General features: G+C 39.3%; 2 protein-coding genes and 2 non-coding genes across 4 annotated transcripts; 1 reads left to right on the forward strand and 3 right to left on the reverse strand.

Moving 5' to 3' along the window:
- Positions 1-18,666: 18,666 nt before the first annotated feature.
- Positions 18,667-22,605, reverse strand: LOC148791054 (uncharacterized). The gene is made up of 4 exons (XM_088890380.1): positions 21,506-22,605; positions 21,012-21,183; positions 18,992-20,332; positions 18,667-18,774 (listed from the first exon to the last, which is right to left on the reverse strand). Exons 1-4 carry the CDS (start codon positions 22,603-22,605, stop codon positions 18,667-18,669), a joined length of 2,721 nt encoding a protein of 906 aa, XP_088746506.1.
- A 945-nt stretch (positions 22,606-23,550) lies between these two features.
- On the forward strand, positions 23,551-23,657 carry LOC148791055 (small nucleolar RNA R71). The gene has a single exon (XR_016078028.1). It is a non-coding gene; the product is annotated as a small nucleolar RNA R71 (small nucleolar RNA).
- Positions 23,658-49,142: 25,485 nt separating this feature from the next.
- Positions 49,143-52,640, reverse strand: LOC148791056 (uncharacterized). The gene is made up of 7 exons (XM_088890381.1): positions 52,578-52,640; positions 52,416-52,510; positions 51,909-52,092; positions 51,049-51,369; positions 50,641-50,985; positions 50,042-50,113; positions 49,143-49,931 (listed from the first exon to the last, which is right to left on the reverse strand). The coding sequence occupies exons 1-7, from the start codon at positions 52,638-52,640 to the stop codon at positions 49,143-49,145; spliced, it is 1,869 nt and encodes a 622-aa protein (XP_088746507.1).
- A 17,765-nt stretch (positions 52,641-70,405) lies between these two features.
- TRNAG-CCC (transfer RNA glycine (anticodon CCC)) lies at positions 70,406-70,476 on the reverse strand. The gene has a single exon. It is a non-coding gene; the product is annotated as a tRNA-Gly (tRNA).
- Positions 70,477-72,089: the final 1,613 nt, after the last annotated feature.

Consider the following 72,089-nt stretch of genomic DNA (forward strand, 5'->3'; position numbering starts at 1 on the left):
TAAACTTGTAGAATCATACTCTTGTAGAAACATACCAATACCAAACAATATACGAAGAACAAGAAGCCACGTTGCACCCCAAATATATCATGCTGCAGTTATCAAGGAGGTTTGAATGTAAATACCTGTATCCATCGCAGCAGTCGAACCCTTGCGGAATGAGTGATGAACGAATGCTTGGTCGACAAGTGTGGTTTTCCTCAGTTAAATTGTTCCTTCTTCCTTAGGTTTTTTTAGCTCTTTGACTCTAATGGGGTAGAGCAAGGAGGACACCCGGATGATTTAACATATTGGGAACCATAACCTAAGAGCCTTTACATTTTGACCTAACAGGATCCCATTAAGCCTATATGGGCCAAAATGTGGTATCCAGTCATTAAGCCCCATACCTTCTTGTTGAAGTCTACGGGCTTTGCATAAATGAATCACTTGATTTATCCAACTTACAAAATATCCCATCAATGCAATTGTTTCACTGAATATATAAGCCCACTTAACAGAAATTAAAACCTAACAGTATTTGGATGATTTGTTTAGATAATTGGATTGGATTTGAATGCTACATCCCATTTATTTTAAAGAAATATAAAGTCGCCTTGGATTAAATATGAACACAATGTGAGTCTAATAGGATCTGAATCCAATCTAAAATCCCAAGATCTGATCTGGTTCAGATGCCACAAGATTTGATGCAAATATGATCTAATAACAGTTCTACCACGGTTCGTACATTTTGGTAAAGCATTATTGCTAATTTGTTCATCATATGATCTAGAAGTCGAAATTACTTTTCTTTAAAATGATTATAAGAAATTTAGGCATTAAGGCTCAGTTTGAAAGGAGTACAAATACAAATATAGTGCAAAACCTTATATTTTGTATTATTTTATATGTATTTTCAATGCATATTTGTATTTGTACTCCTTGCAAACTGATCCTAAGAAGCTTCAAGCAAGATGCAAATAACAGTTGGAGACCACGGGTCACACCTACAAGGCTACTACTATTGTCACCCGTTTTCCCTTGGTTTTAGTTGGTGTTTGTTTTTATGGTCAGTTCCTGGACGGGACCATTTTGGCCAGTGCACGAGAGATTGTCATTTGGTTTGTTGTAGACGGTCCCGTCTACAAGACTACAATATCTTGTGGACCAGGACTATATATCCATGACTTAATTTCTCCTCCCAGTTTTTATCTTGTGGATGGGGAGCATCCATTGTTTCCCAACTCGGTTGGAGTTATTCAATCCATTGCATGAAGCCCTAAACTCTATTTAATTCCTCTCCATTTTATGCAACCACTAACAAATCCACTGCTCCACCAGTCTCAACTGCTGATCTAGAACATGTATGATGGGTTTGTCAATTTCTCTTGTTCTCCATCTAATATTTCACATATATGACATATACTTTTTTGGTGTTTTATTTTATTTATTATCATTTTGTATTATTTTTTCAATTTATCACATGTTTAAAATATAAAAAAAAAAAATTTATTTACGATTCACTATGTAGATAATCTCTTAAGTTGTATGTAAGATATATGCAATCAATACACTTGATGTAGATTGGTGTATACCAAATTTGCAGAATGCCTCTTTAGGTGTGGATCGTTTCAGTTCATATATTTGATCTACAGTTCAAAACTACTGTAGACAATGGTGTAATGTGGACCAATGCATATCCACAAATATTTCATCCACATTATAGAAGCCCCCTTAATTATAAGTCTAAGCTTCAACCAACTTCACATGCTATTTATTTGTAGCACCTTCACATAGATCCTATTATTGTATGGCTTCATTGTGCAGCAATGTCGTTCATGCCATGTTGTTGAGCTATGCCTTAGAGGATTGTAATATACACTGCATATTAATTAGTCGAGTCAAGGATTACATGAGAAAATCCATGTGATCCTTGATGGTGTAGGACCTAGCCCCTACAAAGTTGACTGGCAAATTACATCTCATCAGCTTGTACTCAAATTTGATTTGTCTCCACTACATAAAAGTTTTTGACACCGACTCCTTTTGACAAGGTTGGGCAACAATGACTGATGTTTTATAGGGCCACTTTGTTGTTTATGTTGGTGAGACTCAAAAGAAGAGATTTGTTGTTCCAATATTCTACTTGAGCTATCCTTCCTTCCAAGATTTGCTTGGTGATGCTGATGTAGGGCCACTTTGTTGTTCCAATATTCTAAATTTAGTGGTTAATGCGAGGACAGATTTAAGATCTACAAAATAGGCCGGGTCAAAGTATGTTTTCTACCACAATTATATGTGCAGGGTAGTTTCAAATGAGAACTTCCTATGAACACAACGAAGGCATTTATACAAGCCGAAAGGAGAAGTGCAGTAGATAGGACTTATCAACAATGTCTCTACTTCTCACAAAGCATTCATTCCTTTTTTTTGAATTTTTTTTTAATTCATGTCATTTTTAAAATTACTGATTCAAAATTCTACTTTTTCCCAAAAAAAATCTTCATAAAATCTCTCTATTATTCCTAAATAGATGACAATAGTTAGATTAGGGAACTGTTTGGATATATAGCAACTATTGATCCACTCCTGAATCCTGGGAATCGAACCCTGGTCAGTACCGTGGGAGGGTACTATGATACCACTACACCAGATACGCACACATAGAAGTAATTTGGAATTTTGATAATTGAGATTTTGTGAACTAATTGTGTTTAAGTTATTGGGGGTAATTTTGTCCCAACGATATTTCTTTAGGCTATGTTTGGTTGGAATGCGAACTTATTTGCATTGATGTAAAAGTATGATAGTGCAAATGCTTTTGGTGCAAAGTATGGTTTATTTTTATTTCAATATTTTGTTTGATTGCAATATAAAGGAAATAAAATTAAGACCTGAAGAAGAATAAAGTAAAATCCAAAGCAAAATTAAACCAGAATTTGTATTCTTTTCATTTGCACTCTCATGCATCAAAATTGCACTACAACCAAACACAACCTTATATTTCAGATGTTATGCATGTAAAATTGAATTGCTGATTCTGAAGAAGCATTTTGATAGAAACCTCATTCTAGCAAGTTCAGACTTCAGATAGCTTGGAAAAGTACTTTTTATTGACATAAGAAGTGTGTGGAAGAATGGGAACACTAGAAGTTGCATTCTCTATTATGTCCAAATAATGAAATAGAAATCCTCTTATTACAATTTAAGTAGTGTCATAAACGTATCGATCCTAGTCCCAAGTCCCAAGTCCCAAGTCCCAATCAAATGGCACGGGCACTATTTCTTGAAGCTCGGTTTGGAAGGGGTACAAATACAAATGTGTACAGTACACAACCATGTATTTAATATTAGGGAAAATTCCTGATTAGTATCCTGTACTTTGCGCGCCTAGTGTCACTTTGGTCCCCAAACTTTAAAATATGACAATTCAGTACCCAAACTTTTAAAACATGAGAATCCAATACTTGTTAACCAGCCGTTAAATGGCATTTAGAAAAGAAACAAATGCCCTTTGAGTGTCATTTAATTTTCTTTATCAACCATCCAAACATTGACAAAAAATTAATAGCCTCAAATCCTTGCCTATTCTATATATTCAAGAAAGTTGGGGTCACCAGAATGCCCACTCAAACATGACCCCAATTTTCTTGAATGGGAAAGGCAAAGATTCAACATTTAGATGGTTAATAAAGAAAATTAAATAACACTTCAAGGCCATTTGTGTCTTTTTCAAATGCCACTATAATGGCTAGTGATGTAGGCGCATTCGGCTGGCTTGTATAAGGCGGACACGTGTCGAATGGTGGACGCCCGCATAAGCTTACCATGAGGGTGCTCAGAGTTAGCTGATGCAGACCAGGCAGACCCAGTCGTAGGGCACTGTGTGGCATTAGCAGAACATCTCGCCAAGCCCTCGTAGGGGTCGCATCTGGACCATCCGAGCCCAACTACCCCCTGGCAGCTCCAGCTATAAATGCAAGGCACCCCCCACAAGGTAAGGGATTCGATTCCACTTGAAACCTTTGTGATCTCTAAATCTCTCTCTATTAAGGACTTAGCGCTATCTGAGACCTCGTCTGGACCCCCTCGGCTCTAGACTCATCACTTACCTCGTGCACGTACTAACTTGATCGTCGGAGTCCTCGCCTTGAATAACCACCCGAGGCCTTTGACACCCTTTCCCTTGCAGGTTTGTCATTGTGGGAACAACACCTCATTCTCCCTTGGACACACTTCTCAGTACTAGCCTTTGGCTTCTACAATACCCAAAGGAGCAATATGCCTCGGCCTCCAATCCTCGGCCTCGGCTCACCTCCCCGGGACCCTTAAAGCCTTTAGCCTTCCCTCGAAGCTTGGGAGTAAAATTACTTTGTTGCTCTCAGCCAAACCGAACATCAACAGCTGGTTAACAACTAATTAATGATAGATACTGGATTGTCACCTTTTAAAAGATGGTGGAACATAATCCTGCTGCTTGTGCTGGTATCATTTCAATTTTAATGTTTTTCTTGCTAATAAAATATATTTTGATTCTATTGTAATATTCTTTGGTTTAATTTTATAATTTCCTTCCATAGTTTTTCGGTTCTTCATCAAGGATAAACCCGGTCATTTGTGACGAAAGAAACAACGATGTGGCCTTTAGGAATACCCATGGCTTATGCTGGCATTACCTTAGCACGAAGCAGTCTAGGAAAACGGATACCCATGGCTCGTATGTTGTGTATATATAGAAGAAAATAGGACAGAAAGACAGTCCTATGAAATATAGATTGAAAGCAGAACGGCCATCACAAGGGATTGACATGGTTTTGCCTCTAAAATCATTATTTTAATTTCAGTTAGATCTTCATAGAGGCAAACTTTGCTTAAACACCGAAGACGGCCTAGAGTTGTCCCACATGAATGGAGTAGGGCCACCTTTGATTTCAGCTAGGGGTTCAAGTCGGGTGCGTTGGGTTGGGTTTATGGTCAACCTCGGCACGACCCTAAAATTTGGGCTTAAGGTCCAAGCTTGAGGTTAAGCACGACCTGCATTATAATTTGATGCACTTGGGTTGGGTTTGGGCCTCGGGCCGAGCTCAGATTGGTTAATGAATCCATTCTAAAATTATACATATATGTATATTTATGCAAATATGTACATATATTTATATATACTAATAAGTGTGCACGTGCTTTTTGTAGTGTTTTATCTTTTTGGTATATCTTTTTCTTTTGTTCATTTATCAAAAAAAAGGAAATGTAAGATTTAAGTTGAGGGAGTTGAATGACGTGAACAGTGGTAGTTCAATTTACAAATTAAACCTTACAAGTAAATAGGGACTAAATTCAAGAATGAGTATTTTAGCCACTTTTTTAAAAAACGGTCTGGACTAGACAGTCAAACCATTTGGCTAGAGAATTGGTCATGCCACAGGTTCTGTTTTAGCCCTGAACCGCTATTTTAGAAAAAAAAAACTGTTGAAATGGTTAGAGAACCGCTAGCTCAGACAATTTAACCATTAAAATGTTTGACCCAGTTAACGGTTTTCGGGTTGCATTCAAACTAATTCCAAATTTTTTATTTATTTTAAAATAGAAATTACAAGGAAATAAAAAAAAAATCTTTCATATCTCATAATCTTGTTCGATTATTTCCAATGGCCAAAATTAGTTAGTGTTTTTAGTTTATCCATTTTGATTTTAAGTTTTCTCATTTTAGTGATTCTTTTTAAGTTGTAACAGCAAAAAAAATTGCAACTCCAATGAAGGAATCGAAACTGGTATTACAACTATAATACCAGTGGTGACAGTTCCTCCTCCACCTCCTCATCATTTTTTTCTTCTTCTTAGGGCAAAACAATTTTGCAACAATAATCAGTGAACATGATGACAACCACCTCCGACAACTCTTTTCTTCTTCTAGCTTCTTCTCACCTCCTCATCATTTTTTTCTTCTTCTTAGGGCAAAACAATTTTGCAACAATAATCAGTGAACATGATGACAACCACCTCCGACAACTCTTTTCTTCTTCTAGCTTCTTCTTCTTCTTCTTCTTTCTTTTTTCTCACTTCTTAGCTTTAACCAGTTGTCTCCTTCTCAAAGTCTCATAGTCCCCTCTCATAAGAATGTATATATATGGTGGATTTTAACCTAATTCTAATCTAATGATCAGAATAAAAAGTTACATTATATTTTACATTTTACTGGTTTGACCCACTCAAATTGGACAGTTGAATTGTTGACTCGAAAATCGCAAGCCAAAGCAATTACGTTTTTTGGTCGATTTTTAAAACCATGATTTTAGTAAAAAGAAAGTTCCACAATATTACTCATATTTTTAATATATAGTATCGTAAATATAGAATTATAGATGTGTTCAATTTTTTCTATAATTTTTTTTTTTGTATTTTGTGTATATAAACAATTCTGATATGTCACACTTACTTTATGTTTAATATGATAAATACATGATATTATATGTGTACTCGAATGCTTTTCTTACAAAATTTATGTATTTTTATATTTTACTTTTTTATTATTTATTTATTTATGACATTAAAGGTTAACACATTTAACCAAAAATTATATTTCATTTTCGACTAGTTCAAAATATGTATTTCATGCATTCTCATTGTCAATAAAAATAATTCTTGTTTATTATACTTATTTTCTAATTTGATTAATAAAAATATAATAAATGTGTCTAATGTTTTCTACATGTTTTTTGTAAATTTCTATATTTATTTCTATTTTGAAAATTTTATTACCTAACTATGACCTCATAGATTGATCATACTCCGATGGTTGAATTGCTTAGCCACCACTTGTATAAAGAATGATTTTGTTTTTTAAGTCATTTTTAATGTATATGGGTTTATATTGTTAAAAATATGGACGTAGATCTAAGTAGTGGCATTTATTAGTGAAAATAACTTAAAAATATAGGATTTAATAAGAGAAAATGTGATTTAATACTTTAAGTATATGACTTAATGAGAGGGGATTAAATAAGGTGGAAAATAATAATTGAAGTTATATTTTCAACCCTTACAATTAGAGATGGATAAAATACACAAATATGGCCATTATAGTAGTCATTAAAGCTGGTATTACAACTATAATAAAATGACTTTTATACCCTTTCTTATACAAAGAAATATAGAGTAATTTTAGTACAAAAAAAGTTTTACATTGCATTTTTGTAAATTTCATATTTATTTCTATTTAAAAATTTTATTACCTAATTATGACTTCATAGGTTGATCATATTCGGATTGTTGAATTGCTTAGCCACCACTTAGATAAAGAATGGATTCTTATTTAAGTCATTTTTAAAATATATGGGTTTATATTGTTAAAAATATTGACATAGATATAATTAGTAGCATTTAATAGTGATAATAAATTAAAAATATAGGAATTAATAAGAGAAAATGAGATTTAATACTTTAAGTATAAGACTTAATGAGAAGAGATTAAATGTGGTGAAAAGTAATAATTGAAGTTACGTTTTCAACCCTCACAACTAGAGATAGATTAAATACACAAATATGGTTATTATAGTAGCCATAAAAACTGGTATTACAACTATAATAAAATGACTTTTATACCCTTTCTCATGCAAAGAAATAGAGGGTAATTATAGTCCAAAAAACATTTCACATTGCATTCACACTTTTATATATAGTGTAGATATGTAAGTATGTTTGCAAAATTTACATATATACATATGTATGTATAAATGTGTATAGTTGAAAGGTCATGGTCCCCGAACCCGGTATAGGAAAGCTGGGCCCCAACTAGGAAGGCCCCTAAAGGATCAAGTAAGTTGTCGGCTCCGACACCTTTCGTTTGGAACATTTAGATGGAAGACCCATCCCTCGGACGTGGAACTCGGAGAACCTCTAGATGTATTACCAGTAAACACAAATTTTGATGAATGAAATGCAAAGCTCTTCTTCGGCTCAATGTTTATAAGCACGTGTTCTCACTAAGTTCCCAGGAGCCCTCGGCTTCGCGATTGGCCGAAGCACGCAGCCTCTTTCGAGGACCATGTGCTCGAGCCAGACCGTCGCCAGAACACATGACTAGCAACGAACACCCTAACTAAAACACATCAGGATGGTTGAGGCATCGCATGCCTCGCCACCCGCCTTGGCGGTGGATGGCCTCCTTATCGTATACACTTAGCACGATAAAATAAATGGCAACCCCAACCAACTCGGCGGTTCGCCTCGGCCCGAGCCCCCAACCTCCTCGGAGCGCACCTCTGCCTCGCCAAAGTAATCATTTGGGAAAGAGACTAGCTAGGCGAGCGGCACCTCAGCCTCAACCTCGACTTCTCTCCCTTACTTCAGCAAACCACCTTGGTCTAGCCTAAGTAGACACTTGGGTAAAAAGCAAGCTAGGCAAGTTGCATCTTGGTTGCATACCCCTACCTTGGCCTCGACCCCTTGACAATCTAAAGCAAGCCATTACGAGGCATTTTCTGACTTGTGATCTTTTTGTTGGGAGGGGCAAAGACCTCTCGGTACAAAAAGAAATAACAAATAGTAATTGGCAAAAGGATAGAGCACATTGTACAAAAAATGCTTGTGTATTTCATTTCATTCTAATATAAGCATGTACAAAAAAATTTTCTACAACCTTGGAGGCCGAGCACATTTACATCACAAAAAAAAAGAAGAAAAGAAGAAGAAAAAGCGCAAGAAGAGCCACATCAGGCCTCGCCGCCAGTCGGGGGAGGAGCAAAGCCGTCAGCACCATTGACAGCTTAAGTCTCGTCAGGTGAGTCGGGAATGACTTGCAGTCCCTTGGTGTCGAAATCAGACATCACTTGCAGGAGGGCCTTTTTGGTGTCCTCAATTCCATCCAGGTAGGATGTGAACGCGTACTCTACAAGAGCCTGCTAGTACTCGATGGACTTTTTGAAAGCCTCTACTACTTCGGCTGTCGCCTTGGATGCCTGCTTCTCCGCCTCGACTGCCTTTCTCTTGGCCTCGGTAGCCCGACCTTCGGCCTGGTTCGCCTGCCACTCTGTCTCCATAACAATGCTTTCAAGGTGAACCCACTCCTCTTGTTCTTTGACGAGGAGGGACCACGTCTCCTTAGGTTGGCTTCCATCTTTGTTCGTAGAATTTGCTCATCCTAGTGAGCCTTCTTGAAGGTCTCCTGCTTGTCCTCGGCAGTGGTGATAGTGGCCTAGAGCCTTTCTTTCTCCTTCTCGAGCTTCTCCAGGTGTGATAGGGTTAGACTCATTTGGTCTCCTAGACCGACGAAGTAAAGAGAAGCCTCCAACAGAAATTATCAGTAAAGATTACAACAAAGAAATAACTACAAGACAAAGTGTGAGAAAGAAAGTTCTCGGCCAGGTGATACCACCCCTTGTCGTAAATGGTCCTTGGCTCGCTGTGCATCATACGAAAGTGATCCCTCGAGAGGATTGCCCCACTCACCAGGGCCTGGCTAACCCCCTCCTCAGTTATTGATGCCCCCTCGTGAACTTACCACCGGGGGCGAAAGATCTTGGTGGACCCCTCGGCGCCTTCAGCGAGCTCCTGTGCGGATGAGGGGGCGGATGAGAGCCCCGTGGGATGCCCCTTAGGGGGAGGCTTCATCGCGGTGTCCCCGACCAGACGCTTGGTGTGGACCACCTTCTTCGGTGGCTGCTCCTTCAAAACTCCTGGCAGGCCTCTTCTTGCCTGCCTTGGCCCCCTTTATGGGCTTCTTTGATGTCTCGACCGGTTTCAGGGCCCCCTCGGCCAGCCTCTTCCCCTTAGGAGGGACTTGTTGAGCTGCCCCCTTGGCAAGGACATGTTGCTGGGTAATCCCCTTGGGGGGGACTGATGCCCGCTTGCCCCTTGCAGGCTCGTTCTTGGGGGGCCTTCTCGGTGTTTGCCCAGCTATCTTCTTCTCTGCCTGGGCCCTTTGCTTGGCATAGGGGCTCTCGAGTAGGAGCTTCTTTGTGCCCATTGGAATCTCTGCAAAGGAAAAGAACACGAATTAGTACACTAGACGAGGATGAGGGGAATGTGTAAAAAAGCTAAGGAATCTTTCTTACCGAGGGGGCAGGGCTGAGCCCCGCAAATACCAAGGGGAGCTCCTCCTCCACCAAGGGCTTAGCCTTGACCATCCCAGCATGGTCAGGTGCACCACGACAGTGGCCTCCTTGTCCTGAAGCAGAGGGGACACTTCTCAACCGTCGTGCAGGCCATTCCCCACCTCAACCTGAATGACCAACCTTCGGGGTAGGAGATGAAGAAAAATTTGCCCTTCTAATTGTGGATAGACGAGGGGTTATCGACCAGCCTCCCCCTCTGCGGCTAAAAGTAGTACATGCTGGCCTTAGAAGAGTGCTTCCTTGGCACAAACATGGCGTGGATCATCTTTGAGGTCAATTCTACATCCCGAAGTTGAGCCCACACTAGCATGGCTTCGAGGGTCCTAATCGAATTAGGGACGAGCTGACTGATCGTGATGCCGTACCACTCCAACAACTCGTAGATAAGAAGGTGAAGTGGGAACCTAAGGTCAAATTCTAGAAAGTGCTAGTGTATACAAATTTCCCCCTCCCTAGGGGTCCACGGTCGGTCACTAAGGACAAGAACCCTAAGCTGGTAAGACTGAGGTATGTAAAACCTCTTAGGTAGGGCCTTCACTTGATCCACATCCAGAGTACTCTGAAACTTCGAACATGGAACATCAACCTTCGCCACCCTTCAGATAGCGCTTTTGGCCATCGCCCCCCGGACGGGCTATGGGATCTACTCCCCCTCGGCTTGAGGGGACCCCTCGGCCTCCCTCGGCGTCACTGATGTGGCGCTCTCACAGGGAGGGCCATTGCCTCAACGGTTGCCTTCGGCACCCCCAGAGGCTACCCTCTCCCTTAGCCCCCTCACCTCTTGCTGAAGGAGGACAATAGCCAAAGGACCTAGAGGAGAAAGGGGGGAAGGAGTCCGAAGAGAGCTCCCTTCCGAACCATTCAGAAGTTCATAGCACTCAGGGACAGACTCTCAGAAAGACATGGTTTGAGAATTACCTAAGAGACGAGGGTGAAGAAAGTGGAGACGAGGTGTGTCGAAGGATTGAAGGTCTGAGAGCAAAGTTCACTCAACAACAAGGGTGCCTAAAGACAAATGACAAAGAAAAATCACAACTAAGGCCCCTATTTATAGATGAATGAACGGCTCAAATCTCGCCAGATCCAATGGTCATGAGGTCCTCGCTTTTGCTGACAACCCGTGGTGTGACACTCAACAACCAACCTCGGGGAAACAAAATGACGCCTATTATACCCGCGTGTGCCCAGCCTTGGGGAACCAAAACGATGCTTACTACACCCGCACATGCCCAACCTTGGGTAACCGAAACGACACCTAGTAAACCTGTGCATGCCTAGCCTCAGGGAAGAAAAGCGATGCCTAGTGAACTAGCACTCAGCCTTAGGAAGGTGAAACGACACCGAGCGAACCAACAGGCCTACTCATCGCAACCCAACGGTTTCGATGCATGAACCCAATGAATGCATGGATCGGTTCGCCTAGAGCACCCGTCTCCCCTGTAGAAGGCTCTCCTCATGCTAGACTCGTATCAGGCATGACCCCAGTGTGCTAGTCAGTGAATCCTGTACCACGCACGGCCCTAGACCATCACCATGTGAGTACAAGGCATAGGCTCAGCTCAGTCGGGCACCTTCCACCTCGAGCTCCCTACCCGAAGCCGAGGCATCCATAGCCGCACCTCTCTTCCATGAACAGTAATCAGGCCGAAGTAGAAGCGAGACGAAGGCAACGCCACTGTAGGGACACTCTGCCAAACAAGCCCGTTGGCACCTACCAATATTGACTCCCTTCAGCCGAAGCCGAAGCCCCTTCCAAACCCCCACCTCGGCCTCGAGAGTGGGGGGTAAGTGACGTAGGCGCTTTTGGCTGGCTTGTACAAGGTTGACGCATGTCGAATGGAGGACGCCCGCCCGCATAGGCTTATTACCATGAGGGTGCTCAGAGTTACCTGACACAAACCAGGCGGACCCAGTTGCAGGGCGCCGTGTGGCACTGGCAATACATCTCACCAGGCCCTTATATAGCTCGCATCTGGACCATCCGAGCCCAACTACCCCTTGGCAGCTCTGGCTATAAATGTAAGGCACCCCCCACAAGGTAAGGGATTCAATTCCCCTTGTACCTTTGTGATCTTTAGAGCTCTCTCCACTAAGGACTTAGCGCTATCTAAGACCTCGTCTGGACCCCCTCGGTTCCAGACTCATCACTTACCTCATGCGCGTACTAACTTGATCGTTGGAGTCCTCGCCTCGGGTAACCACCCGAGGCCTTTGACACCCTCTCCCTTGCAGGTTTGTCATTGTGGGAACAACACCTCGTCCTCCCTCGAGCACCCTTCTTGATACTAGCCCTTAGCTTCTACAGTACCCGAAGGAGCGATACGCCTCAGCCTCTAGTCCTCGGCCTCGGCTCATCTCCCCAAGACCCTCAAAACCATTGGCCTTCCATCGAAGCTTGGGAGTGAAATTACTTTATTGCCCTTGGCCAAACCGAGCATCAATAGTTGATTAACAACTAATTAATGATAGATACTGGATTGTCACATTTTAAAAGTTTGGGTTTTAAATTGTTGCATTTTAAAGTTCGGGGACCAAAATGGCACTAGACCTTTATATTATTTTGTATGTAGTTGTTCTGTACATATTTGTATTTATACTCCTCCCAAACTGAGCCTTGGAAAACAGAATTTTTATGTTCAATTTTCTCTCATTGAAAATTTTGTTTTGAAGGAAGAAGAAGAAAGAAAATGAATGAGAAGATTTAAAATCATCCTCCTCAACGGGATGGCAAAGGGTTCTTAAATTTAATCAAAATTAATTGGATATTTGGATTATAGGACCAAAAGATGGTGGACCATAATCCTTTTGCTTGTGCGGGTATTATTTCAATTTTATAGTTTCTCTTGCAAAGAAAATATATTTTGATTCTATTGTAATATTCTTTGGTTTAATTTTTTAATTTCCTTCCATAGTTTTTTGGTACTTCATCAACGATAAACCCGGTCATTTGTGACAAAAGAAACAATGAAGTGGCCTTTAGGAATACCCATGGCTTATGCTGGCATTGCAAATATGTATACATATATTTATGTATACTAGTAAGTGTGCACGTGTTTTATCTTTTTGGTATATCTTTTTTCTTTTGTTCATTTATCAAAAAAAAATGTAAGATTTAAATAGAGGAAATTGAATGAGGTGAAAAGTGGTAGTTCAATTTACAAATTAAACCTTACAATTAAATAGGGACTAAATTCAAGAATGAGTATTTTAGCCACTGTTTTAAAAAATGGTCCGGACCGGATAGTCAAACCATTTGGCTAGAGAACTGGTCATGCCACCGGTTCTGTTTTGGTCCTGAACCGCTATTTTAGAAAAAAAAAACTATTGAAATGGTTAGAGAACCACTAGCCCGGACAATTTAACCATTAAAATGTTTGACCCGGTTAACGATTCTCGGGTTGCATTCAATCTAATTCCAAATTTTTTATTTATTTTAAAATAGAAATTACAAGGAAATAAAAAAAATGACAAAAAAAATCTTTCATATCTCATAATCTTGTTCGATTATTTCCAATGGCCGAAATTAGTTAGTGTTTTTAGTTTATCCATTTTGAATTTAAGTTTTCTCATTTCAGTGATTCCCTTTAAGTTGTAACAAAAAAAAAAAAAATGCAACTCCAATGAAGGAATCGAAAAATTGATGTAAGAGATGAGAGATTAAACATTGATCTTATATTAAAATCTGAGATACAACATTGATTCTAATGATTTGGAATTTGGGAGATATTTAAAGAGATGTAAGAAGAGGGCAAACAGCGCTGTAGCGTCGGTGATGATGAACATGGACATAGTCAGTGGTGACAGTTCCTCCTCCTCCACCTCCTCATCATTTTTTTCTTCTTCTTAGGGCAAGACAATTTTGCAACAACAACCGGTGAATATGATGACAACCACCTCCGGCAACGCTTTTTTCTTCTTCTTCTTCTTTCCTTTTTCTCACTTCTCAGCTTTAACTAGTTGTCTCTTTCTCAAAGTCTCACAGTCCCCTCTCATAAGAATGTATATATATGGTGGACTTTAACCAAATTCTAATATAACAATCAGAATAAAAAGTTATATTATATTTTACATCTTACTGGTTTGACCCACTCAAATTAGATGGTTGAACTGTTGGCCCGAAAACCGAAAGTCAAAGCAGTTTCGTTTTTTGGTCAGTTTTTAAAACCTTGATTTTAGTAAAAAGAAAGTTCCACAATATTATTTATATTTTTAATAGTATCGTAAATATAGAATTATAGATGTGTTCAATTTTTTCTATAATTTTTTTTTGTATTTTGTGTATATAAATAATTCTGAAATGTCACACTTACTTTTTGTTTAATATGATAAATGCATGTTATTATACGTGTACTAATATGCTTTTCTTGAAAAATTTATGTATTTTTATATTTTATTTTTTTATTACTTATTTATTTATTTATGACATTAAAGGTTAACACATTTAACCCAAAATTATATTTCATTTTCAGTTAGTTCAAAATTATGTATTTCATGCATTTTCATTGTCAATAAAAATAATTCTTGTTTATTGTACTTATTTTTTAATTTGATTAATAAAAATATAATAAATGTGTCTAATATTTTTATTTTTTTATAAATTTCTATATTTATTTCTATTTTATAAATTTTATTACCTAACTATGACCTCATAGATTGATCATACTCAGATGGTTGAATTGCTTAGCCACCACTTGGAAAAAGAATGGTTTTGTTTTTTAAGTCATTTTTAATATATATGAGTTTATATTTTTAAAAATATGGACACAGATCTAATTAGTAGCTTTTATTAGTGAAAATAACTTAAAAATATAGGATTTAATAAGAGAAAATGTGATTTAATACTTTAAATATATGACTTAATGAGAGGGGATTAAATAAGGTGGAAAGTAATAATTGAAGTTACATTTTCAACACTTACAACTAAAGATGGATTAAATACACAAATATGGCCATTATAATAGCCAAAAAATCTGGTATTACAATTATAATAAAATGACTTTTATACCTTTTATCATGCAAAGAAATAGAAGATAATTATAGTAAAAAAAGTTTCATATTGCATTCACACTTATATATATAATGTAGATATGCAAGTATGTTTGCAAAATTTACATATATACATATGTATGTATAAATGTGTATAGTTGAACCAGGCTCCGGCCGGGCCCAGGGTACCTAAGGGCTAGGCCCAGGCCCATCCTGAAAAATAAAACATCCCATCTTTTTGGGCCTGAGCCCAGCCTAAGGACCGAAAATCCAAACCTAGCCCGAGTAAAAATTCAGGCTGGGCAGTTCGGGCTCGGGTTGGGCCCGCCCAAGTTGCACCCCTAATTTCAGCAAATATAAATGTTTTGGCATTTGGTTTAAATTTAACACACTTTCACAGCACTGGCCCCCATCCTTTTTTTGATGGGTCCACTTGACAAGCCATTTGTTGGCCAGGGACTATAATATATAGGCCTACCAACTCCAGATATAGAGAAACGTCAAGGTTCTTTTTTCCCCTCTTTCCGTCTTTCTTTGGTTTATAAAAACAATCATAGGTAAACAGTTTTAAGCACTACTAGCATGCACATATGTAGGGTCGGAATATAAGTTATCGAAACAATGTTTTGAAGTTGCTCCTTGTCTCTCTAAAGTAGTTGGCACTTATCTTCCAAGTAGTAGTAACCTACAAGCAAAACATGTGTTGATTCCATAATTAGGGATGACAATTGGGCGGGTTCGAATAGGGTTTCGGAAATTCTAGGCCCCACTTGCCTCTCTATACCTCTCAACTTGTACCCACCACAAAATTCGTAACAGGTTGGATTTTAAGAATTCAGACTTCCCTGCACGTGAAAATGTAAAACGCTCTCCAATCCTACCCTCTTTGCATTCAAAGGGAGGGCGGTTTGGTTTTAGAACTTGCATTTAATTTATTGTTATTTCTTGTTATATATAAGTAATAAATAAGTAAAATAATATGCACAAATAGTAAAATTTCCAATTATTTGATTAAAACATTTAAAAAATGCATACACTATCAATTATACTTTACATAAAATTCAAATTAAAAATTATATATTAAATTTAACACCTAATACATAAAGTTCATATGTTTTTTAACAATATGTGGGTTAAGGAGGGTCAGGTTTAACCTAATGCTGAACCCTACCCATAACTGTATAGATTATACATCCCAAAACCCTTCCAACTTCACTCCCAAATTCATCCTTCAAACAAAAGACTTTTCCATCAGGGTGGGTAGGGTGGATATCCACCAAGTAGGATAGAAATTTGTACATATGCAAATTTAAACACTCAAAGGATTGATATTTGAGTTGTAATGTACATATGCAAAGTTAAACACAACTTTTTGTCTCTTTCTATATTGTATAGGCATATTTCCAGCTTGTTTTCAAAGCCAGAATGGAAGTCGAACAAAAAAGGGTATGTTTATTGTTAGATTGTTGATAGCTATAAATATATAAACATATCAAGTGCACTAGTTATTAAGTAGTATAATAATATCGTTTTCACGGGGATTTAACAAAATAAGTATTAGAATCACAATCTTCCCTAATTATTTGGACAATCAAAATTTAGATTTGAGGAAACAAGAACTACTGAAAATAAAGATTAGAACAAAGAAAATAAAAACAAGGGTGATCACTAATCGAATATGCAAATGATGGAATCGCTAGGACTTTAGGTCCACCTAACCAATGTAATGAATATTGATGGGTCCAATTATACAAAACTAAATGTTATTCCCATAAGCTGAGATTTTCACAAATTTATTTAATGTTCTCTCTCGAGATAAACTAAACCTATGCCCTTCAGGTAACCCTTCGATCTCTCGAGTAGAGCTCTCAAGATGAAAGTGCATTAAGTCCAAGAAAACCATTAAATTCAGATGAATCATGTATATATATATCTCTATATACCATTCAATTCACACTATGAATTATTCTGTCAATTATGTGAATTCCTCTCTCAATTCATTCACATAACCCAAATCAATTAAGAGGTGACCAAGCTCTTAATTGCATTAAGCAAAATAATTCATAGACTATATGGAAATCACAATCTTGGATAAATCAAAAAGATAAAAATAGAAAGTCCTATCATAATTCTAATCCTATCTTTTTATCTCTTGAATTCAATCCCTTTTTCACTCTAAGATTATATCAAGAATTTCGATCTAGAAGGATTCTTCTTAGTTTTTTGTTCTTGGATTCGTAATAGACCTCCTCTGCGAATTGGGCTTCAGCCAAGCTTTTCTGCGAGTTGGGTTTCAGCTGCGGATTGGGCCTTCCTACGAAATTTCCCTGACTTCGGGCCCGGAATTGACTTCGATCCAGGCCGAATCTGCGAAAGCCCAAAACATGAAAGTTGTGGTTTTTTCTCTTATCTTTCCAGTGGATCTTTTATCAACCCATTCGGAGTTCGGAGACTCGAGTTAGACCCAAATCACTGAACGTTGTCAAAACTGTGAAAAATCATCCGATTTGTCTTTCTTTGCTCTTGATGCCTTCTTTCATACCCTATACTAAAATACAAGAGATTTGAGTCCAATTAGATGTTAATTTAGTATAAAAGACAGAATAATTAGGGATAAAAATATGATAAATTCTACTCTCATCAAATCCCCCACACTTAAACTCTTGCCCGTCCTCGGGCAAGACAAAACTCATAACAAACTTAAAACAAGAACAAACTAACTAAAAGATTTGTTTTGGAATTCTCTCAACAGGGTATTTGTTCTCCCGCATGCCTTGATTCAGTATTAATGGTCCTCCCATTTGTCCACTTCTTTTCCTTTTTAACTTGTCAAGGAATAATCTTAAATCGCCAATCCTCATGTCCCCAAGTGAGATTGACAATCAAGGGAAGCAGGCATCTCTTCGCATGAATAATTTAGGGCTAAAGTAAGCCCTCTTTGTTTTCATAATCACATGTGGCAAGATTCAAAAAATACCCTCTCATGATTCTTCAGAACGAAACAATGGATGTTATTACCATAAGCTTGCTCATGTATCACATCTCCACCACTTATCATGAGTGCAATGCATCAAAAGGTGAATTACGGTTTGGGATCTAGGGATGAGTGCATTTTATGCTCCATCTCACCCTTTTATTCTTTTAGTGTGAGTGCATTTTATGCTTCATCTCACACTAGCTCTTTTTTTCTCGGTGTGAGTGCATTTTATGCTCCATCTCACACGAGTTTTTTTTTTTTTGGATAACATGTTCCAATACATGAACTCATTATCGTGGTCTCAACATGCCTAACAAAACAAGTTCTAGAATAATCAACCCCTGTTTGTCCGTTAGAAACCAAATGCTCACAAGGGTCAACTCTGTATTGCATCTTGCCCGTTGATCATTCAAACTACTGAGATGCCTTGCCTAGCTAGAAATTTCAGATAGATTTGCTTGCATCCTTCCTTGTCTATCCTCCCTAAGCACATGATTGAAGGTGGTTTGCAATCATTCAAAAACAAGTCTCCAAGGAGCAGAAATTTCAAAAGGAAAGGTAAAAAATGATGATCAAAGCATGCTAGAGTTCGAAAAAAATTTTATCAACCTCTTACTCCTCCCCCACACTTAAGATATACATTGTCCTCAATGTATGAAATGCATCAAAAGAACAAAGAGAGAGATTTAAGAGGACTTCCCTGAATGCCTCGTTGAGATCCTGCAGATGTGAGATACTAAAAAGAGAAAAACACACTCATAAGAAAAAAGAGAAAAAAAAAACTGAACAAACTTAATGGGTTGCCTCCCACAAGCACTCGTTTTAAGTCGCGAGCTTGACTTTCACCTTTCCTTCATGGTGGTTTTAAGGAGAGAACGGACCCATGGTGGATGGGTTGCTCTCCTTCAATATAATGTTTCAACCGGTGTCCATTTACCTTGCATGTACTCCCATCATCATTATGTAGTTTGATTCCTCCATACGGGAATACCTTAGCCACCTCAAAAGGTCCGCTCCATTTGGTTTTCAATTTCCCAGGAAATAGCATTAGGCGAGAATTAAAGAGCAATACCTTATCTCCTTCCTTGAACTCCTTCCCAGCAATTCGAGAATCATGCCATGCCTTGGTTTTTTCTTTGTAGGTGCGGGCATTCTCATAAGCGTGATTCCTCCATTCATCTAACTCGTTGAGCTGAAGTTTCCTTGCCTCCCCTACATTGCTTAATTCAAAATTCAGAAATTTGGTAGCCCAATAAGCTTTATGTTCCAACTCAATGGGTAGATGGCATGCTTTGCCGAAAACTAGTTGGTAGGACGACATACCAATTAGGGTTTTAAATGCAGTACGGTAAGCCCAAAGTGCATCATCTAACTTTAAGGACCAATCTCTTCTGGATGTGGTAACCGTTTTTTCTAAAATCTGCTTTAATTCCCTATTAGAAACCTCTACTTGGCCGCTGGTCTGAGGGTGGTAAGGGGTTGCAATTTGGTATGTAACACCATACTTATTTAATAGTTGTTCAAATTGCCTATTGCAAAAGTGCTTTCCCCCATCACTTATGATGGCTCGAGGTGTTCCAAAACGAGTAAATATGAATTTTTTCATGAATTTAATGACAACTTGAGCATCATTAGTAGGGTAGGCACATGCTTCCACCCATTTGCTCACATAGTCCACAGCCACAAGTATATAAGAATTATTAACAGACTTTGGAAAAGGTCCCATGAAATCGATGCCCCACACATCAAATATTTCGCAGACAAGTATGTTGCTCAAGGGCATTTCATTTCTTCGGGAGATATTACTTGTCCTTTGGCAATGATCGCAAGCACTTACATATTTTAATACGTCCCTGAAGAGTGATGACCGATACAAACCGCTTTGAAGAATTTTTGAAGCAGTTCTTGATGCTCCATGGTGACCTCCGGCTTCTTTGTCATGGCAGAATTGTATGACACTTTGTACTTCCTCCTCAGGAATACATCTTCTTATCAAGCCATCCCTGCAGATTTTATACAAGTAGGGTTCATCCCATAAGTAATATTTCACATCAGAGAAAAATTTCTTTCTCTGTTGATATGTCAGGTGAAGAGGCATCACATTCCCTACCAAGAAATTAGCCAAATCAGCAAACCAAGGTTCATTTTTATCATTAATCGCATAGAGTTGCTCATCTGAGAATTCATCATGTAAGGCTGAATTATCAATATTTTCAGCATACTTTTCATCCAGCCTTGATAAATGGTCAGCTACTGTATTCTCACTACCCTTCTTATCCTTAATTTATAAATCAAATTCTTGTAACAACAAGATCCATCGTAGCAGCCTAGGTTTTGCATCATTCTTAGCAAGCAGATACCTCAAGGCAGCATGGTCAGTGAATATGATGACTTTAGATAAGAGTAAATAGGATCTGAATTTTTCAATAGCAAATACTACTGCAAGTAGTTCTTTTTCGGTAGTGGAATAATTTTTTTGTGCTTCATTCATGGTCCTACTTGCATAGTAAATGGTATGAAATTTCTTATTCTTTCTTTGCCCTAAAACTGCGCCTAAGGTATCATTGCTTGCATCACACATTATTTCGAAGGGTAGTTCCCATTCAGGAGCTGATACAATCGGTGCTTGAATCAATTTCTCTTTAAGGGTATTGAATGCTTGCACAATCATCAATGAAATCAAAAGGCACATCCTTAACTAGCAGATTTGTTAGGGGCCTGGCGGTTTTGGAGAAATCTTTGATGAACCGCCTATAAAAACCGACATGCCCGAGAAAGCCCCCAACATCTTTTATTGATTGTGGTGGCGGTAATTTTTCAATCAGTTCTATTTTAGCTTTATCAACCTCGATGCCCCGGGAGGACACCTTATGCCCTAGAAGGATTCCTTCTCTAACCATGAAATGGCATTTTTCCCAGTTTAAAACGAGGTTAGATTCCTCATACCTTTGGAGTACCTTTTCCAAATTAATCAAGCATTCATCGAATGATGATCCATAAATAGAGAAATCGTCCATGAAGACTTCCATGAAGTCATCGATGAAGTCACCAAATAATGACATCATACACCGTTGGAAAGTGGCAGGGGCATTGCACAGTCCAAAAGGCATTCTTCTAAAGGCAAAGGTCCTGTAAGGGCAAGTAAAAGTGGTTTTTTCCTGATCTATTAGTGCAATGGGTACTTGAAGGTACCCGGAGTAGCCGTCTAGGAAGCAATAGTATTCGTGCCCTGCAAGTCTCTCTATCATCTGATCAATAAATGGCAGTGGAAAGTGATATTTCCTAGTGGCCTCATTTAATTTTTGATAGTCTATGCACACCCTCCAGCCAGTTATTGTTCTTGTGAGAGTTGATTCATTATTTTCATTTATGATTACAGTCATCCCACCTTTCTTTGGTACGACTTGAACGGGACTTACCCATGATGAGTCTGAAAATGGATAAATAATACCTGCTTCGAGCCATTTCAGAATTTCTGCCTTTACCACCTGTTGCATTTTTGGATTCAGCCTCCTTTGTGGTTGTGCCTTGGGACTGCAGCCTTCCTCCATCAGAATTTTGTGTGCATACCAACAGGCTGATTCCTTTTATGTCTGCAATGCTCCATCCTATGGCCGATATGTGTTGCTTGAGTACCCTCACAAGATTTTCCTCTTGGAGGCCTGTCAAATCAGAAGAGATGATTACAGGTAAGGTGGAACTGTCTCCCGAAAACATATATTTTAAATGAAAAGGTAAGGGTTTGAGTTCCAAAGCTGGAGGTGCTTTGATGGAGGGTAATAGTTGTTTAGAGGGGATCGGCCCATCTAATGGTAGAAACTTCCATTTTCTTAGCTTGCATTCTTCTTGGCCGGCCTCTAAATAGTTTATTACCTCCTCTACTTCGTCCTCCACTACCTGCATGTTATTACCAGAATTAATGAGACAGTTTGCAAGTGGGTCATCTATCTTTGATTTATTAATTTCTGCTGCCACCACATCAATGGAGTCGATTACATAAACTTCATGTTCTTTAGTGTTAGGATACTTCAGGGTTTGAAAAACATTAAATATCATTTCTTCTTCATTAATCCTAAGAGTAAGTTGACCCTTTTGTACATCAATTAAAGCATTACCAGTTGCAAGAAAGGGTCTCCCTAGAATTAATGGCATCGATCTATCCTCCTCCATATCCAACACAATGAAATCAGCAGGGATGATGAAATTCCCTACTTTAACTAAGACATCTTCCACTATTCCCCTAGGGTATTTGATGCTTCGATCAGCCAGTTGTAGGGTAATGGTGGTAGATGTTAGTTCATGTAATCCAAGTCTCTTAAAAATAGAATAGGGCATTAAATTTATACTAGCACCTAGATCACATAAGGCTTTATCGAATTCAACATTTCCTATGGTGCAAGGTATAGAGAAACTCCCTGGATCCTTCAGTTTTGGTGGTAGCTTATTTTGAAGAATGGTTGAACATTCTTCGTTTAATTTTACCATCTCACAATCCTCCCATTTTCTTTTGTTGGACATCACCTCCTTCAGGAATTTTGCATACTTGGGCATCTACGATAACACATCAAGAAGAGGAAGGTTAATGTGAATCTTTTTAAACACTTCTAAAAATTTTTCAAATTGTTTATCAAATTTGGCCTTCAAAACTCTTCTTGGGTAGGGAATAGGGAGTTGGATTTCATGTAAATTTAGTTTAGGGGTACTTCCCTCATTCTCCTTTTGCAGATTGGCCGATTCAGCTTCCTTGTCGTCTTCTTGGGTTTCACCGATTATCTTCCGCTTCTTAGGGCTATGGCATTCACATGTTCTCTGGGATTTTTTTTTGTGTTGCTGGGGAGCCTTCCTTCTTTCCTCTCTGATAACATGCTCACAACCTGCCCCATTTGAACTTCTAAGTTCTTAATTGCTGTTTCATGGCTTTGGAATTTTGCTTCAGCAGTGTTGATGAACTTAGAAATCATCTCCTCCATATTGTTCTTTTTCTCTTGTGGGGGCGGCTGTGGTTGGAATCCCATGGGTGCCTTTTGATGATTGTTGCTCCAAGAGAAGTTGGGATGACTCCTCCACCCTGGGTTGTATGTATTGGAGTATGGGTTGAAGTTTGACCTGCTAGCATGAGAGATAAAATTAGCATTCTCATGGGAAATACAAGGACTATTTAATTGACAATCAGAATTAGTATGTCCTATTTGACCACATAAATCGCATGAGAAGCTAGATGGTGTATTAATGGCTGCAATATTAAAAGCATCAAACTTCTTATTTAGACTAGCAAGTTGTGCAGATATGGCTGCAAGGGAATCGATATGGTGTACTCCCCTCTAATTGGTTCGATCATTGCTCCACTGGTAGCTGTTTGACACCATCTCCTCTATTAGGTCATAAGCTTCTTCCGGTGTTTTCCTCATGATCGTACCACCTACGGCTGCATCAATAATAGATCGATTAGAGGGGTTAATGCCATTGTAAAAAGTCTGAATCTGTCGCCAAGTTGGTATTCCATGGTGAGGACACTTCCTAAGCATTTCCTTGAATCGTTCCCATGCTTCATATAAGGACTCCCTCTCAAATTGAGCAAAAGTGGTAATATCATTAATTAATTTTGCTATTTTGGAGGGTGAGAAATATTTAGCCAAAAATTTCTGGGTTAAATCATTCCAAGTGGTGATGCTTCTTGCAGGGAGTGAGTTGAGCCAATCTTTAGCTCTATCACGCAATGAAAAAGGAAATAATCTTAACCTAATTGCATCATCACTAAGTCCATTGTGTTTAAATGTATCACATATTTCAAGGAAGTTAACGATGTGTGCATTAGGGTCATCACTTGGTAACCCACTAAACTGAATACTAGTTTGGATCATTTGAATTATTGCAGGTTTTATTTCAAAATTATTGGCATGGATGGTAGGCTTGCAAATGCTGGATGTCGCCCTATCAATGTTTGGACAAGCATAGTCCAAGAGGGTGTGATTTCCTTCTGCCATCTCTCCTTCTATCTCTATGGCTAGTTCGCAAATAACAACCTCTTCTCTTAATTTTCCTTCTTTTGCCCTTTGCAACAAACGAAGGGTCCTTTCAATTTCTGGATCGAATTCAGCTAACCCTTCCTGTCTAGTGCGTGTCATGCACTAGTAAATCTGAACCAACAAAAAAAAATTCGAACAAACAAATAAAAATAAAAATAAAAATAATAACAGAAATAAAAAGAAATAAAGGGAAAAAGAATAAAAAATAATAACAGAAATAAAAGGTCCAAATTAATCAAGGTTAACAAATTCTAATATTATTTTAGGATTAAATCCCCGGCAACGGCGCCAAAAACTTGATAGTTATAAATATATAACCCTATCAAGTGCACTAGTTATCAAGTAGTATAATAATATCGTTCCCACGGGGATTTAACAAAATAAGTATTAGAATCACAGTCTTCCCTAATTATTTGGATAGTCGAAATTTAGATTTGAGGAAATAAGAACTACTGAAAATAAAGACTAGAACAAAGAAAATAAAAACAAGGGTGATCACTAATCGAATATGCAAATGATGGAATCGCTAGGACTTTAGGTCCACCTAACCAATGTAATGAATATTGATGGGTCCAATTATCCAAGACTAATTGTTATTCCCATAAGCTGAGATTTTCATAAATTTATTTAATATTCTCTCTCGAGATAAACTAAACCTACGCCCATCAGGTAACCCTTCGATCTCTCGAGTAGAGCTCTCAAGATGGAAGTGCATTAAGTCCAAGAAAACCATTAAATTCAGATGAATCATGTATATATATCTCTATATACCATTCCATTCACACTATGAATTATTCTGTCAATTATGTGAATTCCTCTCTCAATTCATTCACATAACCCAAATCAATTAAGAGGTGGCCAAGCTCTTAATTCCATTAAGCAAAATAATTCATAGACTATATGGAAATCACAATCTTGGATAAATCAAGAAGATAAAAATATATTCATTAGCATGGTTAGGCTTTCCATAGCCCTAGCAAGAAACAAATCAGTTCATGATGGAAGAAGTAAAACAAATAAAGGGGAAGAAAGAACTATTGAATTCGCCCATGGTGCTGAGATCTCCTTTTCTTGAAGTTTCTTGAATTCTTGAACCTTTCTTGAACCCTTCTTGACTGATTGCTCCTTGCTTCTTGATTCAGATCAGAAGTTGAATGATTGAATAATTCAGTGATCAAGTGATTCCTAAAGCCGGTCCGCCCCCTCCTTTATATAGATTAAAGGGGAGGGGGTGGTCTCCTACTTTCTCTTGAAGTTGATCTTTACAAGAAATAGAAAGTCCTATCCTAATTCTAATCCTATCTTTTTATCTCTTGAGCTCAATCCCTTTTTCACTCTAAGATTACATCAAGAATTTAGATCTAGAAGGATTCTTCTTAGTTTCTTGTTCTTGGATTCGTAATAGACATCCTCTGCGAATTGGGCTTCAGCCAGGCTTTTCTACGAGTTGGGCTTCAGTTGCGGATTGGGCCTTCCTACGAAATTTCCCCGACTTCGGGCCCGGAATTGAGTTTGATGCAGGCCGAATCTACGAAAGCCCAAAACATGTTGTGGTTTTTTCTCTTATATTTCCAGTGGATCTTGTATCAACCCATTCGGAGTTCGGAGACTCGAGTTAGATCCAAATCACTGAACGTTGTCGAAACTGTGAAAAATCATCCGATTTGTCTTTCTTTGCTCTTGATGCCTTCTTTCATACCTTGGACCAAAATACAAGAGATATGAGTCCAATTAGATGTTAATTTAGTATAATATTGTAAATAATTAATTTCATTTATACCAATTAATAATTCTAAAAAATAACTTTCAACAAAATTATTTTTTATAAATAATAATTTTAAAAACTTAGTATTTATTTATTATATATTTATCTATACTAAAATTAATATTTATTGTATTTTAGAAATTATTTATTGTTTTTGTGATAAATATATTTTCAATAATTATTAAAGTTTAATTAAACTATTGTTATTTAGCTTTTTAAATTTAATTTATTGTGTATTTTTGCTATAATTTTTTAATAATTATAGGAGATTAAGCTATTGTTCACGGTTTGGTTTGGTTAAGTTATAGGTTGTTTGGCCAAACAAATCAACCTGGTTAGGTTGGGGAGTTGGTCACTGAGGTTATATCGGTTTGATCGGTCGGTTCAAAAGATTTTAACTTAAAAATAAATTTAAAAATTAGGTTTAGATTTAAAAAAATATAATGACATTATTAAAAAATAAATTTATGATATAAACTATTCTAGCCTAAGAAATATTGGAAATTTCCCATTTTCCTTTATTAAAAACATACATTTAAACTATAAAATAGTAATATATATCTATGGTCAGATCTTTCAATTTTAGTCAACTTACAAATTGCCAAAGCGAAACTAATCCAACCCAGTCAGGTTGAGAAATTGTTGAACCAAAGCCGACTGAAAATACTAGAAATTGGATTCATCAGTTTCATTGGTTTGATTCGGAATGGCAACGGGGTGGGGCAGGGACGAGGAGCCTCTCCCCATCCCCATCTCCATGGGGATCCCCACTCCCTGTGATTCTTTATAATGTCAACCATTATGTTTTTGTTATTTATTCTATTTAAAAAATAAAAATAAAATAATTAAGATTTACAATCCTATTAGAAAACATTCAAACATATTCAACCATATTTTTAAAAGGACTAACATATAGACGTATGTGTACATATATACATATATAAACATATGGGTATATATACATATATTAGCGGTGATTGGGGTCCACACAGGGCAAGGAGTGCTCTCCCCGTTCCCACCAATGGGGATGAAAATTTCCCCCTCTGTCCCTGTGGGGGAAAAATCATCCCCATCCCTGCGCCATTTGGGGCAAATCCTCATGGGGATCATAGAAATGGGAAAAATTGTTCTCTAAGTTTGATAAACAATCCTATCTAAAATTAATTATTGTTATTTTTATATTGTAAAAAATTATTAAAAGTAGTATATAAAATATAAATGATTATTAATTATTATATAAAATAATTGTATACTTTTACATGTTTCTATTATTTATCTTTAACTTAACAAATGCCATACATTGCACGAATCCCCGCTAGTTAACATACTTAAATTGAATTCATTTGTTGATAGATATTTTTTTTCTTTTTTTTCTATGATCATAGGATGGGATAACAATACATTTTTGAAACATTTTTTGTTCCCATCTTTCAGTTTGCACAACAGCATAGCTATATATTTTTTCATTAACTACTGATTCTGATTTCCATTATGAATTCTAAACCGCCATTCAACCATTAAATTCGAATCAGCATTTGATCTTGGAATTGGCTGTTCTAGTATCAACCAAATTTGTTTAGTTTGGTTTTACTAGAGTTGCATTCTGACTAAGAGAACCTTCACTTGCCAAAAGCGCAAAGAAAATGTATATTACTAAGTTGTAACATCCCATGGCCTTGCATCAAGATTATTCCTAAATTATTTAGATCACAATAGTTAGATTAGGGAACTGTTTGGATATATAGCAACTATTTTTGTTTTGGTAAAAAAACAATTATTAATCCACTCCTGACTCCTCTAGAGTCATATATGACAAAGTTGAAAGTCCAAAAAGTTTTTATGATGGTAACAAATCGTGCAAATCAGGGAATCGAACCCTGGTCAGTACCGTGGGAGGGTACTATGATACCACTACACTAGATGCGCTCATACACATTTATCTTGGAATTGTGATTATTGAGATTTTCTGAACCAATTGTGTGAAGCTATTGGCGTAATTTTGTGCCAACGATATTTCTTTAGGCTGTGTTTGGTTGGAATGCGAACTTATTTGCATTGATGCAAAACTATGATAGTGCAAATGCTTTTGGTGCAAATTATGGCTTATTTTTATTTCAATATTTTGTTTGATTGCAATACAAAGGAAATAAAATTAAGAGCTACAGAAGAATAAAGTAAAACCCAAAGAAAAAATTAAACCAGAATTTGCATTCTTTTCATTTGCACTCTCATGCATTAAAATTGCACTACAACCAAATACAACCTTATGTTTCAATGTTATGCTTGTAAAATTGAATTGCTGATTCTGAAGAAGCATTTTGATAGAAACCTCATTCTAGCAAGTTCAGACTTCAGATAGCTTGGAAAAGTACTTTTTATTGACATAAGTAGGGTGTGGAAGAATGGGAACGCTAGAAGTTGCATTCTCTATTATGTCCAAACAATGAAATACAAATACTCTTATTACAATTTAAATAGTGTCATAAACGTATGGATCCTAGTCCCATGTCTCAACTCCCAATCAAACGGCACGGGCGGAGGGGCACTGTTTCTCAAGCTCAGTTTGGAAGGAGTACAAATACAAATGTGTACGGTAGTGATGATGATGCAACATAGAGATAAACACTGATCATATATAATTGTACAAATACAATTATATATGATGATGCAACATAGAGATGCAACATACAAATGTGTACAAATACAAATGTGTACGGTATTTGTACAAATACAAATACAAGAGAAGAGAGATTAAACACTGATCATATATTAAAATTTGAGATTCAACAACGAAACAAATGATTTGGAATTTGAGAGAGATTTAGAGAGATGCAAGAAGAGGGCAAATGGTGTTGTAGCGGTAGTGATAATGAACATAGAGATAAACCGTGACGACAGTTCCTCCTCCTCTGTCTCCTCCTCATTCTTTTTTTTCTTCTTCTTAAGGCAAAATAGTTCTGCAACAACAATCCGTGAACATGGTGACAATCACCTCCGACAACACTTTTCTTCTTTTTTTTTTCCTCACTTTTTAGCTTTAACCAGCTGCTTCTTTCTTAAAGTCTCACACTCTCTTCTCGTAAGAATGTATATATATGGTGAACTTTAACCTAATTCTAATCTAACAATTAGAATAAAAAGTTGCATTATATTTTACATCTTACCGGTTTGACCCACTCAACTTGGACGGTTGAATAGCTGAACCGAAAACCGGAAGCCAAAGTAGTTCCATTTTTTGGTTGGTTTTTAAAACCTTGATTTTAGTAAAAAGAAAGTTCAACAATCTTATTCATATTTTTAATAGTAGTGCAAATATTGAATTATAAATGTGTTCAATTTTTTCTATATTTCTTTTGTATTTTTGTGTATATAAATAATTCTGATATTTCACACTTACTTTTTGTTTAATATGATAAATACATGATATTATACATGTACTTGAATGTTTTTCTTGCAAAATTTATGTTTTTTTTATATTTTATTGTTTTTTATTATTTATTTAAGACATTAAAGGTTAACACATTTAACCCAAAGATATATTTCATTTTTGGTTAGTTCTAAATTATGTATTTCATTTTCATTTCAATAAAAAAAGTTCTTGTTTATTATACTTATTTTTTTAATTTAATTAATAAAAATATAACAAATGTGTCCAATTTTTTCTACATTTTATTTGTAAATTTCTATATTCATTTCTATTTTAAAAAATTTATTACCTAACTATGACTTCATAGGTTTATCATATTTGGATGGTTGGATTGCTTAGCCATCACTTGGAGAAAGAATGGTTTTGGTTCTTAAGTTATTTTTAAAATATATGGATTTATATTGTTAAAAATATTGACATAGATCTAATTAGTAGCATTTAATGGTGAAAATAACTTAGAAATATAGGATTTAATAAGAGAATATGGAATTTAATACCTTAAGTATAAGGCTTAATGAGAGGGGACTAAATGAGGCAGAAAGTAATAATTGAAGTTACATTTTCAACCCTTTCAATTCGAAATGGATTAAATACACAAATAAGACCATTATAGTAGCCATTAAAGTTGGTATAGCAACTATGCTTGTTCATGGGCCGGGTTGGGCCAGGCTCGGGCTGGGCTTTTACTCTTCATTAATTGAATTTTTTTCAAGCCCGAGCCCAAGCCTAGCCCAACCAACGGGCCTACAACTTGGGCCCGAGCCTGGCCCTCATAAAAAGCCTGAAACCCGACCTAACAAAAACTAACAGAGAGAAAACATAACTAAAACTAACAGAGAGACGAAGATAATGAGAGAGAGAGAGAGAGGACCTAGTTTGTTGGTGGCGCCGATGCCTGAGTTCGTCTCTAAGAGTGACAATTGAGACTTTGAGAGTGAAAACTAAAACTTTATTCAAATCTGTTTGGAGAAGAGAACTAAAACTAACAGACCAAAAACTAGCGGAGAGAGAGAGAGAGAGAGAGAGAGAGAGAGAGAGAGAGAGAGAGAGAGAGAGAGAGAGAGAGAGAGACTTGGTCACCGTCGGAGAGAGAGAGGACCTAGTTCGTTGGTGGCGCCGGTGCTTAAGTTCACCTATGAGAGTGAGAACTAAGACTCTGATAGTGAGAATGAGAAGTTAGATCTATGAAAAGAGGGAAATTGGGAAAGGGTTAGTCGGGTTAGGGATTTAGGGTTTAGAAATTATAAAATGTTTGGCCGGGTAGGGCTCGAGCCAGGCTTTTTTGAGAAATCTTGAGCCCAGCCCGAAAAATAATCGATCCAGGCTTTTAGGCCTGAGGTCAAGCCTGCGGGCTAAAAATCATGTTCATGATCGTCTGGGGTCCGGGTTGTGCCATCGGGCTACCCGGCCCATGAACAGGTCTAATAACAACTATACTAAAATGACACAAAGAAATAGAAAATAATTTTAGTTCGAAAAAGTTTTACATTGCGTTCACACTTTTATATATAGTATAGATATGCAAATATGCTTGCAATATATATATATATAAATTTGTATAGTTGAACTGGGCTCTGGTTGGGCCCGGGCTACCTAAGGGCTAGGCCTGAAAATGACCCAAAAAATAAAAAAACCAAACTTTTTAGCTTGGGCCATTTCGGTTGCGGGTTGGGCCCGCCCAAGTTGCACCCCTAATTTTAGCACATATAAATATTTTGGCATTTGGTTTAAATTTAACACATCTTTCACAGCACTGGGGCCCATCCTTTTCTGATGGGCCCACTTGACAAGCCATTTGTTTGCCAAGGACTATAATATATAGGCCTACCAGCTCCAGATATAGAGAAACGTCAAGGTTCTTTTTTCCCCCTCTTTCCTTCTTTCTTTGGTTTATAAAAACACATCATAGGTAAACACGGTTTTAAGCACTACTTACACGCACTACTTGCACTTTTATTTATGACAATTGGGCCGGTTCGAGTAGGATTTTGAAAATTTTAGGCCCCACATGCCTCTCTATACCTCTCAACCTGTACCCATCACAAAATTGATAACAGGTTGGGTTTAAGAATCCAAACCTCCATCTACATGAAAATGTAAAACCCTCCATAATCCTATCTTTCCTGCATTCAAAGGTAGGGTGCACGGTTTGTTTTTAGAACTTGCATTTAATTAATTTTTTATTATTTCTTGTTATGTATGTTATGTATAAATAATAAATAAGTAAAATAATATGAACAAATAGTAAAATTTTCAATTATTTGATTAAGACATGTAAAAAATGCATAAACCATCAATTGTTCTTTACATAAAATTCAAATTAAAAATTATTAAATTTAACACTTAATACATAATGTTCATATGTTTTCCAACAATATCCGGGTCAAGAAGGATCCGGTTTAACCTAATACTGAACCCTACCCATATCTGTATATATTATAGATCCCTAAACCCGTCCAAATGGCACTCCCAAATTCGTCCGACCATTCTACCGCGGGGTGGGTAGGGATTAATCGATATCCACCAAGTAGGATAGAGATTGCCATCCCTACTCACAATAACACTCAAAGCATTGATATTCGAGTTATAATGTAAATATGTAAAATTATACCCAACCTTTTGATTCTTTCTATATTGTATAGACATATTTCCAGCATGTTTTCAAAGCCAGAATGGAAGTCGAACAAAAAAGGGTATGTTTATGGTTAGATCGTTGTATTTGGATGATCTATTTAGATAATTAGATTGGATTTGAATTCTACACCCCAGAAATATAAAGTTGGCTTGAATTAAATCTGAACACAATGTGAGTCTAATAGGATCTGAATCCAATCTAAAATCCCAAGATCTAATCTGGTTCAGATGTCACAAGATTCAATGCAAATATGATCTAATAACAGTTCTACCACGATTTGTAAATTTTGGGAAAGCATTATTGCTAATTTGTTCATCATATGTTCTAGAAATCAAAGGTGCTTTTCTTTAAAATGGTTATAAGAAAATGAAGCATGGCTCAGTTTGGAAGCAGTACAAATGCAATTTTGTAGAGTGCAAAATATTGTATTTTGTATTGTTTTTTATGTATTTGCATTGTACATATTTGTATTTATATTCCTTGCAAACTGAGCCGAAGAAGCTTCAAGCAAGATGCAAATAACAGTTGAGACCACGGGTCACACCTACTAGGCTACTGCTGTCTCAATTCCCACATGTTTTCCCTTAGTTTTAGTTGGTGTTTGTTTTTATGGTCAGCTCCTGGACGGGACCATTTTGGTCAGTGCACGAGAGATTATGCCATTTGGTTTGTTGTAGACGGTCCCGTCCACAATATCTCGTGGACCAGGACAATAAATCCATGACTTAATTTCTCCTCCCAGTTTTTATCTTGTGGATGGGGACCATCCATTGTTGCCCAACTCGGTTGGAGTGACTCAATGCATTGCGTGAAGCCCTAAACTCTATTTTCTTACCGTTTTAGTTCCTCACCGTTCTATGTCACTAGGTCACCACTAAAAAATCCATTACTCCACCAGTCTCAACAGCCGATCAGGAACGGGAGGCAAGACAGAAGCTTGTTTTCTCTTTCTCTAATATTTGACATATATGACAAATATAATTTTTTGGTTTTTTTATTTTATTTATTATCATTTTGTATTGTTTTTCAATTTATCGTGTGTTTAAAACACAAGAATTTTTTATTTATGATTGACTATATAGATTATCTCATAAGTTGTATGTGAGATGTATGCAATCAATACATTTGGTGTGGATTGGTTTACATCAAACTTGTAGAATGCCCCTTTGGGTGTGGATCGTTTCAGTTTATATATTTTATCTATAGATCAAAACGACTATAGACAGTGGTGTTATATAGATCAATGCACACCCACCAATATTTCATCCACATTATAGAAACCCCCTTAGTTGTAGGTTAAGGTTGAATCAACTTCACATGCTATTTATTCGTAGCACTCACATAGACCCTATTATTGTATGGCTTCAATGTACAACAATGTCCTTCATGTCATGTTGTTGAGCTATGCCTTGGAGGATTGTAATATACACTGCATATTAATTAAGCTCCGCATCCCCATCCTCGTAGGGATCCCCATTCCCCGTGATTTTTTATATTGTTAATCATTTTGTTTTTGTTTTTTGTTTTATCTAAAAAATAAAAATCAAATAATTAAAATTTACAATCCTATTAGAAAAGATTCAAACATATTCAACCATATTTTTAAAAATATTAATATATAGATGTATGTGTACATATATACATATATAACATATATATATATATGTATGTAGGGATCCCATGGGGCGGAGATCGGGGTCCTCACAAGGTGGGGAGTTCTCGCCCCGTTCCCGCTAATGGGGATGAAAATTTCCCCATCCCTATCCCCACGGGGGAAAATCATCCCCATCTTTAGTGGTTAATGTGAGGACAGATGTAAGATCTACAAAATAGGCCAGCTCAAAATATTTTTTCTACCACAACTATATGTGTAGGGTAGTTTCAAATGAGAACTTCCTTTGAACACAAAGAAGGCATTTATTCAAGATGAAAGGAGAAGTGCATATAGTTCTTATCAACAATGTCTCTACTTCTCACAAAGCATCCACTTGTACTCCCATGTAGATTATGTGAATCAAATCTCACAACGGATACTTCATTATATTCAATGACAATCTCAATTGGATTTTGTAGCTCATAGTTGAGTTAAACCACAAATGAACTGAACCGAGTGAGTGGTTCACACTTGATATCCCAATTTAAAATTAAGGGAAATTGTCTAAAACTCACCATGAGTTTTCAACATTTCTCTTAAACTCACCACAACTTTTCAAAATGTCTAAAACTCACCATGTCAGTAAGTTTTTATTTTCCAAAACTCATGTTCCGTTAGTGCAATGTTCATGCTTCTTAACAGAGGTGTCTATGTCAGCATAAATAACAATTTTCATGACCAAATTACCCTTGAATGGTGATTTAGAGGAAAAATGGTCTGTTTTAGTTTTCAAATTTCTTGTTCTTTTGCATTTTTTAATGTTTTGTTATAATTTCAAATGTTCTTTATAATTTCTGTTTTTTTTTACATTTTTCTATTTTCTACAATCTATAAATTTTCCTGTATTTTTGTTATTTATTTACAATTTCTGTGTGTTTCTATAATATTTGGTGTTTTTCAACAATTTTTATTTTCCGATTTTGTTTTTCAATTTCTATAGTTTCTATAAATTGAAAATAATTTTTATTTTATTTTCAATTTCTATAATTTTTATATTTTTTGAGACTTTCGTATTAGTCTGTTTTTAGTTGACAATTCTCTCTCTCTCTCTCTCTCTCTCTCTCTCCCAAATGTTCCAATAACCTAAATAATCTAATATCCTAAAATTTTTCCTAAACAACCTCCTCCACTATCCACAACTTTATCATAAGTTATCTCTAATTTTGTAGAGAGTTTCTCTCCTAAATTATCTCTAATTCTTATTTATGTTTTCCCCCACTTTTAATCTACATCTATCTAAAGAAAGTTTGAATTAAAAAATTTAAGAATTGTTTTAATATTCTAAAAAAATTATATAATAACTTTAAAATATTAATTAAAAGGACAAAAATAATTATATATTTTTACAAAATTCATTACGAAATTATGTACAAACAATATAAATTATGATTTTTAGGATTATTCAATCTAAATGCTATTCAAATAATAAAAATCAAACATTAAAAATGAAATGTTATCTAAATATTTCAATAACTAAATATCTTAAATAACAAAATATTAAAGTTAATATTTTAAATCAATTAATAATATAATTTAAATAGTTACTAAATAACATTCAATTATAATTAATAGATTAAGATTTTAAATATTTAGTTAAATAACTAAATATTTTAAATAACAAAATATTTAACATAACTGGATTTTAAATAGTTAAAATAACAAAATTTTGTATTAATAGTACTATAATTTTATGGATTATTAAATTCAACAAGTAATTAATATTTTAAAATTTAAATAACAATATTATTTCAATAAATAAATAATATTGTAAATATCTAATTTCATTCATACTAATTAATAATTCTAAAAACAACTTTCAAAAACTAATTGTTTATTAATAATAATTTTAAAAACTTAGTCTTTATTTATTATATATTTATCTATACTAAAATTAATATTTATTGTACTTTAGTATTTATTTATTGTTTATATTTTCAATAATTATGTGTAAATATATTTTTATTTTATTATTTAATAGAAAATTTTCAAAAATTATTGAAGTTTAATTAAACTACGGTTATTTAGCTTTTTAAATTTAATTTATTGTATATTTTTGCTATAAATTTTGAATAATTATTGGAGATTAAACTATTATTCATAGGTTGGTTCAGTTCAGTTTTAGGTTGTTTGGCCAAACAAATCAGCTTGGTTAGGTTGGGGGGTTGGTCACTTAGGTTATATTGGTTTGGGTCAATTTTCAGTTTGATCGGTTGGTTGAAAAGATTTAAACTTAAAAAAAAAATAAATTTAAAAAATTGAATTTAAATCTTAAAAAAATTACAGTGGCATTATTAAATATTAAATTTATGATATAAACTATTTTAGCCTAATAAATAATGGAATTTTCCCATTTTCCTGTATTAAAAACATATTTTAAAATATAAAATATTAATATATATCTATGGTTGAGTCGTTCAATTTTAATCAGTTTACAAATTGGCAAAGCGAAACTAGTCCAATCTAGTCATGTTGGGAAATTGTTGAACCAAAGTTGACTGGAAATACTAGAAATAGGGTTGGTTAGTTTCATTAATTTGATTCGGAATGACAATGGGGCGGAGCGGGGACAAGGAGCCTCTCTCCATCCCCACGGGGATCCCTACTCCCTGTGATTCTTTATAATGTCAACCATTATGTTTTTTCTATTTTATTTAAAAAATAAAAATAAAATAATAAAGATTTACATTCCTATTAGAAAAGATTCAAAGAATTCAACCATATTTTTATAAATATTAACATATAGAAATATGTGTATATATACATATATATATTAGCGGGGATTGGGGTCCACACGAGGAAGGGAGTACTCTCCTTGTCCCTGCACCGTCCTCGCCAATGGGGATGAAAGTTTCCCCATCTTTGTCCCTGTGGGGGGAAAATCATCTCCATCCTTGCCCCATTCAGGGCAGATTCCCATGGGGATCAAGGAAATGGGGAAAATTGCTATCACTAAGTTTGATAAACAACATTATCTAAAATTAATTATTGTTATTTTTGTATTGTAAAAAAATTATTAAAAGTAGTATATAAAATAAAAATGATTATTAATTATTATATAAAACAATTGTATACTCTTACATGTTGATGAGTCAACGCTAATTAACATACTTAAATTGAATCCATAACTTTTTTTGAATTCATTTGTTGATAGGCGTTTCTTTCGATCAAGGGATGGGATAACAATACATTTTTGAAACTATTGCTACCTGGAATGGGCCGAGGGCAACAATGTCAATTCACTTCCGAGATGAGGGTTGGCTGAAGAGTCCGAGGGCTCCTAGAGATGAGGGCCTGTAAGTCTGACCTGTGGAGGAAGAAGCACATCAGAGGCCCCGGGTGTTATCCCAGGGGCGGTGACTCCGATGGTCAAGTTAGCAAGTGTGTAACGAGGAGGGCAGACGAGGCCTGAGTAAGGTAGCTCAGACGAGGTCACTAGGAAGCTAGAGAGCTGAGAGTAGTAAATGCCATGATAACTTACCTAGGGAATGATGCCACTTATTTATACTTGAACCTGCCTGGAGTTAGTTATAAGCGGACGACTAGGATCCCATCTACCTTAGGTCGTGTGTCGCTATTTGAGGATGCCAAGTATTGTCATGCCAATGAGCCTGTCTTATGCACCTACATCATTTGCCCCCCACTCTTGAGGCCGTGGTGGAGGTCTTAGCTGGGGACCTCGGCTTTGGCTGAAGAGAGTGTGTTGTCCTTGCTAAGGGCATTGAGTTGCTTTATTTGACGAAGGCCTTGACTTTGGCTTCAACCGGACGAGGAGGTTTCTTGTCTTTGAGCATGGTGGCATCGGCTTAGGATTTGATTCCACCTCTTAGCAGTGGTAAAGGGGAATTGTCGTCTAAAGGCGTCGACTTCAGCTTCTGGAGCTCGATGCCATATTGTATACGGATACGAGACTTACGTGTCCCTTAGTCATGTGCATTATTGGTATCACGGTGGGTCTATGCAAGCCATTGGCCTTGGCCAATGACTATCATATGTAGTACGGATGGTACGTCATAGCCATGCCCAGGATGGATGTTGTTACTGGCAGGCTAAGGGTTGTATGGAAGACGGGTCTCGGCACCAAGGGTAGACCATGTGTGCTACGGGTTCCACAGTAGCGGGTTAGGACTGTGCCCGAGACAGGCTTCGGGTCATAAACGTGCATGAGGCGGATCATCACATCATATCTATACGCGAGACGAGTGTCGGGTTGGCCGGGTCATGCTATTTCTGGTTTAGGATTGATGGGTAAACTGCTTGACTCAGTGAGTAGAACGGTTGACTCGCTCGGCATCATTTCGTCTTCCTAAGGCAAGCGGCATGTGTTGGTCACCAAATTGGGTTGTTAAGGTGGTCGCTCCGTGCCGCTAGATTGGAGGCAATCTGGGCCATCCATTTTCCTTTAAATAGGGTACTTACTCGAGCTTGACTTCACCATTTGCCTTCTAGAGCTTTAGCCTTCAGAGACCTCGGCCTTCCTTTCGGCTTCCCTTAGAGTTTTCCAGACTTCGTATTTTGAGGTAAAGAACTTCACCTGCGTGATGTCTTACTCAGACTCTAGTCCTGAGTGCTATCACCTTCTGGACTCCTTGGGAGCGAGATTGTCCCATGAACCTCCTCGGCTACCAATAGCGAGAGTTACTCAAGCAAGTCCGAGGGCCCTGCTCCAAGGCCCGAGATCGAAGTGCTGAGGGAGAGGACAACCTCTGTAGGCGTTGAGTGCATCCGAAGGGGTGATGACTCTCCTCGTGAAAGCGTTGGGTCTATGAGGTTGAGGGAAGCCGAGGGAGACCTAGGGTCGCCCGAGGTGTTTGAGGGCGAGGAAGTTCTTGAGCTCAATCCAAGGATGGTGGCCGAGTACGCGGCCCGAGGGGTGACAGTGGAGCATCTTCAGTGCTCTGAACTAGACAGTGTTCTTAGTATGGAGCAGGTGAAGGCTCTTGCTAAGAAGTATTACATCCTCAAGAATTTTAAGATTAGGGTCCTATTGAGGGGAAGGGAGATCCATCATATGGATGGCCGAACCATACAGGGTGGCTGGGTGAAATTTCAAAAAATTTCTTTCTTCCTTCCAGGAATCCTATTCTTTGATTTAGTAAAACTGCATTTTTCAAGGTTCGTTCTTGAAACAAATCGGACCAAATCTAAAACCAAGATTAAGGGAGGGTTATATCTGATACGGAATCCACACAATTAGCTCCCAACGTAGGTGTTCACACCCAAAGAGGTCACCAAATCCCACCTCCACTGAGGATGACACAGCTTAGGGTGAGGCAAGATCAGCAAAGCAATTCTTCAGCAAGAATTGCAATCCTTCAGCAAGGATCATGCAGGGGATGTGAGCACAACTTCAGATCTGCTTCTTCTAGCAAGAATCAGAATCAAGAACCTTTCTTGATCACTCCAAGAATGTGGAGATCGAACTGGGTAGGGCAGCAAGAACAAAGAGGAGATCTGGATTTGCAAAAAGTGTATAACAGAAGGATTTCTCCCTCTATTTATAATCCTTCTTGGATCAGCTTCCTAATCATATCAGGAGAGGGTTCTTTTATTGAAATCTTTATTTGGATCAGAACTCCGAAGTGGATAAGACATATCTTATCCTCTTGCTGATCTAGAAGCAGATCTAAACTCAAACTCACCCATCTCTTATTAATTTCATTAAGCCAGTTCAAATTGGGCTTTATGCCCATTAAGTCATCAGGCTCACTTCCCCTTTAATTTGTTGGCTAGCTTGGCTCTCTTTGTATGGCGTGGGACCCTAACATTGATCTCCACATAATCCATATGGGTTCAGCCTAGCCTCTGTTACAAGGGCTAGCCGAATTCTCTATTGAAGACAGTGAACCCCTGAGCCTATAAGTATGGATTCTTAACAGGCCCAACATTTACACTAAATGGTCCCTAGGTCCAACCACCTTATCAAGGCCCAAGGACAATGGACTTGTGTGAGATTAGCCCATTAGGTAAAAACCCTAAATGGTCTTACTTTTAACCTCTCAGCCCATAATGATCAAACACTACCCGATAAGAGATGACCTCTCCCTCAGCTACAAGGTACAATGTTGCACTCTCTGCTCACATGGATTCTAGGAATTAAAACCTTTTGCAAACATTTTATGAAACCATAATATATTTGTATATCTCTATATAAATATAATTTGCAAAATAAATCTCAACAAGTTTGAAATCAACTGCCAGTAGTTTAGGTTTCCATCAGAGAGAGTGCATTCCCCGATCATTCACTTTGTCTGACAAAGGGGCTGATTCTGTCACTATGATCACCCACTCAGGTGCATTCTTAGACTACCCCAACATACCCAGGTTTTGACCCCCGCTAAGGATCTCACTGATTGGCATATTAAAGACAACCCAGCCCATCACCTAGTGCAGTACCATAATCGAGTCAAGGGGTTAGGTGTAACTTTCCAGTTTTTCCCATTTGTCTCCAAGGTCCAGGGCATAACTGGAAAATGGTCCAGCTCAAGGTTTCAAGCAAACCCACACTACATTTGCTTCAAGTCTCACCCTAGCAGCTAAGACAAGTCACCCCAACCGACTTGGCAGCACATTTGTGTCAACCTTGATAAGATAAACCTCACCAGGTCTATCCAATGGTTGTGAAGATTCTAAACTAACACGAGTCTCATAAGTGCCTAGTTTAAGGGTATTACACAGAAATACACCATAGATAACATGAATCAATTATGTACTTTATTCATTTACAATAAATGACAAAATGTACATCAATCTAATTGGAGCTAAGGGCATACACTATCTAACAGCTTCCACTTGCACTTAGGTCTAATCGGGTACAAGCCGGAGTCCCAAACTGTCCACATGTTTCTTAAACACTTTCTGTGTTAGTGGCTTAGTCAATGGGTCTGCCACATTCCCCACTGATGCTACCTTCTGAATCTGAACGTGCCCTCTACCAATAATCTCCCGTAGATCTAGTGTTGTCATACAACAGTGGAATGGGTGATATGGTAGGATTCCAAATTCTAGGATGAACAACTTTATCCACTTGGTAGCCTCACTTACGACAATGTGCTTGGCTTTGGTTGTGAACTATTTTTTTACTACAAAGGACCCCATCAAAAAGATGTAACTAGATGTAGACTTTTTATCATCTGGGTCTGACTAGAAATCGACATCAGTATACCCTAGGATCTGTAGTGAACTACCAACAAATACTAGACAAAACTTTTTGTCCTTCGAAGGTATTTAAATATGTTTTTCACAACTATCTAGTGCTCCTGTCCTGGGTTCGATTGGTATCTACTTACCACACTCACTGCCTGAGCAATGTCTGGCCGAGTGCACAACATGGCATACATGATGGTCCCTACGGCTAAGGCATAGGGAACCTCTCTCATGCCCTTAATCTCCTTGGGAGTCTTGAGAGACATACCCTTGGAGAGAGTGACTCCGTGCCTGAGAGGAACATTTCCTTTCTTGAGTTCTCCATGCTGTATCTCTTGACAATTTTGTCAATGTAAGTAGATTGGGATAATCCTATTATCCTCTTCGATCTATCTCTATAGAGTCAAAGTCCCAAGAACGTATTTAACATTCCTACATACTATGGAAGCTACACTTTCACTGTAGTTAACATTCCTACATTATTCCCAATGAGTAGAATGTCATCTACATACAGAACCAAGAACGTAACCTTATCTCCCACTGTTTTCCTATAAACATAGGGTTCATCCAGATTCTTCTCAAAGTCAAACTATTTGATGGTAGAATCAAACCAGATGTTCCAGCTCCTAGAAACTTGCTTAAGTCCATATATGGATTGATTAAGTTTACACACCATGTGTTCCTAACCTGTAGCACTGAATCTTTACGGTTGCTGCATGTAGTTCAGTAAGATCTCCATTTAGGAATGTGGTTTTGACATCCATTTGCCAAATCTCATAATCATGGTGTGCTGCTATAGCTAGCCGGATCCTAATGGACTTGAGCATGTCCACTGGTGAAAAGGTTTCCTCATAGTCGATTCTCTCTTTCTGAATGTACCTTTTTGCCACATGACGAGCTTTATCGGTCTCAATCTTACCATCAGGGTCGTTCTTCCTCTTGTAGATCCATTTGCAACCAATTTCATTCACCCTAGGGGTGGGTCTACAAGACTCTAGACCTTGTTGGTCTCCATTGAGTCCACCTCGGCTTTCATGGCATCTACCCACTTCAAAGAATCTATATCTAACATAGCTTCCATATAAGTCACGGGATCTTCTTCACTCTTCATGGCTTCCATCAAGTAACTTTCTTGATCATATCCATAACGAACTGGAGGCCTAGATACCCGGGTAGACCTTCTAGGTTGTTTATTTTCTAGAGCCTGTGGAACATTTTCCACTACCCCTGGGCTCTCCTCATCAAGAACTATTTCCTGACGATGATTGTCCAGGATGTAGTCTTCTTTAAGAAATAGACATTTCGACTACAAAACACCTTTTGCTCCTTTGGGTTATAGAATAAATAGCCTACAGAGCTTTTGGGGTAACCCACAAATAGGCGACTAATTTTGGATTCCAATTTATCAGCACTTGTTCTTTTAACATGTGCCTGATAGCCCCAAATCTTTAAGTGTCTCACACTTGGTTTCTTATTGGTCCATAGCTCATATGTATTCTTAGGAATTGATTTGGTTAGAACCCGGTTCAACACACATATATCACAGTCTCTAATGCGTAACCCCAAAAGGATATAGGTAATTCTGAGTAGACGAGAAGTGATCTGACCATATCCAATAGAGTCTAATTTCTCCTCTCCGATACACCGTTTAACTGTGGTGTAGCAGAAGGAGCTAGTTGTGATACAATCCCATTCTCCTTTAAGTAGTTCCTGAATTCGTTGGAGAGATATTCGCCTCCTCGATCTGATTGAAGGGCCTTAATTTGTCTCCTCAACTATTTCTTGACCTCTTGTCTGAACTCCTTGAACTTTTCGAAGGATTCGGACATGTCTCATTAGGTACATGTAACCATACTATGAGAAATCATCAGTAAATGTTATAAAATAAACATGCTAGTTATGCGTCCTAACATTCATGGAACCACATACATCAGTATGTATCCGGTCAAGTGTGCCTGTAGATCTTTCAGACTTACCTATAAATGGTCATTTCGTCATCTTACCATGAAGGAAAGGTTCATAGGTTGGAAGATCTTCTACAGTTATAAAATCCAAAGGACCATCCTTTACCAACCTAGTGATGCGATCTATGTTGATGTGGCCAAGTCGGTAATGCCAGAGGCACGTGGGATTAATTATATCACGTGTTCTTTTCTTGGGGACTATATCCAGTGTAGTTTCGGTTAAGTTTGTTTCCAGAGAAGGATTGAGAACATAGAGACCATTCTCAAGCTCTCCGTAAGTGAGGAATTCTTTATTCCGTTTAATAGTAATCACATTACTGAATAAAATAGAATAACCATCCATACACAATTTTGAAATAGAAATCAAATTTCTTCTCAAATTAGGTACACAAAGACAATCTTTAAGAGTAATTATTCATTCTCTGAAATACAAATCTACAGTTCCTATAGTTATAGCTGCAACCGTTGCAGAAGTCCCCAAGTAAGGAGTCACTTCTCCGTCACTTAGCCTTCTACTTGTCTTGAACTCCTGCAATGTGTTACATGCATGAGTAGAAGCCCCGAAGTCAATACACCAAGATGCAGAAGTAACCAATAGATTGGTTTCTACGACAAAGGATTCAAAATTACCTTGCTTCTTGGTCTCCAGATACTGAGGACAATTTCTATTCTAGTGGTCGGTCTGCTTACAGAAATGATAGGCATCTTATGTCTTGTCCTTCTTATGCCTTTTAGGTTTGCCAACCTTTTTCTGAGCCTTCTTCTTTACCTTTCGCTTTTTCTTGTCCGATTTGCCACTTTCAACAAGCATGGCAATCGGCCTGTCCTTCTTAATCAGTTCTTCAGTCCTCTATAACATATTGCTAAGTTCCTGAAGGCTAAGCTTTAGCTTATTCATGTTATAGTTCATGATAAACTGATTAAAGGAGGGAGGCAAAGAGTTTAGGACGACATCAATTTTGGTGTCATCATCTAGCCTAGATCCAAGAGCCTCCAGTTCATTAATGTATCCCATCATGTTTAGACAATGGTCATGAACCTGTTGGTTCTCAGTCATCTGTGTGGTCATAAACAACTCTAGGACCTTCTATCGAGTGGAACAATTCTGCTCTACATACATGGTCCTTAAACTATCCATGATATCCTTGGACACTTCGTCTTATTAAACTGTTTCTGTATCGGATTGTCTAAGGAGGCTATAATGTAACACCAGGCAAAAGAGTTTTTTTCCTCCCATTCTTGATATTCCCTCCTATGGGCCTTAGAAGCTCTATCACCTAGACGTTCCCATGTAGGGTTTTTGGCTACCTTGTCCAATTTCTCGGACATCAGCACCAACATAAGGTTACGGAACTAGTCAACATAATTTGGGCCCTTAAGCTTATTATCGTCCAATAGTTTGGCGAATTGTCCATTTGCCATTTCTGATAAAAAGCAATGCAAATTATTAGTCCATAACCTAAATTGATTCATGTTATTAAATAGAAAAGGCTTTTAATCTATGTTCCATTTCCATTTCTTCATCTCTGAGATTTCCCTCCCATCTTAGTGACGGAGACGCAGTTATGTCTCTAGAAATGTGGGAAATCACATACAGTGCATGGAGGCAACTATTTCAGCTGCAAAGCCCCACCACTTTTTGTGAAGAATCATATCCACTCATCTTTTGAACTTTCCCTTTGGCCTCTGTCAGACAAGGTTCATTTCCATTTTAGGTTAGACCTTTTTGTCGAGTAAGTGCAGACCCATCATATTCGTAAACGCCAAGGTACCGTGAGAGAGTCTTCCATTTTAGGATAGGCCCCTCCCACATCAGTTTATGATGCCCCTATCATCTTATGAAGCAATCAAACAGACTCACTAGCAAATGGATAGACTAATTTTATGGTGCATCTCCTCATTATTGATAAGCCCATCTTCATGCTAATGACGGAAGGCCTTTAGAGAGTTCATCATATGAATCTCCCTATCACATGCACTTATATATATCTAGAGGGAACAAGTTGTTACGTCCCTAGATTTGATTTAGATCAAACCAAAGTGACTCTCACTAACTTTCTTAAAGTCAGATTCAAATGGGTCCAAAACGGCTAGGATTCCACACGGTTCCTCTTGGGGAGAAAGCTGATTTGGGGCCCACCGGAAAGGGAGATCATCCAATGATCTTTAGGGCACAATGGCAATGATGTGCATTCAGCCATGGTGTGCATAGAGAACCACTAATGAATGAACATGGGCCAAGTGCTTATGGCCCATGTACGTAGCACATCACACATCACATACATCCACATGCATGATAATTGATCAAATTAATCACATCAACTGAAAAACCATAATTAATTTAAGTTAAATCTATATCAGCCCATTAAAGCCCATAATATTATCATATAACATTATCTAGGTCTATGGGCTGAACAGCAAAAGGCAGTTCGGCCCATATAGCATTTATGCTGAAATAGGGCTAATGTAGTTTTAACTTAACAAAAATGGGTTTTACAGGGTGGGCCGAATTGCATCTTGTAACGGGCCATCAAACCCCTGGCCCAAATTAGAATTTGGGGCTGAGAACAAACCCCTATTGAACCACAAGTTCGATCCAACTAATTTGGAGCAACCTTGGGTCAAACTGGCCTAGGGTTTGGTGTCCATTACAAGATTCAATTCAAGATTATGATCTGAAAAAATTTTAGCCGATTAAAGACGATCAAGAATCAGTAAGAATTACATTCAGAGGGTTGTACGTGTGATTGCAAACCTATAAAACAAATGGTTAATTGATGGGTTGTCGAAGCCCTCAAAATTAATGCTAGTTCCACAATAAAATTTTTGTAGTAATAGTGGTACTAGGTCGAATCCCATAGGGAGCTATGGAATAAATTCTCAGCCGAATGAATAATATAACGGAGTGGGAAAAGTAAATAATTAAAATTTCTAAAGGAACAAGAAATCAATAGCAATATCAAACAAGAGATCGTGGCAGTCTTGCAATTCAAGCATTTAACCTTATATTTATTAGGATAGCCATAATAAACCTTGTGTTTTCCTAAATCAGTAGACCAAACCCAGCATTCGATCAACACTTATCACTAATCGATTGGGTACGATAGCGTTCCATATCAATTAGTGATAGAATTAAGCTTTGTGCTGCAATTATCAAATCTCGTTCCATCGATTCCCTTTAGGTTAAAACATGTCAATACATTGGTCAAAGGCTGTCACGAACAATTGACCCCGAAATATATTAACCTAATTGCTACTTGTACCACTATTCGTGACAATTACGGATCACCGAACCATGGATAGCCGTAGGAAAATCAATATTAATTAATTTCTCAGACTAATTAACATTAACATCCATAGAGAATAAGCACAAGAATCAACGAATACTTGAATTAAAAAACAAGAACTTGAGTTAAATACAGAACCTCAAGATGACACAATTGAACCTCCCCCCTTGAACCAGAAAAGAAAAGCTTAGCTTCTCATGAATTTCGAACCCTCCATGCTTTGCTTCTCAATAGGCCGAACTGATCTCCTTGGTAGCTTGATTTGCTGATGCTTGCTTGATGAATTCTTCGATGATTGAGATGATGCTTAAAGCTGGTCCGCCCCCCTCTTTATATAGCAGAGGGAGAGGGTTGTTTTCCAACTCCTTCTAGGAGATTAACCTTAGTTAGATAGTCCTGATCTGTTTTGAACTAATCATATCCTATCTCTTATCTAATGATCTAGTCTCAATCTTCTTATCTCTCTAGGATTACATTCAAAACTTTAGATCTGAAAGACTCTCTCAGGATATTACATTCAAAATTGGGACTCTTGGCTCTTGAATTCGAGTTGGGCTGCTACAAGGCTCTTCTGCGAGTTGGGCTTCAGCTGTGAAATGGGCCTAGCTGCGAACTTGCTCCGACTTCGGGCCCAGTTTCGTATTCGATACGGACTGAATCTGTCAAAACCCAAAACATAAAAGTTGTGGGCCTTTCTTTCATCTTTCTGATGTCTCTTGAATTGTCCAATTCGGAGTCTTGAATTGAGAGTTATGCCCAGATTACTGACTGTTGCCGAAACTGTGCAAAATCATCCGAATTGCCCTGTTTTCTTCCAATTGCCTTCTTTTTTGCCCTGAACCGAAATACAAGAGTAATGAGTCCATTTAAGTGCTAAATAAATGTAAAAGAGTGAATATTAGGGGATAAAAATAGGATACATTTTAGTCTCATCAAATCCCCCCACACTTAAACTTTGCCCATCCTCTAGCAAGGCAAAACTCAAGCAAAACAAAAGAAACTTCCTACTGATTTTTAATCTCTCTTTCTCTCAACATAAGGCCTGATCCATTGCATGCTTTAGTCCAGACTTGGTAACCTTCCCCTTTCATCTCTTTCTCCCCTTTTTCTCGTCCAAGAGTGATCGCAAATCACCATTCCTCATGGTCCCAAGTTAAATCGACAGTCAAGGAAACAAGCCTTCCACCGACTGAACCTTCTTAGACTGAACAAGTACCCATTGCTTTAAAAAACCAATTCAGCCAGATTCAATTATCTTTCTTTATTTCTTAGGTCAAAACAATGTGTGTTATTGCCATAACCTTGCTATGTATCACATCTCCACCACTTAGTATGAATTCCAAGGGTCTGAAGGTGAGAATGGGGTTGGGGTTCTAGGGTGAGTGCATTTTATGCTCCATCTCACCCTTGCTTTCGTTTCTAGATGTGAGTGCATTTTATGCTCCATCTCACATTAGTCACGATTTTATATATATATATATATATATATATATTTATATATATTTAAGCACAAGAATAACAAGGACATCACCGTTCTGATCCATGAACTCATTAATCGAGGTTTCAACATGTCTAACACAGCAAGTTCTAGAATAATCAAACCATGTTTGACAGATATTTAATTGAAAATCAATCAAACATTCATACGGGTTAAATTTGTATGTATCTTGCCTATTGATCGATTAAATTAATGAGGTACCATATGCAGCCAAAAAAAAAAAAAATTCAGTCAGTCATGCTTGCATCCTATCCTATCTATTCAGCCTAAGCACATGATTCCTGATAAGTCGAAATCATTCAAGGATAAGTTTCCAGGGAGTAGAAATTTTCAAAAGGCAAGGTCAAGAAGTGATGATCGAAGCATGCTAGGGTTATCCCAAATTCCATCAGATTTCCCTAATCCCCTCACACTTAAGTTATACATTGTCCCCAATGTATGGGGTTATGCCTATAGTAGAAGGATTTGGGGGAACTTCCCTGTGCGCCTTGTTGGGTTCCTTCAGATATAAAATCAACTACTAAACATAGAAATCGAAACCAAACAAAATAACAAAATTAACTAAACACAATGGGTTACCTCCCATAAGCGCAATTTTTTAACGTCGTTATGCTCGACGTCCTCCTTTGCTTCTTTAACTAGATGAATAACGATGAAGGTCCAATGAGATGTCTACCATAGAGGAGACATTTGCATCCTCATGGAACAACTTCAATCGATGCCCATTCACCTTGACAACCTTGCCTGTAATGAGACTTTTGATCTCTACTGCACCATAAGGAAACACATTAGTAACAACAAATAGACCCATCCACCTGGAACGCAACTTACCTGGCATGAGTTGGAGTCGAGAGTTGTATAATAAAACCTTTTGTCCAATCATAAATTGTTTTCTCAAAAGCAAATTATCATGAATCAATTTGGTCTTCTCTTTGTAGATTCTCGAATTCTCATATGCTTATAACCGCAACTCTTCCAATTCTTGCAATTGGAGCTTTTTTGCCTTGCTAGCTTCTTCCTTGTTCATATTGCAGCGTTTAATTGCTCAATAGGCCCTATGCTCAATTTCGACTGGCAAGTGACAAGATTTGCCAAAAATCAACCTATAAGGAGACATCCCTATTGGTGTTTTATATTCTGTTCGATATGCCCAGAGTGCGTCATCTAGACGTAGGCTCCAGTCCTTTCTTCTTGGATTCACCATCTTCTCCAAAATGGACTTGACCTCTCTATTGGAAATTTTAGCTTGGCCGTTTGTTTGTGGGTGATAAGCAGTGGTGATTCGGTGATGCACCCCATACTTCCTCAGCAAGACTTCGATGACTCTATTGCAAAAGTGGGTCTCTTGATCACTTATGATGGCTCGAGGAATGCCAAACCTACTAAAAATGTTAGATTTGATAAACCCTACAACACACTTAGAATCATCAGTCCTGGTGGCCTTTGCTTCCACCCATTTCGAGACATAGTCAACTGCCAAAAGTATATAAACAAAACCACAAGAGGGAGGAAAGGGTTCCATGAAATCAATACCCCAAACATCAAATATTTTGCAGACAAGAATAGGGGTTTGGGCATTTCATTCTTGCGAGATAATGTACCTGTTTGTTGACATCTTTCACAATTTTTACAAAACAAGTATGCATCTCTAAATAGGGTTGCCCAATATAATCCACTATCTAAAACCTTTCAAGCAGTTCTCTTTGGCCCAAAATGACCACCACAAGCATAATTATGACAAAAGCTTAAAATCGACATGTGCTCATCCTCAGGGACACACCTCCTAATCACTTGATCAGAGCAGAATTTCCATAGATAGGGTTCGTCCCATACATAATATTTTGCCTCATACCTGATTTTATTCTTCATTGACTTGCTGAGATAATTAGGCAAAATTCCAGTGACCAAGTAATTCACTATATCAGCATACCAAGGGATCATACCTAATATGTGAAACAGTTGCTCATCAGGGAACAACTCAGAAATGGGTGAGGAGTCTTCATCTTTTACCAACCTACTTAGATGATCCACCACCGAGTTTTCAGCTCCCCTTCGATCCTTGATTTCCAAATCAAACTCTTGGAGCAAGAGTATCCACCTTATCAGCCTCGATTTTGATTCCTTTTTCGCTAACAGGTATTTCACAGCTGCATGATCAGAAAATACAATCACTTTAGAGCCAAGCAAATATGATTGAAATTTATCCAAAGCAAACACAATTGCTAATAGTTCCTTTTCAGTGGTTGTGTAGTTGCACTGTGCAGCATTCAATGTTTTTGAAGCATAGTAGATGACGTGGCTCCTCCCATCAACTCGTTGACCTAAAACAGCCCCTACCGCATAGTTGCTTGCATCGCTCATGATCTCAAAGGGCAAGTTCCAATCAGGTGGTTGAATAATGGGTGCAATTGTTAATAGTTTCTTGACCTTGTCAAATGCTTCCTTGCACTCATCTCCAAAATTGAAAGGCACTTCCTTCTAAAGCAAATTGGACAATGGCAGGGCGATTTTTGAAAAGTCTCTGATAAACCTGCATGTCCAAGAAAGGAACGAACTTCCCTAACATTTGTAGGGTAAGGTAAGCTCACAATTAAATCAATCTTGGCTTTGTCGACCTCTATTCCTCTAGCTGAAATAACATGTCCCAACACAATGCCTTCCTTTACCATAAAGTGGCATTTTTCATAATTCAAAACAAGATTTGTCTCTACACATCGATTCAGAATTTTACTTAAATTACTTAAGCAGTCATCAAACGAATCACCATAAATAGTAAAATCGTCCATGAACACTTCAATGCACTTCTCAATAAAATTAGAAAATATACTTATCATGCATCTTTGAAAAGTGCCTGGAGCGTTACACAGACCGAAAGGCATCCGTCTGTAAGCAAAGGTACTGAATGGGCAAGTGAAAGTTGTTTTCTCTTGGTCCTCCTGGGCAATAACTATTTGATAATATCTTGAAAATCCATCGAGAAAATAGAAGAAGGCCTTACCTGCTAATCTTTTTAACATCTGATCGATGAAGGGTAAGGGAAAGTGGTCCTTTCGAGTGGCCAAATTAAGTTTTCAAAAATCAATTACCATACGCCAGCCACTTTGTACCCTCATTGGGATTAGTTCATTATTTTGATTTTTACCACGGTTATCCCAAATTTCTTGAGTACAACATGTATAGGACTTACCCATTTACTATCCGAAATTGGGTAGATTATCCCTTCATCTAACAACTTAAGTACTTCTTTCATCACTACTTCTTTCATTACCGGGTTGAGTTTTCTTTGTGGTTCTCTAACTGGTTTGGCGCCATCTTCCAAAAGGATCCTATGCATGCAAATCGAGGGGCTGACCCCCTTTATGTCGGCTAAGGTCCAACCAATTGCCGCCTTATTTTCCTTTAGGACTTTGATGAGCCGCTCCTCTTGTTCTTCAGTCAACCCTTTCGCAATGATCACGGGTAGTGTTTCTTTTTCACCCAAGAATGCATACTTAAGGTGATCAGGTAAAGTCTTTAGATCCAACTCCGGAGCCTGCAAAACAGAAGGCAACAATTTTTTGTGAGAAAATGATGATGAAAGATCAGAATTGATTACCTTTTGTCCCGGGATCGGTTCCGGAGTGTCATAGGATGTCTCAAACTCCTCCTCCCTATCCAATTGTGCACCGAATTCAAGTTCTTCATCCATGTCCTCTTCTCCAAAAACTTCTTGCACAATTGAATCAACAGTGTCAATAGAGCAAATAGAATGGCATTCATTTGGATAGTTCATAGCTTCAAAAATATTGAAAACCATCTCTCCGTCGAACTCGACGGAGAGGGTACCCTCATCCACATCTATTTTGGTTTTGGCAGTTTTCGTGAATGGCCTGCCTAATAGAAGTGGGGCTGAACTTGTGACTGTGTCCTCCTCTATCTTCAGAATGTAAAAATCGGCTAGAAAAATTAAATCATTAACTTGCACCAACACATCCTCAACAATCCCTTCTGGGTAAGCATTAAAACGATCAGCTAGCTGAATGACAACCCTAGTTTCCTTTAAGGGACCTAATCTCAAAGCACAGTAAATTGAGTATGGCATGACGTTGATGGATGCACCTAAATCTAGCATGACACGCTCGATTCTTTTATTGCCAACCACACAAAGTAAAGTGAACATACCTGGATCAGCACGTTTTTCCGACAAGGTCCTCTTGATGACAGCTGAAACATTTTCTCCAACTCTTACCTTCTCATCGATTCACAGCCTCCTCTTGTTAGTGCACAATTCTTTTAGAAACTTTGCATACCTTGGGATCTGTTTTATAGCATCTAACAAGGGGATATTGATTTCCACCTTCCTGAAGGTTTCTAAGACTTCTTGCTCATATTCCTCCTTCTTGGATTTTTCCAACCTACTAGGAAAAGGTGGTCCAATGGCATTAGTAATCTTAGGGAGAGGGGGTCGGGTATTACCTTAATGGGGCCTTCATTTGAATCTTGTCTCTCCTCTTCCTTATCTCCTTTATCTACCTTCGTTGGTGAGGTAGGTTGGGGCTGCAACTCCTTCCCGCTTCTCAGCACCACTGCACTTGCATTTTCCTTGGGGTTAACTTCCGTCTGTGATGGTAATTTCCCGGAATTCTGCGCCTCCAACTTGCTAATGGAAGTAGCAAGTTGGCTGATTTGGTTCCCCAAGTTTTGGATTCAGGCTCTTGTTTCCTGTTGAAATTGCTGAGTATTAGTAGCTAGAGCCTTAACGATTTCATCTAATGACATACCTGAACTTGAGGGTTGGCCTTGCGCTATGATAGGTGCTGAAATTGGGGCCTGTCTATTGAAAGCTTGGGGCTGATATCTCTATGGTCCTCCTTGGTTTTCATAGCTCAGATTTGGATGATCCCTCCACCACGGATTGTAGTAATTGGAGTAGGGATCATATTTGCATTGAGGCTGGCCCGGAAATCCTCCTACGGCACTAACTTGCTGCATCGAGCCATCCTGCAATGATAGACACATATCCGTAGGATGCCCAGGAATCGAACAAACACCACATACTCTAGCTGTTTGCAATTGCCCTGCAGCCAATTGTCTAACCAAAGCAGTAAGATCAGAAATTTGATTTTCTAAATTAACATGACTTACCTCATTAACACGCCTAGTAGTGCCATCTGTTCTTGCTCCAAACTGTTGTGAATTTTCGGCCATGTTGGAAATCAATTCCCTAGCCGCTTTAGGTCTTTTATTTACCAAGGCTCCTCCACTAGCTGCATCTACCATACTTCTATCCATAGGTTGGAGTCCTTCATAGAAGTATTGGATCAAGAGCTGTTCGGGTATTTGGTGGTGTGGACAGCTAGCAACAAGTTGTTTAAATCTTTCCCAATATTCGTATAGTGTCTCACAACCAAACTGCCGAACTCCACTGATTTCTTTCCTAATGTTTGCAGCTCGGGATGCAAAAAAATATTTATCTAAAAATATTCTGTTCATCTCATCCCATGTACGTATCGAACCGGGAGGAAGAATATATAACCAATCCTTTGCTTTATCTCATAAAGTAAATGGAAAAACTATTAATTTTACCTGGTCCTGGGTCATACCCTGTGGTTTCATGCTTGAACAGACAACATGGAATTCCTTGATATGTTTATGAGGATCCTCACCTGGAAAGCCATGAAAAATAGGAAGTAATTTAATCAAACCAGATTTTAGTTCGAAGGCAACCTCAAGAGTGGGATATATTATGCATAGGGGCTGTTGGTTCATGATCGGTGCAGCCAACTCCCTTAGTGTTCTCTCTCTATCAGCCATCCTTTCTTCCATTTCGAAGATGGGTTGATCACAAGTTGGTAGGTCGAATTCAGAATTCCACCTTTTAGGTGAACGGTCCTTCCTGTGCTTCGCTTCCTTCCTTAAACGACGGGTAATCTTCTCAATTTTGGGATTGTACTCTACTTCACCTCGTTGAGAAGCACAAGTCATAAAACAGAAGAGGTTAACACAATAGAAGGTAACAAGATAAGAAATTAAAATAGCTCCCCGGCAACGGCGCCAAAATTTTGACGGGTTGTCGAATCCCTCAATATTAATGCTAGTCCCACAATAAAATTTTTGTAGTAATAGTGGTACTAGGTCGAATCACATAGGGAGCTAGGGAATAATTTCTCAGCCAAATGAATAATATAACGGAGTGGGAAATGTAAATAATTAAAATTTCTAAAGGAACAAAAAAGCAATAGCAATATCAAACTAGAGAAATCAGTCTTACTGAATTTTAATTCAAGGGTTCAGATAAATCAATTGGTCATCGATCATAGGTAGACCTTGGCAGTCTTGCAATTCAAGCATTTAACCTTAGATTTATTAGGATAGCCATAATAAACCTTGTGTTTTCCTAAATCAGCTGACCAAACCCAGCATTCGATCAACACTTATCACTAATCGACTGGGTATGATAGCGTTCCATATCAATTAGTGATAGCATTAAGCTTTGTGAAAACAGTTAAACCAAAACAATAATTGAGATAGTTGCAATTATCGAATCTTGCTCCATCGATTCCCTTTAGGTTAAAACATGTCAATACATTGGTCAAAGGCTGTCACGAACAATTGACCCCGAAATATATTAACCTAATTGCTACTTGTACCACTATTCGTGACAATTACGGATCACCGAACCATGGATAGCCGTAGGAAAATCAATATTAATTAATTTGTCAGACTAATTAACATTAACATCCATAGAGAATAAGCACAAGAATCAACGAATACTTGAATTAAAAAGCAAGAACTTGAGTTAAATATATAACCTCACGATGACACAATTGAACCTCCCCCCTTGAACCAGAAAAGAAAAGCTTAGCATCTCATGAATTTCGAAACCTCCATGCTCTACTTCTCATTAGGCAGAACTGATCTCCTTGGTAGCTTGAGTTGCTGATGCTTTCTTGATGAATTCGTCGATGATTGAGATGATGCTTAAAGCTGTTTTCCAACTCCTTCTAGGAGATTAACCTTAGCTAGATAATCATGATTTGTTTTGAACTAATCATATCCTATCTCTTATCTAATGATCTAGTCTCAATCTTCTTATCTCTCTAAGATTGCATTCAAAACTATAGATCTGATAAGACTCTCTCTCAGGAGATTACATTCAAAATTGGGACTCTTGGCTCTTAAATTCGAGTTGGGCTGCTTTAAAAACTTGGGCTGCTATAAGGCTCTTCTGCGAGTTGGGCTTCAGTTGTGGAATGGGCCTGGCTGCGAACTTACTCCGACTTCGGGCCTAGTTTCGTATTCGATGCGGACCGAATCTGTCAAAACCCAAAACATAAAAGTTGTGGGTCTTGCTTTCATCTTTCTTGTACCTCTTGAATTTTCCAATTCGGAGTCCAGAATTGAGAGTTATGCCTAGATTACTGACTGTTGCTGAAACTGTGCAAAATCATCCGAATTGCCCTATTTTCTTCCAATTGCCTTCTTTCTTGCCCTGAACCAAAATACAAGAGTAATGAGTCCATTTAAGTGCTAAATAAATGTAAGAGAGTGAATATTAGGGGATAAAAATAGGGTACTTTTTAGTCTCATCATTAATTGCATATAGCAAATTCGGTTTCTGCAAATCGCAGATTACAGATCTTGTATCTACGAAAAGTCTTCTTCTCCTCCACACGAACCATCACTTCTTCCAACGTAAAAAAAATAGAAAAACCTAATTTTCTATTAATTACATCAGATCCGTGTTAGACAGTTTTGTATGCCCTTAGCTCCAATCAGTTTTGATGTACTTTAGACATTTAGTGTAAATGAATGAAGTGCATGTTTGATTCTAGTTGTGTGGTATGTTTCTGTGTAAGACCCTTAAATTGGACACTTAATGAGACTCGTGTTAGTTTTAAATATTCCCAGTCGTTGGATAAGTCTAGGGAGATTTGTCCTGCCAAGGCTGACAGTAGTGTGCTGCCAACTGTTGGGGTGGCTTGTCTTAGCTGCCAGGCTGTGACCCAAGGCACACGTAGTGTAGGATTACTTGAACCCTTCAACCGGACCAGATTTCCAATATTGCCCTGGACCTTGGAGATTGATGGGCAAAACTGGAAACTTACACCTGATCCCTAGACCCGATTATGGTGCTGCACTAGGTGTCGGATTGGGCTATCTTTGATATGCCAATCAGTGAGATCCTTAGCGGGGGTCAAAACCTGGGCATGTTGGGACAGTCTGAGAATTCATCTGAGTGGGTGATCATAGTGACAGGATCAGTTGATTTCAATCATTGGAATTTTCTCTCTGATGGAAACCAAACTGCCGGTGCAAGATTAGCCCATTAGGTACTATCCTAATGATCTTACACTTAACCTCTCAACCCTTAATGATCAAGCACTACCCGACAAGAGAGGACCTCTCCCTCGGCTGCAAGGAATAGTGCTGCACTCTCCACTCACATGGATCCCAGGAATTAAAACCATTTGCAAACGATTCGAAACCGTACATATATATATATAAATATATTAATTTTGCAAAACAAAATTCCAATGATTGAAATCAACTGCCGGTAGTTTGGTTTCCATCAGAGAGAGTGCATTCCCGATCATTACCCTTTGTCCGACAAAGGGGCTGATCCGGTCACTATGATCACCCACTCAGATGAATTCCCAGACTGTCCCAACATACCCAGGTTTTGATCCCCATCTAAGGATCTTACTGATTGGCATATCAAAGACAGCCCGATCCGACACCTAGTGAAATGTCATAATCGAGTCTAGGGGTCAGGTGTAACTTTTCAATTTTTGCCCATCTGTCTCCAAGGTCCAGGGCAATATTGGAAATCTAGTCCGATTCAAGGATTTAAGTAATCCCATACTGCATGTGCCTCGGGTCTTACCCTGGTGGCTGGGACAGGCCATCCCAACACTTGTTGGTACACTAGTATCAGCCTTGGTAGGATAAATCTCCCTAGACTTATCCAATGGCTGTGAATATTTAAAACTAACACGAGTCTCTATAAGTGTCCAGTTTTAGGGTCTTACACAGAATTAAACCAAACAACATGAATGAAACATGCACTTTATTTATTTCCACTAAATAACAAAAGTACATCAAATCGGATTGAAGCTAAGGGCATACAAAATTGTCTAGCAGCTCCCACTTGCACTTAGGTCCAATCTGGTACAAGCCGGAGTCCCATACTTTCCACGTGTTTCTCAAACACCTTCTGTGTCAGTGGCTTAGTTAATGGGTCTACCACATTATCCGCTGATGCTACCTTCTGAATTAGGACATCCCCTCTACCAACGATCTTCCGCAGTACATGGTACTTTCTCTCGTTGTGCTTTGACTTCGAGTGAGCCCGTGGCTCTTTGGCCTGGGCGATCGGTCCATTGTTGTCGCACAACAATGGGATGGGTGATGTGCTGGATGGAATCGCTCCCAATTCGTGTATGAATTTCTTCATCCACAAGGCTTCCTTGGCAGCTTCACTTGCGGCAATGTACTCGGCTTCGGTTGTGGAGTCTGCAGTGGACTCCTATTTGTTGCTTTTCCAGCAAACAGCACACGATCCTATCATGAAAACATACCCAGATGTAGACTTTCTGTCATCTGGATCCGACTAGAAATCGGCATCGGTATACCCTAGAACTTGTAGTGAACTACCATCGAATACCAGACAAAACTCTTTTGTCCTTCGAAGGTATTTGAGTATGTTCTTCACAGCAGTCCAATGCTCCTGCCCTGGGTTTGCCTGGAATCTGCTTACCACACTCACCGCCTGAGCAATGTCCGGGCGAGTGCACAGCATGGCATACATGATGCTCCCTACGGCTGAGGCATAGGGAACGTCTCTCATGCTCTCAATCTCCTCAGAAGTCTTGGAAGACATCTTTTTGGAGAGAGTGACTCTGTGCTTGAAAGGAACGTTTCCTTTCTTGGAGTTCTCCATGCTGTATCTTTTGACAATTTTGTCAATATAAGCAGCCTGGGATAATCCAATTATCCGCTTCGATCAATCTCTATAGAGTCGAAGACCCAGTGTGTATGAAGCTTCTCCAAGATCTTTCATGGAGAACTGTTGTGATAACCATACCTTGACCAAAGTCAACATTCCTACATCATTCCCAATGAGTAGGATATCGTCCACGTACAACGCCAAAAAGGTGACTACAGAATCAAAACGGATGTTCCAACTCCTAGAAGCCTGCTTAAGTCCATATATGGATCTATTAAGTTTACATACCATGTGTTCCTGACCAGTAGCAATGAAGCCTTGCGGCTACTGCATGTAGATATCTTCACTAAGATCTCCATTCAAGAACGCGGTTTTGACATCCATTTGCCAAATCTCATAGTCATGGTACGCTGCTACAGCTAGCAGGATCCTAATGGATTTAAGCATGGCCACGGGCGAAAAGGTTTCCTCATAATCGATGCCTTCTTTCTGAGTATACCCTTTCGCCACCAAACGAGCTTTGTAGGTCTCAATCCTGCCATTGGGGCCCTTCTTCCTCTTGTAGATCCATTTGCAACCAATTGCTTTTACCCCGGAGGGCGGGTCTACTAGAGTCCAGACTCCATTGGTCTCCATCGAGTCCATCTCAGCTCTCATGGCCTCCACCCACTTCTGGGAGTCTATGTCTAACATAGCATCCGCGTAAGTCACGGGATCCTCTTCACTAGTCAAGGCTTCCACTAGGTAACTATCCTGGTCATAACCATATCGGACTAGTGGTCTGGATACCCAGGTGGACCTTCTAGGTTGGTCATTACCTGGAACTTATGGGACATCTCCCACTGCTCCTGAGCTCTCCTCATCAAGAACTATTTCCTGACGATGGGTGTCCAGGATGTATTCCGATTCTAAGAATTGGGCGTTTCGACTACAGAACACTTTCTGCTCACTTGGGTCATAGAATAGATAACCCACCGAATCCTTTGGGTAGCCTATAAACAGGCAACGGCTGGTTTTAGATTCTAACTTGTCCGCACTTATTCTTTTAACGTGTGCAGGACAACCCCAAATCTTCAAGTGTCTTACACTTGGCTTCCTTCCGGTCCAAAGTTCATATGGAGTTTTCGGAACTGATTTGGTTGGAACCCGATTTAGCACGTAGATAGCCGCCTCTAATGCGTATCCCCAAAAGGATGTGGGTAATTTTGAGCGTACGAGAAGTGACCAGACCATGTCCAACAAGGTCCTATTCCTCCTCTCTAAAACACCGTTGTGTTGAGGTGTAGCAAGAGGAGCTAATTGTGACACTATCCCATTGACCTTTAAGTAGTCCCTGAATTCGTCAGAGAGATACTCGCCACCTCGATCTGATCGAAGGGCCTTAATTTCTCACCCTAACTGTTTCTCGACTTCCTGTCTGAACTCTTTGAACTTTTCAAAGGATTCAGACTTATGTCTCATTAGGTACACGTAACCATATCGTGAAAAATCATCTGTGAAAGTGATGAAATACACGTATTGATTCCGTGTCCTAATACTCAGGGGACCACATACATCAGTATGTATTAGGTCAAGTGTGCCTTTAGATCTTTCAGGCTTACCGCCAAATGGCTGCTTAGACATCTTACCTTGAAGGCAAGGTTCACAAGTGGGAAGATTTTCTACGGTTAGAAAATCTAAAGGACCATCCTTTACCAGTCTTGTGATTCGGTCAACACCGATATGGCCAAGTCAGTAATGCCAGAGGCACGTGGGATTTACTGTATCACGATTCCTTTTCTTGGGATTTTTGACCGACGTAGTTTCGGTTAAGTTAGTTTCTAGAGAAGGATGTAGAACATAGAGACCGTTCTCCAGTTTCCCGCATGCGATGAATTTGTTATTCCGTTTAACAGTAATCATATTGATAAAATAAATAGTATATCCATCAGCACATAGTTTAGAAACAGAAATTAAATTTCTTCTCAAACAGTAATCATATCTTTAAGCACAAGTACTCCTTCTCTAAAAACTAATTCTACGGTTCATATTTTTGCAGTTGCAACACTTGCAGTTGTTCTCAAAAATAGTGGATGGAACGGAACCAGCAGGGTGCGTCCTACACACTGGATACTTCGCAAGAATCCTCTGGAAACTCTGAACATCGAATCTTCTTCAGTCTTTCCTACTAGACTGATGTCAATAACTGATTTCTTGACTTCCTATTGCTGCAAAGATCGAATCTTGCAAGAGGGAATGGCGGCGGCAGGAGGAGAACTGCAGGGACGAAGATGGCTGAACTGCTTCTCTTCTCTTTGGAGAATGAATGAGATCTAATCTCAATTCGCAGGGAGTTTTCTTTCACACAAAACCCTAGTTCGAATTCTGATGTGTTTCTCTCTTTTCTCCTCCTTTCTTCTTGATTAAGAAACCTCCTAATTAGGAGTTATCCCAATCCAAATCTGTATTTGGATAGGGGATTATCTTAATCCTTTATGCAAATTAAGTTAGTTTACTCCTGATCTTATCAGGAGGTTACTAGATTTAAATCTAATTTGAATTTGGTCTCCTGGAGTGGATAAGGTTAAAGGCCCAATCCTTTTACTAACATTAATCTCAGATTCGCCCCATAGATGGGTGATCAAATCAGCCCAGCTCGAAATAGGCTTTTGGCCCATTAGATGTTCAGTGTTTAATTAGTTTCCAATCTACTGCCCAGTTGGGCTTCTTTGTATGGTGTGGAACCCAAGCATTGATCTACACACCAGCCACATGGGTTCGGCCCAACCTTTAATACAAGGCCCAGCCGAATTCACTGAAAGACTCAGTAAACCCCTGAGCCCATCATATGGACCCTATGGGCCCAACACTTACATTAAGTGGTCCCTGGGCCAAGCCATCTTATAAAAACCCAGGGACAGTGGGTAGGTGCAAGATTAGCCCATCACGTACTATCCTAAATGGTCTTACACTTAACCTCTCAACCCTTAATGATCAAGCACTGCCCGACAAGAGAGGACCTCTCCCTCGGCTGCAAGGAACAGTGCCGCACTCTCCACTCACATGGATCCCGGGAATTAAAACCATTTGCAAACAATTTGAAACCGTACATATATATATAAATATATTAATTTTTCAAAACAAAATTCCAACGATTGAAATCAATTGCCGGCAGTTTGGTTTCCATCAGAGAGAGTGCATTCCCGATCATTACCCTTTGTCCGACAAAGGGGCTGATCCTGTCACTATGATTACCCACTCAGATGAATTCTCAGATTGTCCCAACATACCCAGGTTTTGATCCCCATCTAAGGATTTCACTGATTGGCATATCAAAGACAGCCCGATCTGACACCTAGTGAAATGTCATAATCGAGTCTAGGGGTCAGGTGTAACTTTCCAATTTTTGCCCATCTGTCTCCAAGGTCCAGAACAATACTGGAAATCTGGTTCGATTCAAGGATTCAAGTAATCCCATACTGCATGTGCCTCGGGTCTTACCCTGGTGGCTGAGATAGGCCATCCCAACACTTGGTGGCACACCAGTATCAGCCTTGGTAGGATAAATCTCCCCAGACTTATCCAACGGCTGTGAATATTTAAAACTAACACGAGTCTCTATAAGTGTCCAGTTTTAGGGTCTTACATAGAATTAAACCAAACAACATGAATCAAACATGCACTTTATTTATTTCCACTAAATAACAAAAGTACATCAAATCGGATTGAAGCTAAGGGCATACAAAACTGTCTAACAAGTCCCTAGGTTTTTATAAGATGGCTTGGCCCAAGGACCACTTAGTGTAAGTGTTGGACCCATAGGGTCCATGTGATGGGCTCAGGAGGTTCACTGGGCTTTATAGTGAATTCGGCTAAGCCTTGTATCAAAGGCTGGGCCGAACCCATGTGGCTGATGTGGAGATCAATGCTTGGGTCCATGCCATACAAAGAAGCCCAACTGGGCAGCAGTTTGGAAACTTATTGTGCACTATTCATTTATTGGGCCTAAAAGCCCATTTCGAACTAGGCTGATATGATCACCCACTTAAGGGGTCGAATCTGCAGATAGGATTGAGATTAACCTCTGATGAGATCAGGAATGGGCTGATCTAATCTACAGATACGATTAAGATTATCCCCTAACCAAATACAGATTTGGATTGGGATAACTCCTAATAGGATTAAGAGGTTTCTTAATCTCTAAGAAAGGAGAAAACCCTAATAAAGAATTACAAGAATTCGACCTAGGGTTTTGTAGTTAACACTCTCTGCAATCTGAGATAGGATATCATCTTCCCTAAGCTGAAAATTGCATTCACGCCACTTTCAGCCTTAGGGATCTCCTCCAGCCACCGCCACCTTGCTGCATAGTTCGAACTCCATCGAAGAGAAAATCAAGAATTCTGTTCTTGATATCAGTCTTTGCTGAAAGGCTGATTTGGTTCGGTGCTCTAAGCCTCCAACGAGTTCTTGTGAAGAGTTCGGTACGTGAGACGTACATTGTTGGTTCTGCTCCACCCTCGCTATGTCATCTTCAGCGGGAGCAGATCTTGGATCTTTCTTTGGGCGTGAACACCGACGTTGAGAGATTTTGATTCTCCGTTTCAGGTATAACCCTTCCCCTGATCTTTGGCTCAGATCTGGTCTGGTTTGGTTTGAGAAGATCCTTGAATATTTGATTCTAAAATAAGGGAATGCGATTCCCAGTTGGAAGAAAGGTAGGAAATTTTGAAATTCACCCACCCATTCCGCAACCTTTTTGGCATCCATACGATGGATTCTACCATTCTTTCAATCCGATCCTATAAATTTTGTCTAGTAAATAAAAAAATTATTTACAGACCAAAACCCTACACATTTTGTCTACAACACCAAGCTCCAGGTGTTGTAGTTGATGCCTGACTTTCCGATCCACCAGTTGGGGTTCCCAACCAAGGCCCCTTCTATTGAGGTGCCTACTGCCGAGGTCCCTACCACTGAGGTTCCAGCTACTAACGTCCCTACTTCTGCCAAGGTTTCTGCTCCTATTGAGGACATCGCATGAGTTGTTCCTTTTTCTTCTCCTTGTTTTTCTTTTGTTTGGAATATTTTGTAAGGGGCTCGGCCTCTCCCAACTATGGCCAGATTTTGTAAAGTTGAATGAACACAATCAATGAAATACTTTTTTTCATAACTTGTGCCTTTAGTGTCTGCAACCATTTTCTTTTTTTTTTTTTTTTGTAGTTAGGGGCCGATGCCCCCTTCCAAGAGGTCACAAGCAGCAAAAAAGTTATCCGAAGTGGTTCATTACTTAGATGTTTGCTTAGGAAACTAAGGGAGTTTAGTCGAGATCGAGCTATGCTGCCGAGGGGCCTTGCCGAGGGGCTCAAGGCCCCTTTCCTTAGCGGGAAGGAAAGGGAGGCAAAGACCTTAGCTCTCTTGACTTTCTCTTCACCCCTAACAAATTGGACAAGGCTGAACTGTGCTGTTGAGGGGTCGGGGGCCCTTTCCTTAGCGAGAAGGGAAGGGAGGCAAAAGCCTTAACTTTTTTCAGACTGTTCTTTATCTCTATTGAGGAAGCTAAGTCGAGGCTACCTGATGCCACTGAGGTGTCGGGGCAAGGATTGTGCCTTAGCTGGCCTGACTTGGCTTTCCTTAAGGGTGTTTGGGTGACAAGCCTCCGGGTGGCCGAGGCCGCGGGGCGTTCTTAGCCAAGGTCACGGTGCACTTCCTGCTTGGCGAAGTACTTAGTTTATTTTTAGTGAGTTTATTCATGATAGGCCAAAGTCTTTGGCCGATGCTCATAACCGAGGTCCTCGTTGTTCCTTGCCTTAGCGAGAAGACCAATTAGAAGTTTGGATTTCAAGGAACCATATGCCTAGGCCGTCGTCTAGTCCGAACGTATAACCTTGGAGGAGGTTGTGTATTTCAGCCGTTCGCACAGCCAAGGGGTCCTGGCAGTTAGCAAAATAAGAACTTATACACTAAAGTTGGAGCCGAGGGGGAGGAACTTTGCACTTTATTCATATCTTAGCCATCAAAAAATACATTCATTTATAATACATCCAGAGGTTTTTTGAATTCCAAGTTCGAGGACCAGTCTTCCATTCAAATATTCAAGCCAAAATGTGTTGAGGCCAAGGACCTACTTGATTTTGTACGGACCTTCCTAGTTGGGGCCGAGCTTGCCAACACCGGGCTTGGGCACCATGACTTTTCTGAGGATGAGGTCTCCTTCTTTGTAATGTCTTTCCTTCACCCGAGAGTTATAATAGCAGGCTACCCTTTGCTAATAGGCCGCAACCCTGAGTTGAGCCTGCTCTCAGACTCCTTCCAACAGATTTAGGTTGTTTTTGAGCTCTTCATCATTTTCTGCTTCGTTTTATGCCTCGGTTCAAAGCGTCGTCTGGCCGATCTCTGCTGGAATGACGGCCTCAGTGTCACAAGTTAGGTTGAATGGGGTCTCTCCCGTGGCAGTCTGAGGTGTTGTCTGGTGGGCTCACAGGATGTTGTATAGTTCATCGGCCCAAAGGCCTTTGGCTTTGTCCATCACGATCTTCAATCCTTCCAAAATTGTCTTATTGGTGACCTTGGCTAAGCCATTGGTTTGTGGATAGCCTACCAAGGTATACTGCTGCTTAATGCTGAGGCTGGCGCACCAATCTCTGAATCCTGTGTCATCAAATTGCTTCCCGTTGTCAATGACCAGCATGTGGGGAATGCCGAAGCAGCAGAAAATGTTTTTTCGAAAGAAGTTTTGTATCATCTTGGTAGTGATGGTGTTCAAGGGCTCGACTTCAACCCACTTGGAGAAGTAATCAATGGCGATGACGAGGTACTTTTTGTTTCTAGTAGCTTGAGGGAAGAGGCCAATGAGATCCATACCCCACTTGGCGAAGGGCCATGGACTGCTGAGAACTAAAAGAGTTATGGCTGGCCGATAGGAGATGTTGGATGTCTCCGACATTGTTACACTTCTGCACTAGCTTGGTTGCATCCTTCTGAACCATTGGCCAAAAATATCCTTGCCTTAGTGATTTTTGGGCCAAGGCTCTACCTCCAATGTGGTTGTCGTAGATGCCTTCATGGATCTCTCGGAGCACATACTTGCCCTCCTCCTAACGAAGGCATTGAAGGTAGGGTAAGGTAAAAGATCTTTTGTACAACTTTCCTTCAAGCAAGGTGTAGCGGGCTGTCTGCTGTTGGACTAGTTTGGTTTCATTCCTATTGGCTGGCAGTTGCTCATTTAGCAGGTAAGCAATGATAGGGTCCATCCAACAAGGCTTAGCTTGTATAGGGAGCACCTAGACTTCTTCAATACTGGGTCGGGTCAAATTCCTAATATGGATGGTGCAACCGAGGGCTGGATCCAAAGTTCTTGCCAATTTGGATAGGGCATCGACCCTCATATTCTCCGCCCGTCGATCTTGTAGCAAGGCAAAGTGCTGGAAGTGGTGGGAAAGTTCCTGTACCTTGGCCAAGTACTTGGCCATGTTGGGTTCTCTGGCATCATACTCGTCTTTCACTTGGTTCACCACCTGTTGGGAGTCGTTGAAGACTTCAATGTGTTCGATGCCTAGATCTTTGGAAAGTTGTAGACCAACGACCAAGGCCTCGTACTCAGCCTCATTATTGGAGGCCGAGAAGTCAAACCTCAAGTCATACTCCACTTCACTGTCATCTGGGTGAGGAGTATGAAGCCTGCTTTGCTTTATTTGGATTTGGAGGATCTGTCAACGAACAACTTCTAAGTAGGCCGAGGTCCATCATCATTCATGAGAGCATGGCCAAGAGGTTTGCTGAAAGTGCACTCCACCAAGAAATCAGCTAGGGCATGTGCTTTGATTACAGGCCTTGGCTGGTATTGCAGGTCGAACTCTGACAACTCGATGGTCCATTTAGTTAACCATCTCGATGCCTTTGGTTTGGTGAGGACAGACTTGAGGGGCTGGTTGGTCAGATCTACAATGTAGTGGGATTGAAAATATGGTCTGAGTTTCCTGGCCAAGATCACTAGGGTGAAGGCTAAATTCTCCACCTCGGGGTAATGGGTTTTGGCATCACAGAGGACCTTGCTTACATAATAGATAGATCTCTACACTCCATCTTCATTTCTCAACAAAACAAAACTGACTGCCTCGTCCCCGATCGAGAGATATAGAAATAGTACATCTTATGGGAGTTGTCAAGTGAGCAGAGGGGGTGAGGGAAGGTAAGACTTCAGCTCCTCAAAGGCACGCTAGCATTCTTCTATCCACTAGAAGTCCTTTAGTTTCTTGATGGCTTGGAAGAAAGGTAGGCAGTGGTCAGCCTACTTCAACATGAAACGGCTAAGGGCAGCCACTCGACTATTAAGCCTCTGAGTCTCTTTAATTGATCGAGGTGGTGCCATGTCAAGGATAGCCTGAATCTTCTCTGGGTTGGATTCTATGCCCCGTTGCGTGACGACGAAGCCTAGGAATTTGCCTGAGGTGATGCCAAAGGCACACTTGTTGGGATTGAGCTTCATATTGTACTTCCGTAGAGTAACAAAAGTCTTAACTAGTTCTGAGGTATGTTGGTCGGCCTTCAGGCTCTTCACAACCATGTCATCCACATAGGCTTTGACGTTTCTCCCCATCTGATGCTTGAAGACATTTTTTACAAGCCACTAGTAGGTGGCTCTAGCATTCTTGGGGCCGAAGGGCATGACCTCGTAGCAGTAGGTCAAATACTTGGTGATGAATGATGTTTTCTCCTCATCCTCGGGGTGCATCTTTATTTGGTTGTATCTGGAGAAGGCATCCATGAAACTTAGTAGCTCATACCTTGTAGTGGCGTCAAGGAGGTGGTTGATCCTTGGCAAAGGAAAGTTGTCCTTGGGGCAGGCTCGGTTGAGGTCTGGTGACGCACAATTTGCTCACTCCCTCGTGTCCTATGATTGGTCTCAAACAAGGTCCTGATCTGGCAGTACCGAGCTGCACAACTGAGTTGGTATCTTTGCGTCTGAGTTGGAAAGAGCTGTAAAGGAAGAAGGATTAGAGTGCTTGGGTAGGTTTTACCCAAGAGAACACTCTGATGCTTAAGTTAGTATGGGGATTTCATGGGAATGTGTGAGAGAGCTGAAGTGCTTCAATGCACATACCTCTTTTTGGTGGATTTGGGGCCCTTTTATAGTTGTTTGAGGTCTAAGTGCCATTAGGCAACGTCCTTGAGTTTCTGGTGGAGCTATTTCCGTAGTTTAAGGTATGTTGGTGTATCAGTTGCTTGATTCGCATGGCGGTTACAAGTCGCCCGCGGGTCTTGTGGCGTATGATTCGGCCAGTTGTTCCTACGGTCATGGTAATGGTGCCTAGGGGGGCATGGCACGCGGAGTGGTTTAGGTGAGCTCGTTTTGGCGGCAGCTCGAGCTCGCCCCTAGCTCGGTCGGCCACCTGATGTTGGGTGTCACGTGTTGGCTTGTTAAGCTGTTCTGCTGTCATGGACGCTATGCTAACGACAACGTCTACGTGCCATGAGTTGAGAGGGATGATGAAAATGCCCCTCATCAAGGTCTATGAAGTCAATACAGATCCCCCATTTCCCTTTAGCCTTCTTTACCATAACCACATTAGACAACCAGGTAGGGTAGTGTACCTCTCGGATGAAGCTGACGTCAAGTAACTTGTCAACTTCCTCTCCGATAGCTTTCCAACGTTCTAGTGCAAAGTTCCACTTTTTCTGCCGAAGTAGCCTAGAGCTCGGGTCCACACTAAGCCTTTGAGTAATGATCGAAGGGTCAATTCCGGGCATGTCAGTGGTAGGCCAATCAAAGACGTTGACATTAGATTTGAGGAAACTTAACAATTCGAAAAGACTCTTTGGGGGAAGGTTGGACTTGACACACACCATTTTTTTAGGCTCGTTAGCCTCGGTTTGTTGGTTCATACCTAAGGTTGAGGCCTTCCAACGGAAAAGCTTCCTTATTCTTTCCCTTTAATACCGCCACATAGCAATGTCGGTTTGCTTGCTGGTTCCCATGAACGACTTTGATGCCGTGCTTGGTGGTAGGAGGAGATGGCTGGTTTGAGGGTGTGAAGAGTCGGCCTCCCAATGATGGCATTGTAGGGGGAGCTGAACCACACTACCAGGAACTCTATGATCCTCATCACCTGTCGAGACTCAGTCCCTACGGTAAGGGGTAGGGTAATCTTTCCCTCCGATCTGACTATGCTCCTGGAGAAGCCAAAGAGTAGCATGTTGGCCGGCTAAAGGCATTCTAACCCGTGGTTCATCTTCTCAAAAGCCTCATAGAAGAGGATGTCCGCTATCGACTAGTATCCTCTTCACCAAAACATTGGTGATGGTCATCGACACCACCAATGCGTTGTCATGGGGGATTGACACTCCCTTCAGGTCCTCATTTGTGAAGGTGAGGGCTTTGTTCTGCTTCGTCTTCTTAGGAGCAGGCCCTTGGATGTTGAACTATTTGGCATAGGCCTTTCAGGCCAATGTCGAGCTCCCAGCGGTGACGTTGATGACTCCTGCCTGTTGTCGCGGTTATTGCTGCTTTGAGGATGATGCACTGGCATCGCTCCCCACATACTCCTTGAGGTGACCACGATGGATGAGGGACTCGATCTTGTTTTAGAGGTTGTAGTAGTCCTTGGTGTCATGGTCGGTGCCGCGGTGGTACTTGTAATCTTTTTTAGGATTACCCTGCTTGGGGTTTCTGTTCATTTTCTCGGGCCACTTCATATACTCCTTTTTCCCTACTTGCATGAGAATTTGTGTTCAGGTGGAGTTGAGTGGTGTGTACTTGTTGTACGTTAGGCCCGGTGTCTTATTGTTTCCATCCTTGTTGTTGTTGTTGTGGTCGTCTCCATTCTTCCTCTTCTACTTTGCCCCTTTGCAGTTGTGGTCGGCCTCTCCTTACTAGCGTTCATCGGCCGAGGCCTCCTCGTCGATGATGTCCTTTTGGGATTTTTCAAAAATTCCGCCTGGGTTTTGGGCACTGTCTTTGCCATCGAGCACTTGAGGGTCGACCCCAGGAGGATGCCGTTGATGGCAGAGTGCATGGAGACCATTGGGTCGAAGTCTCGGACTTCAAGTTCTTCCTTTTTGAAGCAGTCGATGTAGGACCGCTGACTCTCACCCCTCTTTTGCTGGATGGACATTAGTGAGACGATTCTCTTCTGGCACCATCGGTTGTTGATGAAGTGGGTGAGGAATAAACTTTCAAATTGCTCCCACGAGTTGATGGAACATGGTGGGAGCCCAGAGGACCATCGGCGGGCTGCCCCCTTGAAAGTTACCAAGAAAGCCTAGCACGTCAAGATGTCAGAGTATCCATAAAGGAGTAAGAGAGCTATGAAGCTTTCCAGGTAATTATCCGTATTAGTGTTGCCATCATACATCTCCAAGGTGGGGGGCTTTGAAGTGGGGTGGGAGGGGTTTCGAAGTGATGTCATCGATGAAGGCAACCAGTTTGTTGGCTGAGGGATTCTGGCTTGCCGAGGTCTCACCTTGGCCCTCCTTAATTTGCATTAGTTTGTTTTGCATGGCGCGATTTGCACCTCTAGATCGACGATTCTTCAGTTGATGAGAGCCTGGGCCTCGTCTTGATTTTCTCGGACATGGAAGGGGTTGGCTTGGTTCCCCGAGTATTCTGATGCAGACACATCTTGAATTCTTTTGGCCTGTCGGTTGTTGATGATCTCCCAAAGATTGGAAACATGTGAGGGAGAGGCGTGGCATCAGCCCCCAACCCTCGGAGGGGGGCTGTGGTTTCCTGAATGCCCGCCTTTGTCTCGGGGGCTTTCTACTCTGTAGTTTTGTTCATGGTTCCGTCGTTGGTTGCGGGATCCAACTGGGTCTACTCCCCTTCGGCTGGGGAGGTGAGAGGTTCTCGATGGCTGACTAGCACGTCGGCTATTGCCATGGAACACTGAGGGGTCAGCCCCATGGGGTCTGAATGGGCACCTAACCAACAGAGCTTGGGAAGAGTGCTCGCTGTGGTGCCCTAGGTTTCCAGCGAGGTGGCCACCATGTCGGTGGCCTCGTGCCGGTCACCCAACCTTGTCCAGTTGTTGGGTGATGTTGTCGAGCTGGTCGAGGACCATCCAGAACTAGTCCATGGTGACGAGGTTCTAAGCAGTTTGGTGGTTGTCTTGGTTCTTAACCATTATGTTGGAAGTTAGGTAATTAAGTTTTGAAGTGAGAGTTTAAGTGAGGGAACTCTTAGTAGTTCCCATAGACAGTGCCTATTGTTGCTATTTGGAATGGGCCGAGGACAACAATGTCAATTCACTTATGAGATGAGGGTTGGCTGATGAGTTCGAGGGCTCTTAGAGCCGAGGACCTGTAAGTCCGTCATCTGGAGGAAGAAGCACGTCAGAGGTCCTTGGTGTTATCCTAGGGGCGGTGACTCCGATGGTTAAGTTAGCAAGTGTGTAGCAAGGAGAGCAGACGAGGCTTGACTGAGTAAAGTAGCTCAGACGAGGTCACCAGGAAGCTAGAGAGCTTAGAACAGTAAATGCCAAGATAGCTTACCTAAGGAGTGATGCCACTTATTTATACTTGAACCTGCCTGGAGTTAGTTATAAGCAGACGGTTAGGATCCCATCTACCTTGGGCCACACATCGCCATCAGAGGATGCCATGTGTTGTCATGCCAATGGACCTGCCATGTGCGCCTACATCAGAAACATTTTTTGTTCCCATCTTTGCAGGTTTGTACAACAGCATAGCTATATTATTTTTCATTAACTACTGATTCTGAATTCCATTGTGAATTATAAACCACCATTCAACCATTAAATGCGAATCAGAGCATTTGATCTTGGAATTGTCTATTCTAGTATCAACCAAATTTGTTTAGTTTGATTTTACTAGAGTTGCATTAATCTTCAGTTGCCAAAAGAGCAGAGAAAATGTATATTACTAAGTTGTAACATCCCATGGCCTTGCACCAAGTTAGGTTAGGGAACTGTTTGGATATATAATTTTTTTTTTTTTCTTTTTGTAAAAAATGAATTATTAATCCACTCCTCTAGAATCATATATGACAAAGTTGAAAGTCCACAAGGTTTTTGATGGGAACAAAATATGCGCATCCAGGGAATCGAACCCTGGTCAGTACCGTGGGAGGGTACTATGATACCACTACACCAGATGCGCTCACATAGAACTAACTTGGAATTTTCATAATTGTGATTTTGTCAACAAATTGTGTGAAGTTATTGGCATAATTTTGTCCCAACGATATTTCTTTGGTTGGAATGCAAACTTATTTGCATTGATACAAAATTATGGTAGTGCAAATGTTTTTGGTGCAAATAATGGTTTATTTTTATTTCAATATTTTGTTTGATTGCACTACAAAAGAAATAAAATTAAGACCTGAAGAAGAATAAAATAAAACCCAAAACAAAATTAAATCAGAATTTGCATTTTTTTCATTTGCACTCTCATGCATTAAAATTGCACTACAACCAAACACAACCTTATGTTTTAGATGTTATGCATGTAAAATTGAATTGCTGATTCTGAAGAAGCATTTTAATAGAAACCTCATTATAGCAAGTTCAGATAGCATGGAAAAGTACTTTTTATTGACATAAGAAGGGTGTGTAAGAATGGGAACACTAGAACTTGCATTCTCTATTATGTCCAAATAATGAAATATATATGAATCCTCTTATTACAATTTAAATAGTGTCATAAACGTATGGATCCTAGTCCCAAGTCCCAACTCCCAATCAAACGGCACAGGCCCTGTTTCCTGAAAAATAGAATTTTTATGTCCAATTTTCTCTCATTGTAAACTCTGTTTTGAAAGAAGAAGAAAGAAAATGAATGAGAAGATTTAAGACCATCCTCCTCAACTAATGGGATGTTAAGGGGTTCTTAAATTCAATCTAACTTAATTGGATATTTGGATTATAGGACCAAAAGATGGTGGTCCATAAGCCTGCTGCTTGTGCTGGTATTCTTTCAATTTTTTTTTCTTGCTAAAAAAATATATTTTGATTCTATTGTAATCTTTTTTGGTTTAATTTTATAATTTCCTTCTGTAGTTTTATGGCACTTCATCAAAGATAAACCCGGCCATAGGTGACGAAAGAAACAACGAAGTGGCCTTTTGGGATACCCATGGTTTGTGCTGGCATTGCCTTAGCATGAAGTAGTCAAGGAAAATGGATACCCATGGCCCGTATGCTGTGTATATATAGAAGATAATAGGACAGAAAGACAGTCCTATGAAATATAGATTGAAAGCTGAACGGCCATCACAAGGGATTCACATGGTTTTGCCTCTAAAACCATTATTTTGTTTTCAGTTAGGTCTTCATAGAGGCAAACTTTGCTCAAACACCTTGGAGACAGCCTAGAGTTGCCCCACATGAATGGAGCAGGGCCACCTTTGATTTCAGCTAGGGGTGCAAGTTGGGTGGGTTGGATTGGGTTTATGGTCAACATGGGCATGGCTCTAAAATTTGTGCTTTAGGCCGAGTTCGAGGTTAAGCCCGATTTTCTCAACCAAAGCATGACTTGCATTATAATTTGATGCACTCGGGTTGGGTTCGGGCCCCGGGTCGGGCTCGAGTTGGTTAATGAATCCACTCTAAAATTATGTATATATATATATATATATATATATATATATATATCTACGCAAATATGCATACATATATTTATATATACTAGTAAATGTATATGTGCCTTTTGTAGTGTTTTATCTTTTTGGTATATCTTTTTTCTTTTGTTCATTTATCAACCAAATGTAAGAT

Source organism: Nelumbo nucifera, chromosome 6, assembly GCF_055504915.1.
Source record: "Nelumbo nucifera cultivar China Antique chromosome 6, China Antique-T2T, whole genome shotgun sequence".
Classification (NCBI taxonomy): domain Eukaryota; kingdom Viridiplantae; phylum Streptophyta; class Magnoliopsida; order Proteales; family Nelumbonaceae; genus Nelumbo; species Nelumbo nucifera.

What these genes read in the sequence shown, in the direction of transcription:
- LOC148791054 (XM_088890380.1), bottom strand. Translation starts at nt 22,605, where the DNA reads ATGCCCAAGTATGCAAAATTCCTGAAGGAGGTGATGTCCAACAAAAGA. An exon ending in TCTGAAATGGCTCGAAGCAG is followed by an intron (nt 21,184 to 21,505) that starts GTATTATTTATC and finishes TTGCCCTTACAG; the next exon opens with GACCTTTGCCTTTAGAAGAA. An exon ending in ATGATGGGAGTACATGCAAG is followed by an intron (nt 18,775 to 18,991) that starts GTAAATGGACAC and finishes TCACATCTGCAG; the next exon opens with GATCTCAACGAGGCATTCAG.
- LOC148791056 (XM_088890381.1), bottom strand. Translation starts at nt 52,640, where the DNA reads ATGGCCGAAAATTCACAACAGTTTGGAGCAAGAACAGATGGCACTACT. An exon ending in AGGATGGCTCGATGCAGCAA is followed by an intron (nt 52,093 to 52,415) that starts GTTAGTGCCGTA and finishes TACTTCCATTAG; the next exon opens with CAAGTTGGAGGCGCAGAATT. An exon ending in CAATTTCGGATAGTAAATGG is followed by an intron (nt 50,114 to 50,640) that starts GTAAGTCCTATA and finishes TTTATGGTAAAG; the next exon opens with GAAGGCATTGTGTTGGGACA.